The sequence below is a fragment of the Capricornis sumatraensis genome, chromosome 9, assembly GCF_032405125.1.
Source record: "Capricornis sumatraensis isolate serow.1 chromosome 9, serow.2, whole genome shotgun sequence".
Taxonomy (NCBI): domain Eukaryota; kingdom Metazoa; phylum Chordata; class Mammalia; order Artiodactyla; family Bovidae; genus Capricornis; species Capricornis sumatraensis.
Window position 1 is genome coordinate 108,761,570 of NC_091077.1, and position 72,089 is coordinate 108,833,658.

A 72,089-nucleotide genomic window follows, 5' to 3' on the forward strand; every position below is an offset into this window, starting at 1 on the left:
CCTTTTATTGTGTGCGTATCTTTATTGTTATTTTTACAAAAGTGAAATCATATCATGCACAATAGTTTTAATCTAATATGAACACAGTCACTTGTCATTTACTATCTACTGCTGATGTAATTGTTCACACACGGCCTCAAGCCCTTCTCAGCTCCTTCACCACTATCACTCTAGATCAAATTACTGCTATCACTTACCTCGGCAGCTGGCAACGTCCTGCCAAGTAGAAGAGACTTTCACCTTCGCCCCAAAAGGAAGCCAGGTTTCCCCTTCTAGAACATCATTAAGTTCACCCCCCCTCTACTCTTAGAAAACCTAAGTTCTTGTCTGTCACCAACAAGGCCCAGTCCAACTTGGCCCCTGTGCTCCTTTCAGCTCTCAGTGAACGCTTGCTCATTGGCTACCTAGTTTGTCATCAGACCTTATACTTAGCTCTACTTTGAAAAATTTTCTCCGAGATAGTCACACATGGCTTATCCTCTCACTTCATTTATGTCTGTTTAAAGATTATTTCAAATTATTGGCTTCCCTGACCAGGCAATCTAAAAATTCTGCCTCTATCATTTAAGTTTAAAATATAATACACGACATTATCTGACATTATAGATGCTTGTTTCATTATTTGACATGATAAATTTACCTGTTATTTGCCTCCCAATAAGAATGTCAGTTCAGCAATGTAGGGACTCCATCTTGTTTATTCATTACTCTGTCCACATTGCTTAGAATAGTACCTGGTACAGTTAGGTGCTTGATAAATATATTTTGATTACAGAACCATATGGATGCACCATTTTAATTATTAGTAATAATTACTTGATATTTGAAATCCTAACAATTTTTCCTGTTGTGAGCAATTATATCATGAATATGTCCATAAGTAAATATTTACACCCTATGTTTGTTTCCTAAGATTTAGGAGTCAAAGCTATGACTATTTTTATACATATTTTTGATACATACTGCCAAAATTGGAGAAGGCAATGGCACCCCACTCCAGTACTCTTGCCTGGAAAATCCCATGGGCAGAGGAGCCTGGTAGGCTGCAGTCCATGGGATCGCGAAGAGTTGGACACTACTGAACGACTTCACTTTCACTTTTCACTTTCATGCATTGGAGAAGGAAATGGCAACCCACTCCACTGTTCTTGCCTGGAGAATCCCAGGGATGGTGGAGCCTGGTGGGTTGCCGTCTATGGGGTTGCATAGAGTTGGACACGACTGAAGCGGCTTAGCAGCAGTAGCCAAAATGCCCTCTATCAAAAAGTTGTTATATTTTAGGACTTCCCTGGTGGTGGAAGGGCTAAGACTCCAAGCTCCTGATGCAAATGGCCCAGGTTCAATCTCAGGTCAGAAAACTAGCTCCTACATAACACAACTAAAAATCCTGCATGCCTCAACAAAGATCAAAGATCCCACACCCCGCAAATAAGACTTAGAACAGCCAAATAAATTTTTAAAACACATTAGTTTTCTTGCCTGGAAAATTCTATGGACAGAGGAGCCTGGTGAGTATAGTCCATGGGGTCACAAGAGTTGGACACGACTGGACAATTGAGTATGCGCACACACATGTGCGTGCACACACACACACCACACATACAGTTTATATTTTATACCATTCCAGAAAAGAATGTTACTTTTTTCTCACTTTGCACAATATTGTGTATTGCCCTTTTAAACAGTTATTTTTATAGAGAAAAAATGGTTATTACTCAAATTTGCCTTTCTCCAGTTACACAGATACTTGTTCATTTAACTATTACCCATTTGCATTAAATACGTTGTCTCTTCATGTACTTTTCTTATATTTCTACCGCTTTTCCCTTACTGTTAAGAGTTCGTTTTTACAATAAAGTAACCCATTGTCCAAACCATGTTAAAGTGTCATTTTCCCAGGTTGTGGTTTGTCTTTAAATTTTGATTATTGTGTTTTTACTTTATCTCATGTAGAAATTTAAATTTTGTATGGTCAAGTTGATTACTCTTTCTCTACACTGCTTTTGACTTTGCTGTCACCTTCAGAAAGTTTTCCGATCCACTATCTGAAAAATATTCACCAAGTATTTTCTTTCAATATTCAATCTTCAAAAACTAAAAAAAAAAAACACAATATATTACAGCTGGAATTCATATAACAGTAGGTTGTGAGGTGAGGCTGTTGTTTCTTCCTCTCAAGTGGCTACCCAGTTATCCTCCTTTTAATCAGCCATCCTTTCTCCAGTGACATAGACGTGAAGTTGTGAGATGCCCTTGTTTTTATATGACAAGTATATATATGTACACACACAGAGAGGACTTTCTCTCTTCCTTTTAATAAACAATAAGTTTTGGGCCTGAGCCAATCCCAATCTTGAGCCATCATTCTTAAGGAACACAGATATATCTTTATTACGTTCAGTAACTAACTGGATATTAGATATCCAGTAAGTAGGTACTAGCGTTGGAATAATACTGAATACACTTACTAAGGGAAAGAATACATTTTCCCAGACACATTACAACTCAAGAATGTCAGTCCACTCAAGACGAAGCTGATGATTACTCTGAAAAAAAAAAGAAAGGTTCGCTCGTGGAAGACTGAGAATAGTGCGTCAGAGTTCTCCTCTGAAAGCCCTCAGAATCCTGGGCGGCCGGGGGAAGAAAGGACCGAGGAAGAACCCATGCTGGGCTCGTTGAGATCTAAGGAGACACATGCTGCCAAAACAGCCCATGGAGCTAATAAAAACAGGTAGTAGATGACTCTTTTAGAAGTCCTCTTAATTTTCAACTAGGTGTCAGTTTTGAACAGTATCGCTTGGGATTTAAATATGCCCCTGACTTGAGAAACACAAGGCAAAAAAAAAAACAAACAAACAAAAAACTACAGTAACTATTCAAAGTCGTTCTGTGGCCTTGGAAAAGGAAGATGCTTAATTCCTAAGTCCTGGAGAACAGTTTGTATTTTTGGGAGGAGCCAGGAGGGCAGGAACGAGGAGGGCTTTCTCCCGCGACCTTCTATTCTAAGGCTTGCTCCAGCCTTCCACAGACGTCCGGGTTCACTGGGCCGAACTAGGCATCTCAGCAGATTTCAGTCGGAGCGCCAAGTACCGGAGGGAAAGCCAGGTGGGACCTTGCGGACATCGGCAACTGGACCCTCCAAGAGCTCCTTCGTGGCTGGCGGGGCATTAGCGAGAGAAATATAGATCTCGGGCCCCTATGTGGGGCGAGGCACTTCCGGGTGAGACGCCCAACCGCGCGTCCTCTCGCCGCACGCTCCTCTCGCCTGCTCAGAGGTCTCCCTCCAAAGCCCTAGCACCTCCCAGTTCCCGGCATCCTCCCACCTCCCGGCATCCTTCTCGCGGGCCGCCGCTCCGGGTGCCGCCGCGTTTCCTTAGCAACCGCGCCTCCCGCGGCCGCAGGAAGCGGTCGGGTCACGTGCTCCCCGCACGTCCGGGCCGGCGGCGTGACTTCCGGGTGTCAGGCTGCCCGGGCGCCGCGGCCGCTGAGGAGAGGCTGTGTGGCCCGGGTGGCGGCGGGCTCCGGGGCGGGCTGGCCTTACGCTGCCCCTGTGCGCGATGCATCCGCGGCGCCCGGACGGGTTCGACGGCTTGGGCTACCGGGGTGGGGCCCGGGACGAGCCGGGCTTTGGCGGCGCCTTTCCGGCGAGGTCCTTCAGCTCCGCGTCGGACCTGAGCCGCTGGGTGACCTCTCCCCCAGACATCCCGGGGAGCCGCAACCTGCACTGGGCCGAGGAGAGCCCGCCCCGCGGCGCGCCCGCCCCCTGCACGCCGCCCGAGGGCCCGGCCGAGGGGCCCTGCCCCGGCGGCGCGGGGCGCAGCGGCGGTGAGGGCCTGGGGGGCGTGCAGGGGCGGGCGCCGGAGGGAAGGCGGTGAGGGCCTGCGGGGCGGCAGTGCGGGCCTGGAGGCCTCGGAGGGCTGGCGGGGTGGTGCGCGCGGAGCGGCAGGGAGGGACCCCGGGCGCTGGAGGGGCGGGGAGAGTGATCGGAGGCCAGGCCCCCGCAGACCGCGGAGTGGCGACCTGCCGCGCCGCCCCTTGGCGCTCCTTTCGCCCTCTGCCCCCGGAACAGGCCTCCGCCCTCTCCCTACTCCAGTGGTTTCTGGAGAGGCTTGCCATAGCCTTGGCGTGGCAGCGATCACGGAAGGTTTCGGGATGCTACCTCGCATGCCCTGAATCCACAAAGGAGACTGGTTTGCTGTTTATCGGGACTCACGTGAGAAATAGCTGATTTGACCGTCCGCTGTATCACCTTCATTCCATTGATCAGTGGTGGCTTTGCGCTGTGCAAAGAACTTTCTCCGAGACCATAGGCAGTCTTGGGCTCAGAGCTTTCTCTACCACTCTTAAAAGCTGAGACTTTCTTATCTTTGTGTTCTCTTGCTGTCCTCATCTTTAAGGTGTATAGAATAATAATTCAGGGTTTTGTTAAAAAAAAAAAACCCAACAAACAAAATGAGGTGTCAGTAATGCCTGAAACAGTGTGGACCACACAGTAGGCTAAAAGTCAGTCTTTTTTCGATGTAATCATAGGAGTCGTGTTTGTGTTCTAGATCCCAAACTACTGCTGTGTTTTCCCACCTCCTCTCTTTTTTTTTACTTAAAAACTCCGCTAAAGAATGAAAAACACTTAAGACATTTTCAAGATAAGAATTTGGAATCAAGACATACTCTGCAGTGTCAGAAGATCGGTTCAGTTCAGTCACTCAGTCGTGTCAGAGTCTGCGACCCCATGGACTGCAGCACGCCAGGCCTCCTTGTCAGAAGATAGAGATGTTTTAATTGCAACCCTATGTGATGTAGATATTTTCAACATCGTCTGGAGTCATAAAATGGAGATAATGGCTGCTGCATGTCCCCGTTCTAAAAGTGTTAGATCATATCCTTAAATATTATGTACATTCTAGACATAAATTTTAGCCCCATTTCTTTGACTAGGAAGTACAGTAACATTTATTTGGGTTACGGGGAGGAACAGATTGTACTATCATCCAGTGAGGATAGATGGAGGATCAGTGACTTACTCAGTGTTATATAGACAGTTAGGTTTTTACTCTGTCTAGCTCTGTTTTTTCCCATAGGTCTCAGAAGGAGTATTGGAAAGTTATAAATTATTCAAAATGCATATGTGATTGCCTCACAGTTACCTTCTCAGGCAGTAAAGCTGACGTTTTATCTTTTCATAATTTATGCGTTGATGGTTATAATGAGATCTTAATATCCAGGGTTTTGTATGGAGTGTTTTGCAGCAGTTAAGAGGCTGATGAAAAACTCTGCAAAGAGTATAGAAGCCTGGGAGACTTAGTTAATACTAGTAAGCCTTCCTGACACCTTCCAGAGAATGTCAGTGGTATTTTTTTGTTAGTTTGTTGGATGACCTATACAAACCCAAAGGGAAAAGATGAAAGGAGGAAAGTATCTTAATTGGGCAAAAGAAGCCCCTGCCCTTGTACATTTTTCAAGGCAATGGTGGTTTCCCCAGAGATTGTTTACATGGTCTTGTTCTGCCTCTCAGGGAATAGTGAGGGCATTACTTCATTAGAAAGAGCAGAGATGAGAGGGAGGGATTGGAGAAGAGGGGAGTGAAAAGAGAATGGGAGAAAAGTCCCTTGTGAATATTTTAGCTGAAATTTAATGTCTAGTCTCTTGGGGTTTGATATTTCATCTTTATGATTTTAAGTTTTTCAGTTAGGGAAAAAAAAATTATTTTCTCTTTTGACTGTAAACCCAGCTGTAAACCCTCCTGATCAGACTATAACTGTGCCATGAGCAGCAGCACGTATGTACGCAGTAGTGTATCACAGAGACCTGATTTAGCTGCGTGTTCAGTCACTCAGTCAAGTCCGACTCTTTGCAACCCATGGGCTACAGGGTGTCAAGTGGCCTCTGTCCCTGGGACTTTTCAGGCGAGAGTACTGGAGTAGGTTGCCATATCCTTCTCCAGGAATTAAGCAGCTACTATCAAACTATTCTGGAGGAAAATGGCAACCCACTCCAGTATTGCCTGGGAAATCCCATGGACAGAGGAGCCTGGTGGGCTACAGTCATTGGGGTCACAAAAGAGTGGGACACGACTTAGCAACTAAAGAACAACACATCAAGGTCTTTAAAACTTGAGAAGAGAGCCTCTTTTTCCCATTTCAGCTACCCTAAGTGCTCTTTCAACTTAATTATATTCATGGGATGTTTTGCTTACAACTGTTGGTGTAACACAGATACTTTCCACCAGTCACAGTGAATGACTCATTACAATACAGGAGGCATGGTTGATGAAAGTTATCAGTCAGAGTCCTCACTACAAAAAAAAATTAGTTGGAAGTTGAAAACTAGTAGCCCTTGGCATTTACCTGCAAACATGTTTGATTTGGTCTACATGAAATATTAATCCTTTTTAAAATAGTTGCCAGCATTTTAAAATTGGAAGATACTATATAAAAATGAGAATATCTGTTTAGAAAAATCACAGCTTTGAAACCCTGAACTCAGAGTTCCATGTGGCACCAATGAGTTGGAGCTGAAAAGCAGTTAGGGAGTCTGCCCCTTGTAACTTGCCACAAGCCCCAGTGGAGCTCTTCACTCATTCAAATGACCTTTCTGGCCCCTGTCAAAATTTGATTTGGGGACATGGAGTTTAAATGAATGTCATGTTAGTAAAAAGGTATTTCCTGTTCTTTTTCATGGTAAAACCTAAATAATGGCTATGAGTAATCTTATTCCTTCTATTTTAGAGCAGTTGAATAGATTTGCTGGATTTGGTATTGGACTTGCAAGGTAATGTTTTGTCTAAAGATTCTTAATTCAAATATTATTTAAAGTTTTTTTCTTTAATTTATAATGTTAAATAATTTGTATTACTTCCTTTAGATTGATTTTTGGAGAAGTAGCTAAATATTAAAAAGTGATGTGCAGAAAAAAATATTTAAGACCTATAATTTTCCCCCATAAGGATAGTGAAAATTCATTCAGTTTTCTAAACACAAAATAATTTAAAGGAATATTGTAAGAACTTTTCATGTGTCTGTCCAAAAAATAAAATGTAATTTTATCTCCCCCTCTGAAAATAAGTAATTTTGCATTGAACTTTTTTCCTCAACATCAGAATTATGACAAGATATTTAGCAGCATAGCATCTGTAGAATCAAGATTTCCATATGTTGTAAAATATTGTGTAAATATAGTTTTTGAGATGTCTTTAGTATTTATTTTGTGATATTTGATTCAACTAGTGTTGATGTGATAAAGAGTTGATGTTAGAGAGGAAAAAAGAGCATAGCATCTAGGTTTCACCTAATATGTTCATTAAAATCCCTAAAACTTAAGTGCAACGTACATCCACGCCAAAATTTATAGGATGGATGGCTCTTCTGATAAGAACTTTGTTCACAGCACATCCTCTGAAAGAAAGGGGAAGGGGCATTTAAATTGTCTAGGAAGTAAGTTTTCCATATCAGGCCTACAAGTGTATCGATAATTTCATCTTTATACTGTACATATTAATATTACATGTTGTTTCTTTGCTTAGCAGTTTGCAAATCTGACTTTAGTTTTTTTTCATATTGAATCTTGTTATTGGTACAATGATTTGTAAACACGTCTAAACATTTGAAAACTCTGTGTTTTTACTTTTAAGAATAATGCATCACTAAGTAGTACATGGTTCTTTAAGCATAAATCGCATGTGTTGTAAAGATGGGCTGCCCTTCTATAGTCTTTTCACAGAAAACGTGCTGGCCCATCCCTGCATCGTGCTGCGCCGCCAGTGTCAGGTAAGCGTGCTTTCTGTGGTATTCTAAACAGTGACCCTAACCCTGATTTGATGTATAGGCCTCAGGTAAATGGCTGAGACCATGTAACCATTATTCCGTGTGATGTATACCAAAACGTATAATATATCAGTTCTCAAACTTTTTGGTATTTGAAAGCTAAGTCTTAAAATTTATTGAGATCCCCAAAGAACGATTGTTTATATAGATTCAGTTCAGTTCAGCCGCTCAGTTGTGTCCGACCCTTGTGACCCCATGGACTGCAGCACACCAGGCCTCCCTGTCCATCACCAACTCCTGGAAACTTGCTTAAACCCATGTCCATTGAGTCGGTGATGCTATCCAACCATCTTATCCTCTGTCATCCCCTTCTCCTCCTGCTCTCAATCTTTCCCAGCATCAGGGTCTTTTCCAGTGAGTCGGTTCTTTGCATCAGCTGGCCAAAGTATTGGAGCTTCAGCTTCAGCATCAGTTCTTCCAATGAACACCCAGGACTGATCTCCTTTAGGACGGGCTTGTTGGATCTCCTTGCTGTCCAAGGGACTCTAAAGATCTTCTCCAACACCACAGTTCAAAAGCATCAATTCTTTGGCATTCAGCTTTCTTCACAGTCCAACTCTCGCATTTATGGATTAAATCTACCAATATTTGCCATTTTAGAACCCCAAACTGGAAAAAAAAAAAAATATATATATATATATATATGTTCATATATATATATGTTCATATATATATATGTTTAATTCATTAAAAAAACAATAAATTGATGAGGTATTAGCATAAAGAACATTTTTATGAAAAATCACTATAACGTTTTTGAAAATACCTTTAATGCCTGGCATAATAGAAGCCGGCCAGATTGTCACATCTGTTTCTGCAGTCTGTTGCAACACATGGTTTTTGAAAGAAACAAGAAAGCCTAGCCTTATATACATATGTATTTAAAAATGGGAGTTTTATATCTTTTTAGATAATTGGCAGATAAAGTTATTTGCAATGTGATATCCGAAACCACACAGATCAAATTTTTTTATACTCTTTTACATTAAAACCTGTTGATCTGTCCTTCATGTTGAATGGGTTTCTTTTTACTCATCACGTGTGATTCTGTTACATCATGCATTGATTAATTGAAAAATATTGATTTACTGATTATATAATCTTCTAAATGTTATGACATTTGCTTTTACTGTATTAAAATACCACCATCATTACAATCACTATAAATCTCACCAGAAAAGTATTTTGAGTTTTGGTAGGTTCATGATAGTGGATGTAGGGTTTCCAGATTTCTAATTTTTGCTCATAGGCTCAAATTTATCATTGGCAACTAATAATCTTGTTCTCTAATCAATGAGCCACTTTGTTTAGTTTTAAAAATATGTTTGTCCCAAGTAACTATAGTCTTCTTAGTTTTTCCAGGAAAAAAAATGGTATTCCGTGGAAAAAAGTGACTATTTTCAGACTTACAGCTCCATCAGACAAGTTCTTTTTCTTATGACAGCATATTCATTATGCAATACATAAAATATTAAATTAGAAAGATGATATGTACTCAGGAGTCAAGATTCTATAAAAGTCACTGCTTCACCAAGGACATCTTTTAGGGAAGGTGGCTTTGCCTCTTCACACGTGAGTCAGATGAAGAATTCAATAAGCACGAAAATAGCGTTTGGTGCCGCTGCCTTCAGTTATGCCAGAGTTAGCAGTCTTACCCACTATTGCTTTTGCACTATTATTGGAAATGTCAACACAATAACAAAGGAAATGATGCCTTAGTATCAAGAAAATAATTTTGAACACATCTGTCCCCTGAGAGGATAATGAGCTTTTGAGGGCTAGTGGGCCACACTGGCAAAAGCACCTATAGTATAACATCATCTTTGAAAATTGAGTTAGAAAAGATAAATTAGTTTTTTTTTAAAGATAAGTTTTTTATATGTTTAGCACCAAAAAGTAAGCATATAGAGAGAATTCAATATTTGAATAGTAGGAATAGTGTATATGCCCTGCTGCTGCTAAGTTGCTTCAGTTGTGTCCGTCTGGGATTCTCCAGGCAAGAACACTGGAGTGGGTTGCCATTGCCTTCTCCAATGTATGAAAGTGAAAAGTGAAAGGGAAGTTGCCCAGTCGTGTCTGACCCTTAGCATGGACTGCAGCCTACCAGGCTCCTCCATCCATGGGATTTTTCCAGGCAAGGGTGCTGGAGTGGGGTGCCACTGCCTTCTCCAATATGTGCCCCAGAAGAGTGAATTTTAGACACATTTTTTTCATTGTGACAATATTGCATTGAAAGCCAGTGTATACATATATGAGTGCTGTTTTAAAATGGTTTATAAAGTGGTACTTTCAGAGTGTGTGACGCATTCTGATACTCTTTTGTTATGGCACCTAATAAACATTAGTTCTGACTCCCTATACTGATTTCATAATTTCCCAGTTGTTCATAGCTTGTTACTGCTTGCTGTGGAAGACAGAAGTCTGTTGCCAGAGTTCTTTGTGGTTCCTGTGTGTTGAATGGCACGAGCATTTTGCCACAGTGAATTTCGTGCTGATATTTAAGGAAACATCAATATCAGACAACAAAGCCTTCTTTATTATATAGTTTATTGCAGGCAGATTGTTCACCAGCTGAGCTATGAGGGAAGCCCGGATATGTTACACGTTGGTCTTTCAGGGCTGTGTGTGTAACCACATGTTCTTCACTTTTGAGTTATTTAGAGCATTTTCTAAAGTAGTTTCGCTTCTGCATGATCCACCCTGACTTTACAATTGAGCTTTTGCTTATGCTGTGACTCCACTGTGTATCTTTGATGCTCTTATCTCTTGACAAAACAATAATAGAAAATAATCGTAAATATCTTTTTTACAGGTTAACTACCATGCTCGGCACTACCATCTCACCCCATTTACAGTCATCAATATTATGTACAGCTTCAACAAAACCCAGGTGAGAAATAATCTGTCTATTCTAGTAAAGCTGTTTATAATGTACCATTTGGCCTTAGTAACAGTTAAACCAATAATAATTCCTTTTAATTTAGTTACTGAAGATATTATAACTCTTATGCTAAAACTAACTTGACTGGGTAATAATATCTTTTGATATCACTGAATAATCAGTAACTTCACATCTTTGCCAAAATTAATTAAATATTAAGGGTATTTAATCCATATTAGAGATAATTAATTTAGAGTGTTTGTCTTGGCCTAAATGTAGGCCACCCAACAAATATTAAAGAAAGGAGGAAATTTACTTGTCACTCTCTACTAAAATGTTCTTAGAATAATGTCTTACTGGAAAATAGCAGAAAACATTGAATGTCAAGTTTTATTAAGAACTTTTATATTTCCTTTTTAGGCATTAGCAGAAATAATAATAAGTTTTGTTCATTTTAGGGACCAAGGGCCCTTTGGAAAGGAATGGGAAGTACATTTATTGTGCAGGGAATCACACTTGGAGCAGAGGGAATAATCAGTGAATTCACACCTTTACCAAGGTACCTTCTTAGCATTTTTCATTATTAGCTTCATATTAAAAATATGAAAAAATGATAGTTGCTAAAAATACCTTGAATTTGAAAACTTGCCTAAAGTAGCTAAGAGAAGAAACAGAGTCAATAATTATGTCTTATGGAATTGGTATGCGATAAAGAAAACCCTTCCTGGCCTAGTATCTATTGAGATACGTCTTTCAGCTCCTGCTGCTATGTATTCAGTTCAGTTCAGTCACTCAGTTGTGTCTGACTCTTTGCGACCCCCCGCCAGGTTCCTCTGTCCATGAAATTCTCCAGTCAACACTGGAGTGGATTGCCATCTCTTCCATGGACTGTAGCCCGCCAGGCTCCTCTGTCTGTGGGATTTCCCAGGCAAGGGTACTAGAGTGGTTTGCCATTTCCTTCTCCAGTGGCTCCTCCCGACCCAGGGATGGAGCCCAGGTCTCCTGCATTGCAGGCAGATTCTTCTCCAGCTGAGCTGCAGGGAAGCCCGCATCATGATTCCTGCTGTAATTAAAGAAGCCCCTTTCGGCGTCCACGGGACACTTCACATTGATTTATCGGCAACAATTTCTCTTTAAAACCTGAAGTCTGCGCTAGATCTGGAATTATGAGTAGGAGATAACTTGGCAGAGTAGGAGTCGAGGTGACAGCGCCCACAATTTTATGGAAATTGGAAGGTCTGAGTGGTAAGAAGTGTCTCGTGCTTAGAATATTGGGCGTATATGGAGTAGGATAAGATGAAAAGCTGAGGTGCTAGACTGAAGCGTGGTTCTGCCTTTGTTAAGTGACTTAGATTTTATTGTCTATGGAGTTGGAAACCAAAGGTGGGGGATTGTTTGCTTTTTTTAATATACAGGTTATTCGATCAAGGATATAGTCAAGTGGCAATGTTTAGAAAAAAGGGCGTATGCAGACAGAGACTTACGGAAACTTTTATGGTAATATAGGCCAGATTGAGAAGGGTCTCAACTATGGAACAGAGCAGAAGCTGGACAGACATTTCTGAAGTATAGTTGATAATACTGGGAATGAGGTTGTAGGAGAGTGATTTAGCAGCAGTGACAGATTTCTCGATTGGAACTGAGTTGGAGAATTCCTAAAGAAGAGTAAGCTGGAGTGGGAAAGATAAGGAAGGCAACTCTCAGTAAATGAAGTCTGAGACATCCAGGGGGCATGCCTAGAAGAGGCTGGAACTGTGGGTCAGAGTCCAGGGAAAATTTGAACCTGGAGGCGTGGCTTTGAAAATGTTCAGCTGAAGCTTGAAGGATGGGTGAATTTCCCTAAGGAGAAAGTGTAGGTTACATGACAGAGTGAACCAAGGACAGAATCCTGGGCTCTTTGTGGGGGTGGATGGATGAGTGGATGTGTAGAGAGAGATGCTAACAGAACAAGTTGGCAGTAGCAGGAAGCTAGAGGACAGTGGTGGCCTGGAAGCCGAGAGGGGGCTCAGAGCCGTGGATTCTTCCGGAGGGAGGCAGCAGGAAGGTTCAGAATGTTTGCTCATGGGTCACTCTTCTCTCTGAAACAGGATGAGGTGAAAGAAGGATGAGCACGGGGGTCAGAGTAAAAGAGCGTAAGACCAGTGACAGATGTTTGGGACAGTCACAGCTCTGAGTGACCGAAGGGGAACTTTGCAAGGAATCTATGGAAATAACGTTAAGAGATAATGTTGGAGATCCCATAAATTTGTTTAGGTGCTGTATAGCAGGACTCTGATTTTCTTAATCAGTAATAAACCCCAGGGGTGGAGTTAAAGACCAAATGGTTTTTCAATCCAGAATTGGCCCCTGGCAGGGTTAATTTTTTGGATTGGCAAGGACCTGAGGGAGCTGAAGGTGCAGCCACTAGCATCTCAGACTTGAGATTCAGCCTTCATAGGGAAGGAACTAGAGACAGAAGAGGCTGATATCAGGCTGTTTGCCACTGTGAGTGCTTTCAAAGGACCACATAGCCTTGAAGTTCCTTTAACACAGCTTTGCAAAATATTGCAAACAAAAACGTTTCATCAGCTGAAAGTTGTTCCTCTCATACTTTAAAAAAAAATGTAAATTTCTAACCTTCAATAATTTTACCCCATTGCTTTTTATATCACACATAAGTTCGAAATGTAGTACTTGTCATTAAATGTCCTTGACATTCTCCTATAAACACACAATTCAATTTGTCATTATTCATTCATTAGTGAGATTATTTTATTTTAACATATGTCCCTTACACTAGGTCCCAACCTTTAGGGTCACAGATTCCTTTTGTTTCTTCCCCTTACTGTATACCTAATTTTGAGCACATAGTAGGGATTCAGGAAATGGGAGCTAAATAAAAATTTAACAAAATTCAGTGATTTCTGTGTTATAAAGAATTCTGTATTTGCAGTCAGAACACTGTTGGTCCTGGCTATACTGCATTTGGGCTACCCCAGTGGCTCATTGGTGAAGAACCTGCCTGTAGTGCAGGAGCCACAGGAAACATGGGTTTGATCTGTGGGGCGGGAGATTCCCTGGAGAAGGAAATGGCTACCCACTCCAGAATTCTCTCCCAGAGAATCCCACGGACAGAGGAGCCTGGTGGGCTACGGTCCATAGGGTTGCAAAGAGTCATACACGGCTGAATCAAGCGACTTAGCATGCACGTGCACGCACGCATACTGCTCTTTAGTTCTGGAACCTTAGGGACGTAACAGCATGTCTCTAAGGCAGAGACGAAGCTCTGATTAAGGGAAGGGAAGAGGAAACTGGGAATGAGAAGACAGAATTTTGTTATCTAACTTTCTTATTCTCTAGGCACACAGACACATCAGTTGTGTGGGTATATATTTTCTCCTGGTCATTTTGAATCTTATTAAAGAAGACACAAAAGGTTATCTTTGAGATTTTCTACTCGGGTTAAGTTTTGTTGGTAAATCTCACTCATCACTTCATTTATTTATTCAGCTCATATTTCCTGAGTCCCTACTATGTGCTGCTGCTGCTGCTAAGTCGCTTCAGTCGTGTCCGACTCTGTGCGACCCCATAGACGGCGGCCCACCAGGCTCCCCCGTCCCTGGGATTCTCCAGGCGAGAGCGCTGGAGTGGGCTGCCATTTCCTTCTCCAAGGCATGAAAGTGAAAAGTGAAAGTGAAGTCGCCCAGTCGTGTCCGACTCTTCGTGACCCCATGGAGGGTCGCCCCCCAGGCTCCCCCGTCCCTGGGCTTCTCCAGGCGAGAGCACTGGAGTGGGTTGCCATTTCCTTCTCCAAGGCATGAAAGTGAAAAGTGAAAGTGAAGTCGCCCAGTCGTGTCCGACTCTTCGTGACCCCACGGAGGGTCGCCCCCCAGGCGCCCCCGTCCCCGGGCTTCTCCAGGCGAGAGCGCTGGCGGGGGCGCCGTCGCCTTCTCTGCTGCTGTGTGCTAGATCCTCGCCGACCCAGGCATATACACCGTGAGGAGAAGAAGCCAAAGGTGCCTCCGACCACGACCTTTGGGAGCTAGTGTAAGGGACATATGTTATGAAAAATAATCCCCCTAAAGAATGAAGAATGACAAATTGAGATTTGTTCTCTAAAGGAAAAGAATACGGTTCCATGAGAGTGTTAGAGGGTTAGGAACAGTGTCGCTAAGAAAGTGACACTTAAGCTGAGGTCCGAACAGCAGTCAGGAGACACAGACTAATCTGTGCAGAGTGTGGCGGTGGGAAGGTGAAGGATTCATGTGACTGGGGGAATGTGTGTTAGTCACTCAGTCCTGTCTGACTCTTTGTGACCCCGTGGGCTGTTCCCTGCCAGGCTCCTCTGGCCATGGGATTTTCCAGGCAAGAGCACTGTAGCTGGTTGCCATGTCCCCCAGGAGATCTTCCTGACCCAGGGACTGAAGACAAATCTCCTGCATTGCAGGCGGATTCTTTACCACCTGAGCCGCCTGGGCAGCCCTGGTAGTTGAGGGAAACGCTCACAGAGTTTGAACTCAGAGCAGGGTGGAGAGCAAGAGCCGGTCTGTGCTTGACCTTGCAGACCACTTTAAGAATATTGGAGTTTTAAGGAGGCGTCAATGACATAATCAGATGTATGTTTTTAAAGGGTCATTGTAAGTGGAGATGAAGAGACCGCAGGAGGACCGATATAGATACAAGGATGCGTGTTCCTAGGCTATCACCGCCTGGGAAAGAGATACGGTGCCTAGGACCAGGATTGTGTCTTTGAGATGGGTGTAAATGGATGACTTTGAGATATATTTAGATAAAATTCGTTGAACTTGGTGATGGGTTAAAGTTGGCCAGTGATAGACAAGGAGGTGTCAAGGGTGACTTCTAGGATTTGGGGTTATGTAACTGGATGTCAGGCTTCTCCAGTGGCTCAGTGGTAAAGAATCCGACTGCCAGTGCTGGAGATGTGGGTTCAATCCCTAGGTCAGAAAGATCCCCTGGAGAATGAAAGGCTACCAGCTCCAGTCTTCTTACCTGGGAAATCCCATGGACAGAGGAGCCTGGTGGGCGACAGTCCATGGGTTGCAAAAGAGTTGGACACAACTTAGCGACTGAACAACCACAATTAGATGTCGAGTGAAGCCACTCTTAGAGTATAAACCTTGTTTCTTTTTTTAAATTCTGACTGCTTTGGGTATGGTTGACTTTTCTTGGGGGAAAACAAAGTCATAGCAGACAAAGCGTCAAAGCAGTAAGAAGTAGTAAGCCAAAGCATTTCACAGAAGTCAGCGTTTGCAGACGGGCTCCAGGGTCTCGGGACTGAGGTCTTGAGTTGCATGGTGATCACTAGGTGAGACAGTACGGATCCACCAATATTTAGTCTTTTTATACCAATGATGGTGACACCTGAGAAAAAGAATAAATCTGTAATGCTTCGTAAGTCACCAAACTTACAGTTTCTGAGTATTTATTCAGTTCAGTTCAGTCGCTCAGTCGTGTCTGACTCTTTGCAACCCAATGAATCGCAGCACGCCAGGCCTCCCTGTCCATCACCAACTCCCGGAGTTCACTCAGACTCAACGTCCATCGAGTCCATGATGCCATCCAGCCATCTCATCCTCGGTCGTCCCCTTCTCCTATTGCCCCCAGTACCTCACAGCATCAGAGTCTTTTCCAATGAGTCAACTCTTCGCATGAGGTGGCCAAAGGACTGGAGCTTCAGCTTTAGCATCGTTCCTTCCAAAGAAATCCCAGGGCTGATCTCCTTCAGAATGGACTGGTTGGATCTCCTTGCAGTCCAAGGGACTCTCAAGAGTCTTCTCCAACACCACAGTTCAAACGCATCAATTCTTCGGCGCTCAGCCTTCTTCACAGTCCAACTCTCACATCCATACATGACCACAGGAAAAACCATACCCTTGACTAGACGGACCTTAGTCGGCAAAGTAATGTCTCTGCTTTTGAATATGCTATCTAGGTTGGTCATAACTTTTCTTCCAAGGAGTAAGCGTCTTTTAATTTCATGGCTGCAGTCACCATCTACAGTGATTTTGGAGCCCCCCAAAATAAAGTCTGACACTGTTTGCTCTGTTTCCCCTTCTATTTCCCATGAAATGATGGAACCGGATGCCATGATCTTCGTATTCTGAATGTTGAGATTTAAGCCAACTTTTTCACTCTCTTTCACTTTCGGAGAGGCTTTTGAGTTCCTCTTCACTTTCTGCCATAAGGGTGGTGTCATCTGCATATCTGAGGTTATTGATATTTCTCCCGGCAATCTTGATTCCAGCTTGTGCTTCTTCCAGTCCAGGATTTCTCATGATGTACTCTGCATAGAAGTTAAATAAGCAGGGTGACAATATACAGCCCTGACGTACTCCTTTTCCTATTTGGAACCAGTCTTGTTCCATGTCCAGTTCTAACTGTTGCTTCCTGACTTGCATACAGATTTCTCAAGGGGCAGGTTAAGTGGTCTGGTATTCCCATCTCTTTCAGAATTTTGCACAGTTTATTGTGATCCACACAGTCAACGGCTTTGGCATAGTCAATAAAGCAGAAATAGATGTTTTTCTGGAACATTCTTGCTTTTTCCATGATCCAGCAGATGTTGGCAATTTGATCTCTGGTTCCTCTGGCTTTTCTAAAACCAGCTTGAACATCAGGAAGTTCACGGTTCATGTATTGCTGAAGCCTGGCTTGGAGAATTTTGAGCATTACTTTACTAGCATGTGAGATGAGTGCAATTGTGCGGTAGTTTGAGCATTCTTTGGCATTGTCTTTCTTTGGGTTTGGAATGAAAACTGACCTTTTCCAGTCCTGTGGCCACTGCTGAGTTTTCCAAATTTGCTAGCATATTGAGTGGAGCACTTTCACAGCATCATGTTTCAGGATTTGAAATAGCTCCACTGGAATTCCATCACCTCCACTAGCTTTGTTCATAGTGATGCTTTCTAAGGCCCACTTGACTTCACATTCCAAGATGCCTGGCTCTAGATTAGTGATCACATCATCATGGTTGTTTGGGTCGTGAAGATCTTTTTCGTACAGTTCTTCCGTGTATTCTTGCCACCTCTTCTTAATATCTTCTGCTTCTGTTAGGTCCATGCCATTTCTGTCCTTTATGGAGCCCAGCTTTGCATGAAATGTTCCCTTGGTATCTCTAATTTTCTTGAAGAGATCTCTAATCTTTCCCATTCTGTTGTTTTCCTCTATTTCTTTGCCTTGATCACCAAAGAAGGCTTTTTTATCTCTTCTTGCTATTCCTTGGAACTCTGCATTCAGATGCTTATACCTTTCCTTTTCTCCTTTGCTTTTCACTTCTCTTCTTTTCACAGCTATTTGTAAGGCCTCCCGAGACAGCCATTTTGCTTTTTTGCATTTCTTTTCCATGGGGATGGTCTTGATCCCTGTCTCCTGTACAGTGTCATGAACCTCATTCCATAGTTCATCAGGTACTCTATCTATCAGATCTAGGCCCTTAAATCTATTTCTCACTTCCACTGTATAATCATAAGGGATTTGATTTAGGTCAACCTAAATGGTCTAGCAGTTTTCCCTACTTTCTACAATTTAAGTCTGAATTTGGCAATAAGGAGTTCATGATCTGAGCCACAGTTAGCCACAGTTAGTTTTTGTTGAGTGTATAGAGCTTCTCCATCTTTGGCTGCCGAGCTTCTCCATCTTTGGCTGCCAAGAATATAATCAATCTGATTTCAGTGTTGACTACTGGTGATGTGTAGAGTCTTCTCTTGTGTTGTTGGAAGAGGGTGTTTGCTATGACCAGTGCATTTTCTTGGCAAAACTCTGTTAGTCTTTTCCCTGTTTCATTCCGCATTCCAAGGCCAAATTTGCCTGTTACTCCAGGTGTTTCTTGACTTCCTACTTTTGCATTCCAGTCCCCTATAATGAAAAGGACATCTTTTTTGGGTGTTAGTTCTAAAAGGTCTTGTAGGTCTTCATAGAACCGTTCAACTTCAGCTTCTTCAGCTTTACTGGTTGGGGCATAGACTTGGATTTCTGTGATATTAAATGGTTTGCCTTGGAGACGAACAGAGATCATTCTGTCGTTTTTGAGATTGCATCCACGTACTGCATTTTTGGACTCTTTTGTTGACCATGATGGCTACTCCATTTCTTCTGAGGGATTCCTGCCCGCAGTAGTAGATATAATGGTCATCTGAGTTAAATTCACCCATTCCAGTCCATTTTAGTTCGCTGATTCCTAGAATGTCGACGTTCACCCTTGCCATCTCTTGATTGACCACTTCCAATTTGCCTTGATTCATAGACCTGACATTCCAGGTTCCTATGCAATATTGCTTTTTACAGCATCGGACCTTGATTCTATCACCAGTCACGTCCACAACTGGGTATTGTTTTTGCTTTGGCTCCATCCCTTCATTCTTTCTGGAGTTACTTCTGCACTGATCTCCAGTAGCATATTGGGCACCTAATGACCTGGGGAGTTCCTCTTTTGGTATCCTATCATTTTGCCTTTTCCTACTGTTCATGGGGTTCTCAAGGGAAGAATACTGAAGTGGCTTGCCATTCCCTTCTCCAGTGGACCACATTCTGTCAGACCTCTCCACCATGACCCACCCATTTTGGGTTGCCCCGCAGGCATGGCTTGGTTTCATTGAGTTAGACAAGGCTGTGGTCCTAGTGTGATTAGAAAAATGACTATAACCCTGGGTCATCATCTGTGATCTTTCTTTGTCTATTGCCCAGATCCATCCCAGTCCTTCGCCAAACCTTCCCTGAGGCAGAGTCAGTCAGACTTCATGTTGCTCTGCCCTGAAGTGGCCTTTCCTTTCCTGTGGCGTTTCTCAGATCATTAACATGAGCAGCACCCCACCCAAGGCAGCTGGGTCCCTCAGGAATCCCTTGGCCGACTCCACCTTAGTTTGACTCATCTCACGCGTGCAGTTGTAGATTTTACTGTTTTCTTCTTCTGCTGTCTGTTTCTCCCAATGACTCCTCTGGATTCACTGACGTTGAACACATTCCATTTTAAATACGATGGAATCGTTCTCCAGTTCAGTAGATTTCCTTTCTGATTAACAGTTCTCCCTTAGGGAACACTGAAAGAGTCTAAGAAAGAAAAATCATAAGTTTGATTTTGGAGAAGTTTATTCTGACGCAGAGAGAAGTCTAAACTGAAGACAGCAGATCTGGGAGGTTCTGAAGTGGCCTGTCGGATGAGGTTGCCTCGGGAAGGGGTGTAACATATAAAGGGAGAAAAGAAGAGGGCTTCCGCCTTTAGGAGCTCCAGCGTAAGTCACTGAGCCCAGAACAGTGCCCCTGCACAGGCGTCCACAGCAGAGACCAGAGGAAGGGAGAAAAGCCAGAAGCGTCTGGGCTAGTGGAGTATGGGGGAGGGAGGGCGTGCGCGAGCGGCTGCCGAGAGTTCAGGCACAGCCGCGAAAACGCCCGTGTGGTGTAGTGGCGTGGGTGGAGGCCGCGGAGGCCGTGGCAGGGGCTGTTCTTGTCGAGTAGTAGGGCAGAAGCCAATTTGGAATGGGCTTCGTGACGAGCGGGAAGTTAGGGCATGGGAACCGCAAGTTGAGACAGTCAGCTGGGAAGAGGGGAGAAGGAGAGAAGAAGCTAGAAGATTAGGGGCTTGGGTTAGATGGTTTTTTTAAAGAGGTAGCTCTTTGATCATGGGAGAATAAGAAGCAATTGAAAGTGAAGGCTGGGGGCTTCCCTGGGGGCTCAGTGGTAAAGAATCCGCTGCCGGTGCGGGAGATGCAGGTTCGATCGCTAGCCTGGGAAGAAGATCCCACGTGCCATGCAGCAGCTGAGCCGGCGGGCCGCGCCTGCCGAGCCGGTGCCCCAGAGCCTGCGCTCTACTGTGAGGAAAGCTGCTGCAATCAGAAGCATGTGCGCCACAACTAGAGAAAAGGCAGCACCGCAGCCAAGACCCGGCACAGCCATTAAATAAGTAAACAGATTGTTGTGACAAAAGGTAAAGGCTGCACAAATGCAGCGCTATGTCAAACTTCGGTTGCTTTAAATATTGATTGTGCCTGGGAGTGTGTGTCTATCAAATAGAATGCCTGAGAAAAAGCAAGTCACCTCTCTTTAATTTCGTGGCTCATTTGAAGGGCAGTGTTTGCATGTGAAGATAGCGAATTAAAAATAGCTATGTATTCTGGTATGGCGGTGAAATATAGAAAGGCTTAATCAGAAGTAGAGTTTCAGACTGCCCTCTTTCGTGAAGCATTTAAGTGTGCTGGTTTAAATTTCTAGAGCTGTACCAGTAAGTTTTACACATTTTACAAAGGAATAGATGCCAGATACCAGGAAGAGTGTCTCATTTTTTTAATACTTGGTTTTAAATTTCTCTTCTCTTTTTACCTTAATCCTAATGATCTTAAGAATTGGCAGCAGTAATTAGTATTCAGTGAGTCTGAGCAAACTCCAGGAGATGGTGAAGGACAGGGAAGCCTGGGATGCCGCACTCCATGGGTCACAAAGAGTCAGACAAGACTTAGTGACTGAACAACAATTAGTACTCAAAGCACAGGTGTCCCAGTCCTTACAGAAAGGCAGGTTACAGACCCATGTATCCATAATGTTAATGAAATGCTCAAAACTGACATCATCATAACCAGTGGTAACCCTGTCTGAGGCCATATAAGAGAATAGAGGGCTTCCCAGGCGCCATAAGTGGTAACGAATCCACCTGCCAGTGCAGGATGCAGGGGATGTGGGTTTGATCCCTGGGTCGGGAAGACGCCCTGGAGGAGGGCATGGCAGCCCATTCCAGCATTCTTGTCTGGAGAGTCCCATGGACAGGAGCGTGACACGCTGCAGTCCACAGGGTCGCAGAGTCGGACACGACTGAAGCAAGTTGGCACACACGCAAGAGTAATCGACCTACAAACCTTTTAGCGCATTTTGCTTTATAATCATCAAGTCACTGTCAGGTAAGTAGCCTAGTCTGTTTTACAATTTTTGTTGTTATCATTAAATGTCATTCCAGCTATTTTTCTACAATTGTTCAGAGCTAGTGTAGTATTCTGTTAATAATTTCATCAGAATGTGACCCAGAACATTCTCTAAAGTCTTTTAAATCAGAGATGGTTGTTTTGGGAAAGTTTCTCTGCAGACCTTTCAGTCTCTAGAAAAATGTAGGAACACTCGTGTCACACATGCCGTAAGTGTCCTGACTCTGTGTTTAGAGCACGTGTGTTATTAGTGGTTTCCTTGCCCTTCCCTCTGTCTTCTGACATCGTATTCCCTCGTCTCAACAGAGGCTGTTGCTCTCGGGCTCCTGCCCCGCTCAGGGCACGGTGTGTGCGCCTGTGGCGCCGCCGGCCTGCCGCAGCCAGTCTCCACTCGGTTCTGCGCTTCCCTCTTCTGTCACTCCGCCTTCCTCCCTCCCGTCCTTTCTGCCTTTTCATGTTTTTCTGCCTCCTTTTTTGATTTCCCCCTTACTCTCCGTATTTTCTCATTGTTGACTTTTCTCTTGATGTAAGTTTCTCCCTTTTTGTTCTTCATTCAGCTTGCCTCTCTTCTCTTTTCGGGTTTCCAAAAGAAACCTAAATCGCAGGAAGCACACAGTCCTAGACCTTGGTCCCAGACCTGGTATTCTGTCCGTCTCCTTTGAACATATCCCTGTGATCTTTTTGACCTTTCTGTCTCTCAGAAGTAAAAGGCAATACCTTATTGTAGGTGTTACAAGGCAGTAACATACACAAGGCAGTATCTGTTCATCTCACAGGAGTCCTTGTATCAAGTGAGATGAGAGGCAGTACAGGCAGATAGTATGGACTTCAAGTCACGTGGACCAGGGTTTAGACCCAGCTCCACCACTGACTAGTGGCGTGGCTTTGGGTAACTTACGAACCATCACTGAGCCTGTTTCCTCATCTATGAAATGAGGCTTATAGGTTCATTGTGAGGGTTAGAAATAATTTATGCGAAGCGCTTTGCACAATGTCTGGCATATAGCAGGAGCTTAAAAAGATAATAGAATATAATAAAAAAAATCACAAAAGTAATGCCATCTTAATAAGTAGAGGCACTTTGAAAACTAGGTGCTACACAAACGTCTGTGTCATTCAGCACTACAGTTAATAAGTTTTTCTTCCTTTATTCTGTTTTCCTGTCCGCTTTTCCCTTCGCCGTCCACTTTTCCTGCCTGCCATTTTTCTTGTGTGTGTGGCCACACTGCATGGCTTCTGGAATCTCAGTTCCCAAGCCAGGGATGGAACCCAGGCCCTCAGCAGTGAAAGCATGGAGTCCTAACCTGGGCCACCAGGGAGCTCCCCCGTGTCCATTTCTATCATCAGTTACACCGCTTCCTCCTTGTTCAGTGCAGACAGAAAGACCGCCTGTGTTTTTTCTCTTTTCAATCCACTGCGATTGACAGGTTCCAGAAAGAAAATTATTCACCATTAGAATATATTTCTCCTACAGATTAAAAAAAATTAAACTTGGGCTAATTCAGGATGTTTTAAATAGCATGGCTTTTGTTTATCTATTTTTTAGGGAGATTTCACATAAATGGAATCCTAAACAAATAGGAGAACACCTTCTATTGAAATCGTAAGTATCAAAAGCAGCATTTGTATTGAAATTTAACCAGTTTTTATAGTGTTAGAACTTAAAAAAACTTATTAAATAAAAGTTAAGGAAAATAAGAGCAAAAGAAATATTTGTGGGACTAAAACCTAGTAAGAAAATTAACACAGTTTAGGAATAAAATCCTGAAACATAGGTTATCTTTCAAATCTTTCTTATGTGGAAGGCTGAAATCACAACTTAATTTTTCTTTGTGTTCTTAGGAAGTTAGCAGGGATTGTCAACTTGTTAAACCTGAATTGCCAGGAAAATTATTATTCTTATAATTATTATCATTATTTTATTGGTAAGCAGACATACAAATTTATTTGTATGGTGATGAGCAAACTCAAAACCTTAGTGTCATTAAAATGTAGTCCTAAAGGCACTTAGCGACATTACAACACTGACCATTTTTATAGATTAGAATTTTACTCTTCACTTTTTAATTTTTCTTGAAGATTGTGAATTGGAAACCCCCCAGCTTGCTGGCTCCCTCTGTGGGACATTCCAGCACATTATTACTTAGTGATCTTCCATTCACCTTGAAAACCACTACTTGCCAGGACCTGGCCCATGGGGTTAGGTAAGTCCCACCTTGATATTATTTTAAGTGACTATATTTTGCAGGCTTGCAAAGTTGTATGTCTCAACAGTGGCAATAGGAAGCAACTTTGCAAAGCTGTACAATATTGTTTTTTAATAATAAAAGGGGACTTCACTCACCATGGAAGACTGGCTTAGCTCTGCTGGGTGGGAAATCTGGGAATGAATAATGATAATAGATAGGACCATAGCAGGACAGTAGCCTTGTTTAGATGTCACTAAAAAGGCAACCAGTGGAATGGATCCCTCATCCTAAATTTGAAGTATCCGATTCATAGACTACGTTAGCTGTGTGCAGGTAGATGTCCAAACAGTGAATCATAAACAAGCGTACGTTTTACTGGTCCAAAATAAGTTACTTTCTTTACAGGCTGTCCCTGTGTTATTTTAATGCATAGTTTTTCGTCTCTAATTGTTGAGTAAAGCATCTTATGTTAGAGGTCTCTGAAGTTATCTTTAGGCTATGAGTATTAATAGTTGAAAACCTTGAAGCTGTAATTCAAGCTTGAATATAGATTATGCTGATACATTAAAGTAGGTATTAAAAAATGTAGTGTAAGCTTCTTGTTTCAGTGTACTGATAAGTTTGTTTTAATTTCTACAGCCTAACTTATATAGTGGCAATGCCTTTTTATTCAGCAAGTCTAATTGAAACAGTACAGGTGAGCTATTTTTTATTGTCATTTTTCCATTAAAAATGTCTTTTGGAATATTCAGTATATTGTGTATGTCTGACAGTGTAATGAAAATTTAAGACAATATCCTTCTAAAAAAACTTTTTCACAGATACCATACATATATCAGAGATTATGTACTAGGTACATTGCCAGTGTGTCCGTTTTCTTTGCAAATTTACTTCACGCCTCTGGTGTGAATTCTTTTTATCCCTTACGATAGGCAGCTGCACTCTCCATTCAGATGTCTCAGAACCCAGCCTGTGACTGGCTCTGAATAGAAAAACGTCTGTAGGGTCCCCCCCAACTTTTTAAGACGCTTCTGTCTGACTCGAGTGGTTACGGCCTGTCCGGTGATAAATGGCTGCTTGAACATGAAGCAGTGAGGAGAGGAGCTCCCCGCTGGCTTAGACGCTCGTTCTGAGGGGCCTCTGATGCTAGTTGCGCAGCAGCTCAGCAGTCGCCTGCCCACGTTTTACGTTGTGTCACTGTTTCTGACCGCGTGGTGGCGCTGCAGCTACGTGGGATTCAGGCCCTCGCTCCTGCCCGCTCCTGCCCTGGGAGGAGCCCCCTTGACCCTCCGCACCGTCAGCCGTCCGCCTCCCGCCGCGCCCCAGCCTCCGCCGGCTGCTGTCTCCGCGGGCGGCCGCTCTAGCGTACTCCTCTCTTGGGCGTGTATGAGTTTTCTCTCTGTAAAAGCCTCGCTGGATCAGTGTGGCCTCCTCAGATTGCTCTCTTTCCACTCAGGTGCTTTTCTGGCCACATCGTTGATGCTGTATGTATTTGTAGAATTATTATTCGACATATTAATGTCTTGCTACCCAGGTGTTTCCTGTCCCCTTGCACTTGACAGTGTGAAAATGATATAACCTTCGTATGGGCTGCAGTTTTAAAGAGTTATCAGTAAAGATGACATCATTTCAAAGATAAGGGCAACAACAGCGGGAAGATAATGAAGGAAAAACAAACAGGGTGATATATCGGGGAAAACGAGGGCTAGCTTCAGACAGCCCCATGTCACAAGCGTTTCTCTCCTTAAATGAGGTGTGTGACTGAGAGCTGATGTCTTAGCCTTTCTAAACCTTGTTTTTCTCATCCATAAAATGGGGAGAGTCTTTCATTAACTGAATTACGAAGGTTAGAGGAATTTTTTGTGCAGCACCCCTGGCCCACGAGCTGTCGCTTCTGACTCTTTAGCCCAGCGTCGCCGATGTCTCTCCTGCCGGGGCTCCCTCCTGCCTGACCTCCTGGCGCTCTCGTCCCCTCCCAGAGCTCTCCTCTGTCGAGCGCCCTCGCTGCCTTCAGCGGCGTCCTGACCGCATCTCCTCGGTGCTCCAGGGCGCAGGCCGCCCCTCACTGCTCTGTACCGCAGTCACTGTCCGGGGGACTCCTGCACCCCAGTGACTCCTTCCAACTCTTCCATCTCTGCGAGTTTAAAAATCAGGGAACTCTTGCCTTTCGTATTTCCTTCATCCTTCATAGCTAACAGTCATCCTGTCGTCAGTTCTGACTTCAGGGAGAATCTGAGATGGTCTGCTCCTTCCTATCAATAGGCCCCCATTCCCAGCTCTTCATGTCACATAGCTGGTTTCTTCCTACTTCATAGAGGGGGTTTTGCCTGTCTGGGGAGCTCAGATCTCTTTGAGAACGGTCTTTGCCTTGAAAATCGCACATTTATGCGTAGATCTCCTAAAGAACACTTCCTGAAGCTCTTAAATATCAACTCCCTAGTGATCTGTTGTCTTTTACTAAGACCCCTTGTTCTGTTTCCCGGATTTAAAGGCCATTCTGCATGCTTATGCAAGGTTAGTGTTCTTAAGTTGCAATGCTCACATCCTTTTGCTGAGTAAGGATCCATGTTGACTCATATTCTCTGAGGTGAATTTCAGACTTCTCAGCAGAGTAAACAAGATAAATAAAAGGATACTTCATGGTACTAACTGCCAAAGAGAATAAAAATAAAACAAGGAAATTAAGAGGTGTAATGGGTAGAGAGAAGTGATCACTATTTTTTTAAGTTCCGAAAAGTTCTCACTCAGAAGCAAAAGTCCTTTGAGTAAAGGTGTGAACATGAGAACTACATGGGTATCTGGGAACACAGCATTCTAAGCAGAGGGAGCGCAGGTGCCAAGACCCCGCGAGAGGCTTGCATCCGACGTGTGTTTGCAAAGCAAAGAGGAGGCCGGTACGGCTGACGCTGACTCAGGACGGGAGAACAGGAGGAGATGAGGTCTGAGATGGAAAAGGGCGAAAGGGCACACAGGACGCTGAAGATCGCTGTGATAGTTTGGCTTTGCTTTGAGGGAGACGGGAAGTTGGTGGTGGGCTTGAGCAGGATGACATGATCTGACTTAGGTCCTGAATAGGCTCTCTTTGGCTACTGTGTTACAATAGGCTGGAGTGGGAAGGGAAACAGAGGCAGGGAAATGCCCGAGGTTAGGTGGGCTCATGTGAGTCTCATGGTTTAGCTTGACTGAAAACTCGCACATCTATGTGTCCGGCTCCGACCTTTTCCTTGTGGTCTGGACTGCAAACTGTAGCTGGAGCTCACACCCTAGACTCCCCATCTCTGAACTCTGGATCTCTCCCCCGGTCGCTGCCCGGCAGTGCCGCCCAACTCCGCGAGAGGACTGCTGTCCCTCCAGCGCCTCTGGCCGGCAACTCTGAGCTCATCCGTGTCTTCTCTTTCCATAACCCACATCCCTCCCACCAGGAATTCCTGCTTGCTGTCATTTTATGATGAACGCCCAGGTGAAGCATTTCGTTTGCTTTGCTGCGTGCTGTTCCGGTCCACCATCGCGTCCTTAGCTGGCTTCCCAGCCTCTGCTCTCACGCTCCTCTGCACGCCAGCCTCTGCAACACAGATCACATCTTTCCGCCTTATGCTTCAGACCAGCCCGTCACTCCCCACCTGACTGAAGACCAGAGTCTGCACGGTGGCATGGTGTGGCCCCAGAACGCCTTTTTGAGTCACTTGTTGCTCTTCTCTTCCGTCCCTGCTGCGGCCAGATTGGCCTCGTTGTTGTTGCTTAGTTGATAAGTGTCCAACTCTCCTGCAGCCCGTGGACGGTAGCCCGCCAGGCTCCTCTGTCCATGGCATTCTCAGGCAAGGATACTGGAGCGGGCTGCCATTCCCTTCTCCAGGGGATCTTCCAGATGCAAGGACTGCACGCTCGTCTCCTGCGTTGGCAGGTGGGTTCTTCACCACCGGGCCACCTGAAGAGTCCTCTTCTGCCTGTCTGCTCCTCTGTAACCAGTATCACAGCTTCTTACATGTGCCCCATGATTACAGACAGTAGTGACGCTGCCGACGAGAGTGACTTCACATCTCCTGAGGCTCTCAGTGCACCAGGCCTTCTTGCATTTAATGCTTCCAGCAGCTCTGTGCATAATCCCACTTTTGTAGAAGAGTAAGCTTCTGGGAGAAGTCAAGTCACAGGTGCCCATGATCACAGAACCAGCAAGTCCACCCTGGAGCCAGGGGTAAAGCCACGCTTCCCATCCAAGCCCTGTGCCTCCTCCTGTAGGGTAGTTGATCCTTTTCAGGATGAGTCCTGGGGAGCTTCTTGAGGCTGGGACACCTGGTGTGTCCCCTGCCACGTCTCTTCCCCATCTCCCTTCCCCAGTTGGAATAGCTCCCAACTTCACTGCTGTTCTGTGAAATTTTATTTGAAAAAAAAATCCAATGCCTAGATAACATTTGACATTTGCAAACCCTTGATGCTTCTCCCCTTTAGTCAGAACACTGATTTGAAAGGGATTTAAAGGGACCTAAAAAGAATCCTCCTCTGTGGTGGAAGAAGCAGATGATGACTTTTACTCTTTTCCCCCTTTTCATCGCAGAGTGAGATAATCCGAGACGGTGCGGGGATTCTGGAGTGTGTGAAGGAGGGAATTGGCAGAGCGATCGGCCTGGGCGTGCCTCACAGCAAGCGCCTGCTGCCGCTCCTGTCCTTGGTCTTCCCCACGGTGCTGCATGGGGTTCTCCATTACGTCATCAGCTCGGTCGTCCAGAAGGTCGTCCTGCTCATCCTGAAGAGAAAGGCCTACGACAGTCACCTTGCCGAGAGCGCCAGCCCGGTGCAGAGCATGCTGGATGCCTACTTTCCAGAGCTCATCGCCAACTTCGTGGCCAGCCTCTGCTCTGATGTCACGCTCTACCCGCTGGAGACGGTTCTGCACCGCCTGCACGTGCAGGGAACACGCACGATCATCGACAACACAGACCTGGGCTACGAGGTGCTTCCGATTAACACGCAGTACGAGGGCATGAGAGACTGCGTCAGCACCATACGGCAGGAGGAGGGCGCGCTCGGCTTCTACAAAGGGTTCGGTGCCGTGGTCGTCCAGTACACGCTGCACGCGGCCGTGTTGCAGATTACCAAGATCATTTACTCCACGCTTCTTCAGAATAGTGCTTGAGACTTGGAGCCCTGGTTAGTCTGAAACACGTCCTCTGGAAACTTTATTATGAAATTATGAAGGACAAAAGTGAAAAACGGGGGGTTCAAAATGGATAAGAGCTGAAACTGGCAGGTACAGCCCACGATGATTATATTGACTCTCCACTTTTTAAAAAAGGCATAGATACATATTTTGGATTCAGAGTATTCCAAATTTGAAAACTCAGTGAAAACACTTGTATGAATTAAATTCTAGCTAGGATAGCACTAATGCCGAACTAAAAGGAATCTTGGGAAGAAGCAAATATTTGTCAGCAAACTGAAAACCAAATTTCAGAGCTGAATTTATTTCATCTGACTTTAATATTTATTACACGTTTATTTCACCTTCTGGATTGATATTGGTATGTTATTCTTAACACAGCGTATAGTAGCAGGAGGTCATAGTTTACCTTTAAGCAAATTATGTTGTCAGTGATAAAGACAAGAAGGATTAGATTTGGCAGTCTGTAAACAGAAGCTGAGAGTTAAATCGCACTGTCCCCTGTAGAACGTCAATGGCCGTTCATTTACTATTATGACGCCATTTGTATGCATGCACGTAACTTGGAATCCCTTCATCCCTACATGTTTTCCACTCTTAGATCAGCTCACTGTAAAAATGAAGTTAGGTGCTTTCTGCTTGAACATCAGGACAAAGCGTTAAAAGCCAAGGTACCCAGAAGATTAAAGGCAGACAGCATGCTTGTCCATGTCAAACCCACCGCTTCAGTGCCATCTCCTTACAATCTGTCACACGTTTATAAAGTTAGACTTGCTTACCGAGTTTTATGAATCATCAGATTGTTTTTAGAGCCACTGTTATTGACAGAAACAGAAAATAATCATGACGATTCCTATTTCCACATATACAAATTGTGTACTAAAGAGAATGTCACTTGCCTTTCATTTCTGAATGACCTGTCTTAGAGAAGTCACGATTAAAATTTACCCGAGAATTTGTGCCTCATGCCTTTCATAGAGTCATCATTAAATAATGGGTTTAATTTTTATTTTCTTCTAGTTTTTGTTCATAGTTGTATTCTCCAAACTAGATATACATAAAGGGAAATGCAGATTTATCACCCTTTATTGAAACTTGTTTGGATGAATACTGATGAAAAAGAGAAACTTTAAAGGAAGTTTTTCCTTGCTTCTTATGGGTGAGGAAAAGAATTTCAACAGATAATAAGCAAAAATGTTGGTAATCAGTTTAATAAAAAAAATTCTGTCCCTAAATTGAATTTGGTGGGTAAGGCTCTTTGTATAGTAAAATACTGTGCATTTGATTGATCCATTTAGCAAGCGGGAGTGTGGTGACTGCACTGATGTTGTCCAACCTAGAATGCATACCAACTGAGATCTATTTTACTTATGGAATGTCAGTGAAATGGTTACATTTTGTGATTAATAATGTTGAAACCAAAAGATGATATCCAAAAAGTATCAAACAGTATATATGTGGCAGCTCTCTCAACTACCATGTGAATGTGTTTTGTGTTTTTTTTTGATGACTAAAGCACACAGGTTTTCCGTTTTCCTGTTCCACCAAGAGGGGGGACATAAAATTAAACATAAGTTATGCACTTTCAGATAATGGTTTGTCTAATTTGCAGCATATAAATTGTTTTCATTGCCGTTGAATTACTAAGTAAATTTTTAGATGTTTATAATATGTCCAACTTCTAAAAACCTTTCATTTTTATTATAATCAAAGATGGTTTCAGAAAAGAGTAAACTTCTGAAAATTATAGGTTTTAGAAAATTTACAGAAAAGAATCTGAATGGAATCAAGTATCTACTAGTGAAAATCTAGGACCCTTTATCTACCTAAAAACTAGATAGTTCAAGATTATTTTACGGATGTTATCATGATTCAGTTATATAGTACTGTCTCATTATGGAATCATTATAAGACTGATAGGCTGAACCACACACAAGTAGGTTGGTCTTATTTTTTCTTTGGAGAAAGAGTACGACTTAATATTAAAACTAAAGTTGAAATGTGGCAAGTAAAATACTTTTTAAAATTTTTTATTACCATTCCAAATTAGTTGAAATATAAAAAGAAATCTTTAAAATTGAAGCACTTAAATGTTGGTCAAATATGTTTACCTGAATTTATAAAGGAATAAGCGAAATAAACATTAGACATGCTCTTTCCTTTTTAAAAATTGCTTTGTTTCTTTAGGTGCCAAAGTCAAATACCCATAGGCTATAGTTCTTAATATGATAACACCTTAGGATAACATTTTTAATTCAGTGTGATTAATAGTATCATGAGTAATATTCTATTAAAAATATTTCACAGTCCCAATGGTCCCCTTACATAAGCTAGGTTTCGCTGTGGAGCTGAAGCGTGATACACTTGCCTTACGTTGTTGGGTTTCTTAAGTCGGAAAGTCTGAAAGCCATGGAATTAAAAACAAACATCTGGTTAATATTACTTAACTGTGTTAAGTGAGCTTATGAACCAGTTTACTAAATCTGTTTCTAAATCTCTTTCCTTTGAGGGACTCTTTATGGTTTCTTGTGAAATAATCTCTAGGTGTAAATGTAAGTCTTTAAACTCCAGCACTAGATGTTATGAGTCAAAACAAACTAATTCCAAAATGACTATGGACTGTGGGGTTTGATAGTATTTTCAGAAATAAAACTGAGAGGCAAGAGGTCTTGCTCATTTTTGCAAGGTATGCTTGCCTGTTCACAGCTGTCTTTTCAGCACTGGGCTTGTTAAAACCACATAAAACATCCGCTTAACTGACTGGGTACAGATACTTCAGTCTTTCCATGTTATTCATACATCTGCTCAGGAAGCAACACACTGCTTGGATATTTGTTTTTTCAACTGACATTGTGGAGGACATTTGCCCTTAGTTTGCTTTCCAGATCTTATGGGGAAAAAATGAGCAATCTGCCAGCTCTTGGAAAGATAGGTTTGAATTCGTTATTTTCAATAATATATATGGAAATAAAATCCCACTGGCAACAACTCACATTGCACTAGAATTTCAGTGATACTTAACTTCGGCATTTCTGGTTTCTCTCCTTCAGTAGTTGCACATTTCTCTCCTTTTCCCTCTCTCATGTAAACTGGATATGTAATGCCTTTCTTTTGAGTGACTGATGCTTCCAAGTTGTATAATTGAGTAACAAAAACTTGTGATTTGACAATGAATCTTACGCAGTATACCTCAGCTAGAAGAGGTATTTGGTCTGTGTGTTTTTTTCTTTTTTAAAGTTGTTTTTGTCTCACTGGTATTTTAAATATTTTCAGCAAATTGTGTAATATGAAAAGGTTAAATAAAACATTGAAATAAAATACCAATTTTCTCTTACTCATGCTAGAAAACTACTAAGTCCGGTGGTGAGGAGGTTCAGAATATGTCCCCCAAAAATATGTGATGCTGGCATGTTATTTTGAATTAAAGGTACTTGAGGGACAGCTAGTGCAAAAGGATACTCAGAGCCTTCCTTGTTCCGCTGAAAGCAAGTTGCTCATGAGAAAGTTACCCGGCCTAGGGGTGAGGAAGCTGTATGAATGAACCTGTCACTTCATCGTTCACCACCCCTGCCACAGACGGCTCTGCCTGCCAATTATTCATAAGTTGTTTCGTCTAAAAATTTTAAAAGCTTTTGACTCTGGTTCCCTCCTTTAAGGCTCATTGTATGGGGCTCCTGCACATATGAACACTTGTCAATTGAGTCATGAGACCAGCCAAAGGCCTAGAAGGGAAGGCTGTGCTACACCTGCAGTCAGCGGTGAAAGGAGTTACACTTCTGTAGGTGCAAACGAAGATCAAGAGGATCTGTAAAGTGAAGCATTTGTGCCCTTTATTTAAAAAATCATTCTGATGTCTATGATGTGTGTAAAACAAATATACTTCTTACATAAAATTGCCTATGTATGGTCTTTGGTTCTAACAGAGACCCATATTTCATCCTTAGAGCTATCCTCAGGCAATTTTCTGAGTCGTGCTGTTTAGGGAGGAAATAGATACAGGTGGTGGGCATTGCTTGAAAATACTAAAATAATCAGAAAAACCAGCAGCTACCAAGAGCTAAGAATTCACTGAAACGTGAGAAATCCTGCTAAGACACAGAGGAACAGTCAGGGAGATGGTTTCTTTGCAAAGTTTGGGCATTTGCAAGTGGTTATGTACACGAGGGAATTTAGAAAGCCACTTACATGCCCAGGAAAGGACACATGCTCAGAAAAACACTGAGAAGACCCTTAGATTTCACTCCTGGATGATCTAAAAACTCAGAACAAGCAGGAAGTGAAAGATGAGGCAAAATTGTAAAGAGCCTGGGCTAAGGATTAAAGGGTTACCCCAATACAGAAGCAACCCACCATATTAAGAAACAAACTAAATACAAAGCCAGAAATCAAACTTAGGTCTGATGGTCTAGTTCAGTGTCCTACCATAACAGGCCCTCTCAGAGTTAGGCAGGAGTAGACGGTCTAATAATATCTGCCCTTTAGGAAAAGAGTAATGGCTAACATTTACTGAGCACTCAGTATCACAGCCTGATCATTAAGAACTCAAATGCATCATCTTATATATTCCCTATAGTAACCTTATGAGTGAAGTAGTTACGGGTAATATCTGCACTTTATAAATGAAGGAACTGAAGCTGGCAGTTTTAAGCTTTGCCTAAGATCATTTCCTTACAGCAAACTTCAGTCTTAAATTGAAGAAAGTGGGGAAAACCACTAGGCCCTTCAGGTCTGACCTAAATCAAATCCCTTAGGATTATATAGTGGAAGTGACAAATAGATTCAAGGGACTAGATCTGATAGAGTGCCTGAAGAACTATGGACGGAGGTTCATGACATCGTACAGGAGGCAGGGACCAAGACCATCCAAGAAAAAGAAATGCAAAAAGGCAATATGGGTGTCTAAGGAGGACTTACAAATAGCTGTGAATTGAAGAGAAGTGAAAGGCAAAGGAGAAAAGGAAAGATACACCCATGTGAATGCAGAGTTCCAAAGAATAGCAAGGAGAGAGAAGAAAGCCTTCCTCAGCGATCAATGCAGAGAAATAGAGGGAAACAACAGAATGGGAAAGACTAGAGATCTTTTCAAGAAAATTAGAGATTTCACGCAAAGATGGGCACAAAAAAGGACAGAAACAGTAAGGACCTAACAGAAGCAGAAGATATTAAGAAAAGGTGGCAAGAATACACAGAAGAACTGTTCAAAAAAGATCTTCACAACCCAGATAACCATGATGGTGTGATCACTCACCTAGAGCCAGACATCCTGGAACGTGAAGTCAAGTGGGCCTTAGGAACCATCACTATGAACAAAACTAGTGGAGGTGATGGAATTCCAGTTGAGCTGTTTCAAATCTTCAAAGCTGATGCTGGGAAAGTGCTGCATTCAATATGTCAGCAAATTAGGAAAACTCAGACACAACTGAGTGGCTTCCCTTTCAATTTTCACTTTCATGCACTGGAGAAGGAAATGGCAACCCACTCCAATGTTCTTGCCTGGAGAATCCCAGGGATGGAGGAGCCTGGTGGGCTGCTGTCTATGGGGTCGCACAGAGTCGAACACTACTGAAGCGATTTAGCAGCAGCAGCAGCAGTGGCCACAGGACTGGAAAAGGTCAGTTTTCATTTCAACCCCAAAGAATGGCAATGCCAAAGAATGTTCAAACTACTGCACAATTGCACTCATCTCACACACTAGTAAAGTAATGCTCAAAGTTCTCCAAGCCAGGCTTCAGCAATACGTGAACCGAGAACTTCCAGATGTTCAAGCTGGTTTAGAAAAGGCAGAGGAACCAGAGATCAAATTGCCAACATTCGCTGGATCATGGAAAAAGCAAGAGAGTTCCAGAAAAACATCTGCTTCATTGACTACGCTAAGGCCTTTGACTGTAGATCACAACAAACTGTGGAAAATTCTTAAAGAGATGGGAATACAAGACCACCTACCTGCCTCCTGAGAAACCTGTATGCAGGTCAAGAACCTACAGTTGGAACTGGACATGGGACAACAGACTGATTCAAAATTGGGAAAGGAGTCCATCAAGGCTGTATATTGTCACCCTGCTTATTTAACTTTTATGCAGAGTACATCATGAGAAACACTGAACTGGAAGAAATACAAGCTGGAATCAAGATTGCCAGGAGAAATATCAATAACCTCAGATATGCAGGTGACATCACCCTTATGGCAGAAAGTGAAGAAGAACAAAAGAAATGAAAGTGAAAGTGATGAAAGTGGAAGAGGAGAGTGGAAAAGCTGGCTTAATGCTCAACATTCAGAAAACTAAGATCATGGCATCTGGTCCCATCATTTCATGGGAAATAAGATGGGGAAACAATGGAAACAGTAACAGACTTTATTTTTGGGGCTCCAAAATTACTGTAGACAGTGGCTAAATCCATGAAATTCAAAGATTTTGTTCCTTGAAAGAAAATCTATGAAAAACCTCGACAGCATATTAAAAACAGAGATATTACTTTGCCAACAAAGGTCCATCTAGTCAAGGCTATGTTTTATCCAGTAGGCATGTATGGATGTGAGAATTGGACTATAAAGAAAGCTGAGTGCCAAAGAATTGATGCTTTTGAACTGTGGTGTTGGAGAAGACTCTTGAGAGTCCCTTGCACTGCAAGGAGATCCAACCAGTCCATTCTAAAGGAGATCAGTCCTGGGTGTTCATTGGAGGGACTGATGCTGAAGCTGAAGCTCCAATACTTTGGCCACCTGATGGGAAGAGCTAACTCATTGGAAAATACCCTGATGCTGGTAAAGATTGAAGGCGAGAGGAGGAGACAACAGAGGATGATATGGTTGGATGGCCTCACTGACTCAATGGACATGGGTTTGAGTAAACTGCAGGAGTGGGTGATGGACAGGGAGGCCTGGCGTGCCGCAGTCCATGGGTCTCAAAGAGTCGGACACGACTGAGCGAGTGAACAACAGCTGAGACCGTTAGGCTAGCATAAGCAGCATAGCTCAGATGTTATTGATGCCTCACTCAGTCCCGGAAATGGCACCCCACTGCAGTGTTCTTGCCTGGAGAATCCCAGGGACGGGGGAGCCTAGTGGGCTGCCGTCTATGGGGTCGCACAGAGTCGGACACGACTGACGCGACTTAGCAGCAGCAGCAGTCCTGGGCTGGTCACCAGACCAAAGTTTGCCTTGCTTTGAAGAATTCTCCATCTAATCTGTGCTGGGGCCTACAATGGAAGGCTCCCGAGAGCTCTTTGCTGGGTCTTCCACTGTCCTCACCTTTCCCCTGCCTTCTCCAGGATGAAAACAACTGTCTTCTTTCTGTCTGAGCTTTCATAGCCAGCCTCTTAATTCTTTCTTATCGGGTATGAACTTTCTAGTTTATAGTTACCTGTGAACCTCTCTTAAATTCTCTAATTTTACACTAGAGATTGTACTTTCTCCCCAGTCCCACTACACAGAGACATAATGAATTACGTAGGCACAATAGACATTGCATGCATTCATGAATGTTGTAACTCGGGTACCTAATCTTGTCCATATATTTTGAAACTTACTTTCTCTTAGCTTAGAATGTCAGCACTGAGCGTGACCTTTGGAAATCATCTCAACTCGACCTCTCATTTCACAAATTTATAAACCGAGTCCTGGAGATGTTTGGTGATTTTCCTAAGGTCACAGGAAAACAGAGCCGGTGCTGCAGCCCACATCACCAGGCTCGTCACCTCCCAGGCTTGTCAGCTTCTCTGGCACCGCCCTCCGCTTAGCTTCACTCCCCACTGACTCGCTCCTTCCTCGCTGCCTCTGTGCTGACAACACCTGAGACTCTTAGAGCTCCACGGCACTCGGTAGACCCCGCTTCTTTTTACTTAGACATTTCTTATTTCATTTGTTAGCTGTTTTTGCTCCAACTTTTGTCTTCTTCACTGATTTCAATTTCTAATCTTGTCCTTAGGATTTTTCTGACCCTTTTCTATGGCTTTATTATTATCATCACTTCTTTTTTGGCCTCAAGATCTTAGCTCCCCAACCAGGGACCAAACCGGGGCCCCTGCGGTGGAAGCAAGGAGTCCTAACCACTGCACCTCCAGGGAAGTCCCAGGGTTTTCCCTTTTTGTGTCCAGGACACACAATCCACCAGCACTGTTTCCACCGACTTCCCGATGTTTCTGTGTGGCCCTCGTTTGTTCTCTGAACTCCAGACCCACATCTATTTCATACATATTGGCACTTGCATTTCCTGTTTCTGCAAATGTAATCAACTGAGAGCTAAATTCAGTATTTTTTTGCAAACTGGCTCTCTGTTTTCAATAATGTTAACATTTCCCAGTCATATGCAATCAATCTGAAACCTTTAGCTTCTTCCTAGATATTTCATAGTCAATCAATTATTAAAGCCTATCGAGAAGAAAAAGCCTTGGAGCCTGGAAAACTGGCTCCAAGCCTGGCTTTGAACTATGGTGCCATGGTATATAATGCACTCTCTGAGCCTCAGTTTTCTTGCCTGTGAAACGAGGAAAGACATACCTCCCTGAAGGCTAAATGAAGCAGTGTCTGTAAATAACCTGAAATACTGCAAGGTTTCCCCTCTCCAATCTCCTTTCTATCCCTGGAGTTTTCTTCACTATCTCACATGTGTGTAGCGAGCTTTCCTTACAGCCTCACATTTGAAGAATTCTACAGACGATGAGTAGAGAAGGCAATGGCACCCCACTCCAGTAGGGTGGAAAATCCCATGGACGGAGGAGCCTGGTGGGTTGTAGCCCATGGGTTGGAAGAGTCGGACATGACTGAGTGACTTCACCTTCACTTTGCACTTTCGTGCATTGGAGAAGGAAATGGCAACCCAATCCAGTGTTCTTGCCTGGAGAATCTCAGGGACGGAGGAGCCTGGTGGGCTGCCGCCTATGGGGTTGCACAGAGTCGGACATGACTGAAGTGACTTAGCAGCAGCAGCAAGTCCTCCGAGCATGTTTTTATCAGGTAACTGCTCTGACCCAGGACCGGAGCGAGGATGAGACACTGTCACGCACAAAGGGCTTTCAGCAAGGCTCTCTCAGGCTGATCCTGCCCTTCCTGAAGTCTCACAGAAATGTTCAGTCGCTAAGTTCTTTGCAATCCCATGGACTGTAGCGCACTAGGACCCTCTGTCCTGCACGGTCTTCCAGAGTTTGTTCAAATTCACGTCCACTGAGGCAGGGACACCGTCTCACCATGACATCGTCTCCCTTTGGCGCCCCTTCTTCCTTTGCCTTCAATCTTTCCCAGCGTCTCAGACATCACCACGTTTACTTTTTCTCTGGCAGGTATCATGGGTTATTTAATGACTATGTCTATTATGGTTTTGACAAGACTGTAATCTCCACTGAAATAATGGCTAATTTTTGCTGAGGGTTGGATGTATACCAAACACTGTGTTAAATGCTTTACAAATCTGATTTATAAACTTTACAAGTGTTATCTCATCTAGGCTTTGCTGAGACCCCATGAGGGTTATCCTCCCCATTTTATTTTCTATGTTATTAAATCATTATTATGGTAATATAATTAATAACAGTTATATCAATATAACTATTCATAATATGTTAATATGCTATATATTATTATATCATTTTCAGTAGGAGAAAATTGAAGCTTAAAAATACCCATAAGTTGGCCAAAGTCACACGTCTGTCCAGCACTTGAGGTGGCAGAAGCTCTGACTGGCTCATTACAGACCCCTGGCTCTCTTCGCCTCCCAAACATCTCAGGCAAGAGGTAGAGTCGCTGCTCCGCCCCGCTCCAGCCCCTAGCATGTCTCTCGGCACACAGAAGTGCTCAAAAATACCCGCTGCACAAGCTACTACAAGCGCGTAGCTTGTGAAGATCATAATTTTATAGGGTAGAAAAGGCCTTTTGATAATCAAATTCTCAAATCGAGAAAGTGAACTCAGAACTCCCACAACTGTCCTGGAACCCAGCCCTGGGGCTAAGGCCCATGCCCAGGTCTACCTTGATGAATGGCTCACAGCCTCAGAACAAACCTAGACTTTTAAGACTGCTTAGAGAATCTCTGTACCCCACATGAACTCTCCTAAGATCTACTGAAACTGTTCGTGAGCAGAAACATAACATGTGCTAAACAAAGGCCATTTCTGGCTGTTGTAAAATCTTATTCGCCTGATCTAAACTGTTGAGAGAGGAAAACTTTCCATGACCTCCTTTGACACCAGTGCTCAGGGAAAATATGTGTTTGAAATAGCAACTTCTTTGATTACTGGTTTAGTCACAGGATTCCTGCCTCCAACAATGGAAGCAGAGGGCCCAAGTACATTTTATTTCTTTAAAAAGACTATGATCTGCTGTAGCTACTGAGCAGATACTTCTTTGGACTGGCTGAAGTACTTCTGAGCCAAGCAGAAAAGAAAGATCTGTGGCCTGGGAAAGATACTTGGCAGAATTGAGCCTTGAATAAAAAAGGAGGCCCATTCTCTGTTACAACGTCTGCCAAAATAGCTACTGAAAAATCCACAACACTGACATCATTCCTGACCTGCTGTAAATCAAGAGGAAGACCTTTTCAACATGGGTCACCACATCAAACAAATAACTCTTGCACGCCAGCAGAGCACTGGAGAATTCAACTCAATTCTGATGCTATTCACCTGGAAATAGCATCCCATGCCACAGGTCAAGGATACACCCCACAAGCCCACCCTCTGCACCATACACACCTACACTGTAGACTCCCGTCCAAAAGCCAGGGTTGGTACCTGCTTTTCGCACTGATCATCAACAGGTGGGGTGCCTGTGACCTCCTCCTTGGGTTGGGTTAATTTGCTGGAGCAGCTCAAAGAGCACAGAGAGCTGGTTTACCTCCTGGATCACTGGTTTACCATAAAAGGATGTAGCTCAGAAGCAGGCAGATGGAGAAGGTGCAGAGGGCAAGGTGTGTGGAAGGGGCATGGAGCGTCTGTGTTTTCTCTGAGGACACTGCTCTCCCAGCACCTCTGTGTTCAGCAGCCTGGACACTCTCTGAATCCTGTCCTTTTGAGTTTTATGGAGGATTTATATCAAATGAGTCCTGCCTGATTAAATCGTTGGCCATTGGCAACTGATTCAACTCTTAACCCATCTCCTCTCCCCAGAGGTGAGGGGGCAGGACTGCAAGTTCCAATCCTCCCATCACATGGCAGGGGCTCGTGGCAACCAGACCCCATTCTTAGGCAGGCTCCAAAAGTCACCTCATTAACAGCACAAGACACCTTAAAGGCTCTCATACCTTAGGAAATTCCAGGGGTTTTAGGAACTCTATGCCAGGAACAGCGATAAGGACCAAACACATATTTATTATAAATCACAATATTATAGATGGTAAGTACAAAAGTTTTGTTAAGTAACTTTGGATATAGCATTTTCTTGAATGAGATTCAAGCTAAATTATACTCTTTCCAAAGACAACAAAAAGACTCTGTTCATGATGGCTTTGTAAAATATCTAATCCCAATTAAAATTGGAATGTTTACAGGGACATATATCTATGTAGATAGTATAGCCAGAGAGGGCAAATTTTGATAAAGCTGCTGATTTTTGCTTTTTTATTGAAATATATACCTTGAAAAGATAAGATAAAAGATAAACTAGAGACTGGGAGGAAATATTTACAAATATATATCAAATTGAGAACTTATATTTGAAATATACAAAGAACTCTTGAAAGTCAATAATAAGAAAATACACAACTGAATTAAAAAGTGGGCAAGAGAAACCCAGACATCTCAGAATCAACATAGTAAATATGAACATAGTATCAAGGCAATCTACAGATTCACTGCAATTCTTCAAATTACCAATAACTTTTTCACAAAATTAGAACATAAATTTACAATTTATATGGAAAATATACTCAATAACCAAAGTAATCTCGAGAAAGAAAAACAGAGCTGGAGGAATCAGGCGCCCTGGTTTCAAGCTATACTACAAAGCTGCAATAACCAAACGTATGGAATTGGCACAAAGACCAGCTCTAGGTGAGTGATCACACCATTGTGATTATCTGGGTTGTGAAGATCTTTTCTGTACAGTTCTTCTGTGCATTCTTGCACCTCTTCTTAATATTTTCGGGTTCTGTTAGGTCCATAATATTTCTGTCCTTTATCGAGCCCATCTTTGCATGGAATCTTCTTGAAGAGATCTCTAGTCTTTCCCATTCTGTTGTTTTCCTCTATTTCTTTGCATTGATCGCTGAGGTTGGCTTTCTTATCTCTCTTTGCTATTCTATGGAACTCTGCATTCAAATGGGTATATCATTCCTTTTCTCCTTTGCCTTTCACTTCTCTTCTTTTCACAGCTTTTTGTAAGGCCTCCTCAGACAACCATTTTGCCTTTTTGCATTTCTTTTTCTTGGGGATGGTCTTGATCTCTGTCTCCTGTACAATGTCACAAACCTCCGTCCATAGTTCATCAGGCATTCTATCAGATCTAGTCCCTTAATCTATTTCTCACTTCCATTGAATAATTGTAAGGGATTTGATTGAGGTCATACCTGAATGGTCTAGCAGTTTTCCCTACTTTCTTCAATTTCAGTCTGAATTTGGCAATAAGGAGTTCATGATCTGAGCCACAGTCAGCTCCTGGTCTTGTTTTTGATGACTGTAGAGAGCTTCTCCATCTTTGGCTACAAAGAATATAATCAATCTGATTTTGGTGTTAACCATCTGGTGATGTCCATGTGTCGAGTCTTCTCTTGTGTTGTTGGAAGAGGGTGTTTGCTATGACCAGTGCATTGTCTTGGCAAAACTCTATTAGTCTTTGCCCTGCTTCATTCCACATTCCAAGGCCAAATTTGCCTGTTACTCCAGGTGTTTCTTGACTTCCTACTTTTGCATTCCAGTCCCCTATAATGAAAAGGACATCTTTTTTGGGTGTTAGTTCTAAAAGGTCTTGTAGGTCTTCATAGAACCGTTCAGCTTCAGCTTCTTCAGCATTACTGATTGGGCATAGACTTGGATTACTGTAATATGGAATGGTTTGCCTTGGAAATGAACAGAGATCATTCTGTCATTTTTGAGATTGCATCCAAGTACTGCATTTCAGACTCTTTGGTTGACCATGATGGCTACTCCATTTCTTCTGAGGGATTCCTGCCCACAGTAGTAGATATAATGGTCATCTGAGTTAAATTCACCCATTCCAGTCCATTTTAGTTCACTGAGTCCTAGAATGTCGATGATCACTTTTGCCATCTCTTGTTTGACCACTTCCAATTTGCCTTGATTCATGGACCTAACATTCCCGGTTCCTATGCAACATTGCTCTTTACAGCATCGGACCTTGCTTCTATCACCAGTCACATCCACAACCTGTTTTTTGTTTTTTTGTTTTTTTTTTTTGCTTTGGCTCCATCCCTTCATTCTTTCTGGAGTTATTTCTCCATTCTTCTTCAGTAGCATACTGGGCACCTACTGACCTGGGGAGTTCCCCTTTCAGTATCCTATCATTTTGCCTTTTCATACTGTTCATGGGGTTCTCAAGGCAAGAATCCTGAAGTCCCTTCTCCAGTGGACTACATTTTGTCAGAACTCTCCATCATGACCCATCTGCCTTGGGTGGCCCTGTTTCAATAAGTTAGACAAGGCTGTGGGCCGTGTGATCAGATTGATTAGTTTTCTGTGATTGTGGTTTTCCTCAGCCTTAGTGATCAATGCAAAGATATAGAGGAAAAAAAATAGAACTGGAAAGACTAGAGATCTCTTCAAGAAAACAAGAAATACCAAGGGAACATTTCATGCAAAGATGGGCACAATAAAGGACAGAAATGGTATGGACCTAACAGAAGCAGAAGATATTAATAGGTGGCAAGAATACACGGAAGAACTGTACAAAAAAGATCTTCATGACTGAGATAATCACGATGGCATGATCACTCACCTAGAGCCAGACATTCTGGAATGTGAAGTCAAGTGGGCCTTAGAAAGCGTCGTTACAAACAAAGCTAGTGGAGGTGATGAAATTCTAGTTGAGCTATTTCAAATCCTAAAAGATGATGCTGTGAAAGTGCTACACTCAATATACCAGCAAATTTTGAAAACTCAGTAGTGGTGACATGACTAGAAAAGGTCAGTTTTCATTCCAATCCCAAAGAAAGGCAATGCAAAAGAATGCTCAAACTACCACACAATTGCACTCATCTCACACACTAGCAAAGTAATGCTCAAAATTCTCTAAGCCAGGCTGCAACAGTACATGAACTGTGAACTTCCATATGTTCAAGCTTGATTTTGAAAAGGCAGAGGAACCAGAGATCAAACTGCCAACATCCACTGGATCATGGAAAAAGCAAGAGAGTTCCAGAAAAACATCTATTTCTGCTTTATTGACTATACCAAAGCCTTTGACTGTGTGAATCGCAATGAACTGTGGAAAATTCTTAAAGAGATGAGAATACCAGACCAGCTGACCTGCCTCTTGAGAAACCTGTATGCAGGTCAGGAAGCAACAGTTCGAACTGGGCATGGAACAACAGACTGGTTCCAGATAAGAAAAGGAGTATGTCAAGGCTGTATATTGTCACCCTGCTTATTTAACTTCTATGCAGAGTACATCATGAGAAACGCTGGGCTGGAAGAAGCACAAGCTGGAATCAAGATTGCTGGGAGAAATATCAATCACCTCAGATATGCAGATGACACCACCCTTATGGCAGAAAGTGAAGAGGAGCTAAAAAGCCTCTTGATTACAGTGAGAGAGGAGAGTGAAAAAGTTGGCTTGAAGCTCAACATTCAGATAATTAAGATCTTGGCATCTGGTCCCATCACTTCATGGCAAATAGATGGGTGAACTGTGGTTAGAGTGTCAGACTTTATTTTGGGGGCTCCAGAATCACTGCAGATGGTGACTAAATCCATGAAATTAAAAGATGCTTGCTCTTTGGAAGAAAAGCTATGACCAACCTGGAAGCATATTGAAAAGCAGAGACATTACTTTGCCACCAAAGGTCCATCTAGTCAAGGCTATGGTTTTTCCAGTGGTCATGTATGGATGTGAGAGTTGGACTGTGAAGAAAGCTGAGAGCCAAAGAATTGATGCTTTTGAACTGTGGTGTTAGAGAAGACTCCTGAGAGTCCCTTGGACTGCAAGGAGATTCAACCAGTCCATTCTAAAGGAAATCAGTCCTGAATATTCATTGGAAGGACTGATGCTGAAGCTGAAACTCCAATACTTTGGCCACCTAATGTGAACAACTGACTCACTGGAAAAGACCCTGATGCTGGGAAAGATTGAAGGTGGGAGGAGAAGGGGATGACAGAAGTTGAGATGGTTGGATGGTCTCACTGACTCAATGGACATGAGTTTGGGTAAGCCTAAGGAGCTGGTGATGGACAAGGAGGCCTGGCGTGCTACAGTCCATGGGGTTGCAAAGAGTCAGACATGACTGAGTGACTGAAGTGACTGACTGACTGTACTGGTTCAAAGACAGAAATATAGATGAATGGTATAAAATAGAAGGACCAGAGATAAACCCTTGCACCTATGGTCACCTAATCTATGACAATGGAGGCAAGAATATACAATGGAGAGAAGAAAGCCTCTTCAGTAAGTGGTCCTGGGAGATGGACGGCACCGTTGTCCTACATGTGGACAGCTGCACGTAAAAGAATGAAATTAAAACACTTCTAACACCACACGCAACAATCAAGTCAAAATGGATTAAAGACCTAAATGTAACACCAGACACTATCAAACTCTTGGAAGAATGTATAGGAAAATCACTCGTTAACATAAACCACAGCAAGGTCTTCTTTGACCCACCTCCTAGAATAATGAAAATTAAAAAAACAGAAATAAACAAGTGGAATCAAATTAAACTTAAAAGCTTTCTCACAGTAAAAGAAATCATAAACAGGATGAAAACACAATCCTCAAAATGAGAGAAAATATTTGCAAATGCAGCAACAGATAAAGGATTAATCTCCAAAATACACAAACAGCTCATGGAGCTTAACATCAGAAAAACAAACAATCCAATAAAAAAATGAGCAAAAGACCTAAACAGACATTTCTCCGAAGAGGAAATACAATGGCCAAGAGGCATATGAAAAGATGCTCAACATCGGTAATTATCAGAGAAATGCAAATCAGAAGTGCAAAGTACCTCACACTACTTCACACACACTACTACTTCAGAGACACCACCCTTATGGCAGAAACTGAACAGGAACCAAAGGGCTTGATGAAACTGAAAGAGGAGAGTGAAAAAACTACTTTAAAACTCAACATTCAAAACACTGAGATCATGGCCTCTGGTCCCGTCACTTCATGGGAAATAGATGGGAAACAATGGAAACCATGACAGGCTTTATTTTCTTGGCTCCAAAATCCCTGCAGACGGTGAGTGCCGCCCCGAATTAAAAGACACCTGCTCCTTGGAAGGAAAGCTTTGACCAACCTAGACAGCATATTAAAAAAAGACATTACTTTGCTGACAAAGGTCCATATAGTCAAAGCTATGGTTTTTCCAGTAGTCATGAACGGATGTGAGAGTTGGACTATAAAGAAAGCTGAGCACTGAAGAGCTGATGCTTTGGATTGTGGTGTTGGGGAAGACTCTTGAGAATCCCTTGGAGGGGAGATCCAACCAGTCCATCCTGAAGGAGATCAGTCCTGAATATTCATTGGAAGGACTGATGTTGAAACTCCAATACTTCGGCCACCTGATGCGAAGAACTAACTCATTGGAAAAGACCCTGATGCTGGGAAAGATTTAAGGCAGGAGGAGAAGGGGACGACAGAGTATGAGATGGTTGGATGGCATCACTGACTCGATGGACATGAGTTTGAGCAAGCTCCAGGAGATGGTGATGGACAGGGAAGCCTGGTATGCTGCAGTCCGTGGGGTCATAAAGAGCCGGACACGACTGAGAGACTGAGCTGAGCTGGCTTCACACTGGCCAGAATGGCCATCTTTAAAAAATCTACACACAGGGATCACCAGTCTTCCCTAGTGGTTCAGTGGCTAAGACTCTGCACTCCCAATGCAAGGGGCCCAAGTTCAGTCCCTGGTCATGGAACCAGACTCCACTTTCTGCAACTAAGAGTTGACATGCCAAAACAAAAGATCCTGCATGCTGCAACTAAGATAAATAAATAAAATAAATATTTTAACTAAATATTTAAATAATAAATATTTTAAAAAAGAATCTATAAACAACAAACACTGGAAAGGGTGTGGAGAAAAGGGAACCCTCTTAAACTGTTGGTGGGAATGTAAACTGGTACAGCTACTGTGGAGAACAGAAGTTCCTTAAATAATGAAACACAGAACTACCATATGATTCAGCAATTCTACTACTGGGCATATTTGTACATATATGTATACATGGCTGATTCACATTGCTGTACAGCAGAAACTAGCAGAACATTGTAAAGCAATTATATTTGAATAAATAAACTTTTATTACAAAGAACCTTCAAAAAAAGGTTTTGAAAAATCACACTAAGGTACATTTCCCAAACATGAGGAATAGCAATATTAAAAAGGGTGACAGCATCTTTTGGCTAAATACTGCAGAAACAGACATGCTCGTGCATTTCTGGTGGAAATAAAACAGTTGCAACTGTTTTGGAGGAGAATTTGGCAACACCTAACAAAAAACTAAATATACATTTACTATGTAGCTCAGCAATCCCATATCTAGTAATTTCCTGCAAAGATACTTCTGTCACAAAATGAAAACATATATATTCATGATTGCTTGTTGATAATTATATTAAAAGTCACCAAATGCTTCTACCAAGGAATGTGCTTGAGTAAACTATGGCATGTCTTTATGACCTCTATACAGCTGTGAAACAGAGAATGATAAAGTTCTCCATCTGCTGTGATTTTCACATATATTATCATAACAGCTCAGTTGTGAAAGGAAAGGACAATGAACATGCAGAAGTAGAAAAAGAGAAACTGCTTGCTGTTACGATGATTTGAGATACGCCTCTTCAGCTGCTTCACAAAGAGCTCAAGCTCTGCTTGCCCTGTCTCCAGGCTTCTGTGGGTGCCTCTAGGTACTGAGCCAATTTCCTATCCTGCCTCCTCCGGGGAGATGCACATGGGAACAGTCTTGATATTTTCACTGCTTCTCAAGCATCTCCCTGGAAATTAGGAAATTGAAGGGCATTAACTGGTTCTCATTAATGATTAGAGGGAAGGAAATCAACTCAATCTTTATTTCTTTATCTATAGCCAGCTTCTGCTGAAAGAAATATCTATTAAGTTTCTCAAGAATTATCTATAAAGTGTTTTATAAAGAAGTCCAACAGAAGGGAGCCCTCTTACACTGTTGTGTGCTTAACTGCTCCATCATGTCTGACTCTTTGTGACCCTGTGGACTGTAGCCCGCCAGGCTCCTCTGTCCATGGAATTCTCCAGGCAAGAATACTGGAGTGGGTTGCCAGGCCCTCCCCCAGGGGGATCTTCCCAACGCAGAGATCAAACCCAGAGCTCCCGCACTGCAGGTGGATTCTTTAGCGATGGAGCCACAAGAGAAGCCCAAGAATACTGGAGTGGGTAGCCTGTCCCTTCTCCAGGGAATCTTTCCAACCCAGAGACTGAACCCAGGGTTTCCGCATTGCAGGCGGATTCTTTACCAGCTGAGCCACAAGGGAAGCCCAAGAATCCCGGAGTGGGTGGCCTGTCCCTTCTCCAGAGCATCTTCCTGACCCAGGAATTGAACCAGGGTCTGCTGCGCTGCAGGCGGATTCTTTACCAGCTGAGCCACCGGGGAAGCCCCCTTACACTGTCAGTGGGACTGTAAACTGGTACAGCCACTGTGGAAAACAGCATGGAGGCTACGTAAAAAACTAAAAATAAAAGCGTTACCTACAATTCCACTCCTGGGCATATATCTGGAGAAAACTATAATTCAAAAAGACACATACAACCCAATTTCATTTCAGTACGATTAACAATAGTCAAGATCTGCTGCTGCTGCTGCTGCTGCTGCTGCTAAGTCGCTTCAGTCGTGTCCAACTCTGTGCGACCCCATAGACGGCAGCCCACCAGGCTCCCCCGTCCCTGCGATTCTCCAGGCAAGAACACTGGAGTGGGTTGCCATCTTCTTCTCCAATGCATGAAAGCGCAAAGTGAAAGTGAAGTCGCTCAGTTGTGTCCGACTTTTTGTGATCCCATGGACTGCAGCCTACCAGGCTCCTCCGTCCATGGGATTTTCCAGGCAAGAATACTGGAGTGGGGTGCCATTGCCTTCTCCAAGTTAAGATATAAAAGCAACCTAAATGGCCATCGACACACGAATGGATACAGAAGCTATGGTACATATATATGGTGGAATATTACTCAGCCAGAAAAGAGAATGAAATAATGCCATTTGCATCAACATGGATAGACCTAGAGATTATACTGCTAAGTGGAATAAGTCACACAAAGAAAGACAAATATCATATGATATCATATGGATCTGAAACATGATACGAATGAACTTCTTTACAAAACAGAAGCAGACTCACAGACATAGAAAACAAACAGGGTTACCAAAGGAGAAAGGGGGTGGGGAGGGATGTTAGGTGTTTGGGATTAGCAGATATAAACTGCTGCCGCTGCTGCTGCTAAGTCACTTCAGTCGTGTCTGACTCTGTGCAACCCCATAGATGGCAGCCCACCAGGCTCCCCCGTCCCTGGGATTCTCCAGGCAAGAACACTGGAGTGGGTTGCCATTTCCTTCTCCAGTGCATGAAAGTGAAAGGGAAGTTGCTCAGTCGTGTCTGACTCTTCGCGACCCCAGGGACTGCAGCCCCCCAGGCTCCTCCGCCCATGGGATTTTCCAGGCAAGAGTGCTGGAGTGGGTGCCATCGCCTTCTCCAGATATAAACTACTCCGTGTAAAACAAACAGCAAGATCCTACTACATAGCACAGGGAACCATATTCAATATCTTGAAATAACCTATAATTCATCACTTTGCTGGACACCAGAAACTTACACATTGTAAATCAACCCGCTTCAATTTTTAAAAAGAGACAATTCCAACAGAGAATTCCTGAATTCAACATCTCATATAAATTACATACCAATATTCACATATCTATATATATATCAATGATATCTATACCATATATCTATCTATACAATAATCTTCTTGGATGTATAAGTGACTTATGAGGATATTTTCCCCAAAGATAGTTCTTACCCCAAGCTTCTGTCAGCTCTTAAAATGGAAACTTTGTTTTGTTTCATATATACACAGAACATACAAACTTGTATCAAATAGAAATATCAACTTCCTCTCGGTTGCCCTGCTGTTTAGAATGTGCGATAAGGTCCAACAGAGCTGGGAAGTAATAAACAATGTATATAATTGTATGGACAAAATAAGGTTCTGTAGGGTTATTCAATTTTCAGAGAAATGAGAAGAAAATTATTTAATCAGAGATACATTCTGTTACAAATCTATGGCATATCATGAACTTACCTAATGAGAGATGACAAAAAAATACCATGGCAGTGGATACACACTTTTATTAAGACGTTTCTCCCAAAGATAACATCAGTTTCATTGTCAGGGTTTAAGCTGTTGGAACAGACTAAGAATAATCAGACGTTTTTGGTAAGGAAATATGTCAGAATCACATTCAGATCTAATTAGACTTTAAAAGCTTTTGCACAGCCAAAGAAGCCACCAACGAAATGAAAAGATAGCCCTGAACAGGAGAAGATATTTGCTAATGATCTAATCGATGCAATGTTAATATCCAGAATATGCATACAGCTAGTATAACTCAGCATCAGAAGTACAAATTGCTCAATTGAAAATGGACAGAACTGAATAGACATTTTTTCAAAGAAGACATGCAGATGGCCAACAGGTACATGAAAAAATGCTCAACATGACTAACTATCAGGGAAACTCAAATTAAACCACAGTGAAATATCACCTCACACCTGTCAGAATGGCTATTCTCAAAAAGAATACAAATAACAAATGTTGGGGAGGACTTAGGAAAAAGGAAGTTTGTGCACTGTTGGTGCAAATGCCCACTGATGCAGCCACTGTGGAGAATCATATACAATTTTTCAAAAACCTGAAAATAGAACTATGTATGACTCGGAAATTTTACTCCTGGGCATATATCTGAAGAAAATGAAAACAATAATTCAAAAATATGCATGCACATCAACGTTGACAGCAGCATTGCTGACAATCACCAAGATATGGAAACCACCCAAGTGCCCATTAGCAGACGAACGGGTAGAGAAGCTTTAAAAATATACATAGCAAACTACGACTGAGCCATAAAAAAGACTGGAATTTTGCCATTTGCAACACGGATTGCCTTGGAGGATCTTACGCTAATGAGATAAGTCTCTCCCACTCCAGCTGGGGGAAGCCAGCTGCCGTACCGTAAGGCGATGGAGGGGAAAGGACCTTATACTGAGAAACTGGGTTATCTGGTCGGCAGCTGCAGAGGATCCAGAGCCTACTAATGACCATGTGAGAGAATCTAGAACCAGATCCTTTAACTCTGGCCAAACACTGTCATGCACGCAGCCCTGTCTGAGAGCCAGCCTGTGGCTTCCCAAGACATTCTGAGCCAGAACCACCAGGTAACCTGCTCCCTAATGCCCGACACTCAGAAATTATGTGAGATAATAATGGGGGTGGTTTTATCCAACTGCTAAGCTTTGTGATGGTTTGTTACATAGTAATGACTAACTCATATCTTTAGTTGGTGATTTTGCAGTACCTTGATGGAGAGTCTGCACTGATCAAGAAAGAAGGATACAATGAAGTTATTTATGGCCAATCAAAAAAAGAAAAAAACTAGTATCTGATAACTACAGTGTCTTTTCACATTAAGCACCAAGCTTCAATCTCACCCTTGTGAGAAGCAGAGATCAACAGTTCAACAGTTCTCCTTTACAGATTTGGAAACTGGTAGGTCTGTCTTGTCAAGGCTGTGGTTTTTCCATTCCTGTGGTCATGTGTGGATGTGAGAGTTGGACTATAAAGAAAGCTGAGCACCGAAGAATTGATGCTTTTGAACTGTGGTGTTGGAGAAGACTCTTGAGAGTCCCTTGAACTGCAAGGAGATCAAACCAGTCCATCCTAAAGGAGATCAGTCCTGGGTGTTCATTGGAAGGACTGATGTTAATACTTTAATGTTAATACTCCAATACTTTGGTCACATGATGCAAAGAGCTGACTCATTGGAAAAGACTCTGATGCTGGGAAAGATTGAAGGTGGGAGGAGAAGGGGTCGACAGAGGATGAGATGGTTGGATGGAATCACAACTCAATGGACATGGGTTTGGGTGGACTCCGGGAGTCGGTGATGGACAGGGAGGCCTGGCGCGCTGTGATTCATGGGGTCGCAAAGAGTCGGACACGACTGAGCGACTGAACCGACTGGACTGAGGTACAGAGAGGCCTGCTGTCTGTCCGGTGTCGCGCAACAAGTCAGCCAGACCTGGCCTGGACCTCCACCTCTCTTAGCTCTCCTCCCAGGGCTCTCCCCGCCAGACCCGGCTGCCTCTGTTTGCTGTTCCAATCCAACAGCTGGTGGGCGCCCAACTAGATAAGGGGAGAGGGGACCGTTCAAGAGTTTAGCTTTAGGTTGCAACACCCAGTATAAGAGTTGGAGGTATAATGAGAGTTACATCACTTGTGCTATGGTTATTTTTATAATGTATCTTATTAAACCAGATAAACTGTCGTATCATGTATAGCCCAGTACCTAATTGGCAGAGCTTCCATCAACTCTTTATGTATCAGAGACTTGATTAAAAACTGCGTTTAATTTTTTTGCACCACTCTTGAGATATAATTTATATATAGCACTTTTAAGTTTAAAGTGTATAACACAATATACATATATTGTGAAATAATTGCCAGAATATGTTTTAGTTAGCTTCCATCATTTCTTGTAGATATAAAAAGGAAGAAAAGTGTATTTTCCTTGCGATAAAAGCTCTTAGCGCCTACTCTCTGAACTCGGAAGTCGACCCTCCAGCAGTGTGACCGACCGTCACCGTGTCCCGCGTTACACCCCTGCTGCTCGTAAAGGAGAAGGTTGTACATTTTATCACTCGCGAGCAGTGCTCCTTCCCTCCACTCGCCATCACTGGTGTGGACTCAGAAAATATTCACAGCCTAAAAGCTGGGAGTTATGTGTTATTCAGTGGGCATTTTAGGACTTAAAGCCCGGGGGCAGCATCCCAGGTAACCCCAGAGAACTGCTCTAAGGGGGCGAGGGGAGGAGACAGGTCACAGGGAAGTTTTGCAACAAAGGACGGGTAGGCTGAACATCAAAAGGTTATTGTGAATTAAAGAAATTCAGATATCCCACGTTAAGGAATTTAGCACCTTTCTTTGTGTGGGAACACACAGGACTCCGGCCCGCTGAAACCACTCCTTTGAGATGCTGGCCACCTATCTGAGGCTGGGATCCCATGTTCTCACATCCTGAGTTTCCTTGGGGCTCACGTGACTGTGATATCCTCTGTTTACTGATATGGCAGGAAATAGTCCACTTCTCACTGGTAACCACAAATCTGATCTTTCAACAGTCTGAGGCTTTTAAAAGATTCCACATGTAAGTGAGTTCATAGGGTGTTTAATCTTACTGCATGTTAATAAAGGTTCTTAGGAGTGAGGTGAAATTATGTTTTCCCAGGTTCTTTCGTGTTTTAGAAGGGTCATTTAGGTATCATATATACAGATCATTTAGAAGAAATGAATAAGCTATTGAAAAAGGCTTATAAACAACCAAGATGCCCTGGCTTCCTTATTTAGGAATACACTCGATCTGTGGAAGGATGGGTTAGTATCTGGTTATCTGTGATCTATGTTGATTTGTGATTCACTAAAAATATTTTTGCGTGACATTAGTTTTAGTCATGTCTTTAGATGTTTGGGGAAAATAAGCATGAAAACATGAAACTGAAGGACCTTAGGAACTGGGGAAAACGTTTGGGAGAACAGACTTATGCTTCTTACGCTAAGAAAGCATTAAAATAGTCATCGCAAAACAAATCTTCTGTTTTGTTTTGGGGTTTTCAGTTTATTTACGACGAATACTCCACGTCTGTGACCCTCTCCAGTCAGAAGTTCTTTGAGACGGCGCCTTCGGCTTCGGTCCTCTGGGAACGGAGTCGTCCGACTCGGCCGCTGGACAGGCCCCGCAGACAGCACAGCGAACTGGCCCTGAGCCTGCGCGTCGCCGCGTCAGCCTCGGCCGGCCCGTCGGGGGTGCGCGGTGCTCGCCCCGATGCGCGCGCGGGACTGCGGTGCTGCGGTCCGCGCGGGTCGCCGAGCTCTCTGTGGCCTTGCGGTGTGCAGAGGCCGAGTCTGGGGGCTCCACCACGAGCAGAGGCACAGAAAGGCAAAGCCAACACTCTCGGAGCAGGTTGCTCCCCAACTTCCGATTCCCTGACTTGCAGTGTTTAAAGCAGCTGAAATTAGCCTGGCTAGGGCGGTGACGCCAGCCCGCACCGGCTAATGTGGTCCGTCATTAAAGCTGGTGAACATCAGCCTCTTCACTAAAAAATGGGCCATCCATGCCACCTCCTCACAGCACTTCTGCTGTCGCTGCTGGTTCGTCTCCAAGTCCTGTCTGACTCATTCACTGTAGCCCGCCAGGCTTCTCTGTCCCCGGGATTTCCCAGGCAAGCACGCTGGAGTGGGTGTCGCTTCCTGCTCCAGGGGGTCTTCCTGACCCGGGCCTGGACTTGCATTTCTTGCCTCTTCTGCATTCACAAGCGGACTCTACCACTGCACCACCGGGGGGGCATGTAAAGCGGGCTAATAATTCAACATCTGTACATTGCACACTATAATACCTGTGACATGATAACTTTCAGCAAATGAGCTGGAAACGTCGTTTACTTAGTAACCATTTCTTAAATGATAACAATCAGGCAATGGAACCTGGCCTCTCCTGCTCGCCATAACGCTCTGGAGAATAAAGCAAGGAAGATGACGGTGGGTGAGAGGGAACAGAGGCTACAGAGGGAAGCATACCCTACGCCATAATCTGCGAATTTCAATTCGCATTTTCTAGGAATAGATCGTATCAAACTGTGGGAGAAAACGAAACTGTTATGAAGCACGTATCAAGCTTTTGAAATGTTTTTCTAATCCATTAAATATATTTTCCAAAACATTCATCTGTCATTTAACCTGCACACTTTCAAGACCCAGTAGCCTTATTTCTTCGTTTAGTTTGTAAAATACACAACCAAAATTTCCTAGGTGATGCTTTGAAATATGATTTCATATTTCACTTTGAAATGTGATTACCATACACAGAAGAACTATACAAAAAAAGATCTTCACGACCCAGATAATGATGATGATGTGATCACTCACCTAGAACCAGACATCCTGGAATATGAAGTCAAGTGGGCCTTAGGAAGCATCACTACGATCAAAGCTAGTGGAGGTGATGGAATTCCAGTTGAGCTATTTTGAATCCTAGAAGATGATGCTGTGAAAGTGTTGCACTCAATATGCCAGCAAATTTGGAAAACTCAGCAGTGGCCACAGGACTGGAAATGTCAGTTTTCTTTCCAATCCCTAAGAAAGGCAATGCCAAAGAATGCTCAAACAATTGCACTCATCTCACACGCTAGTAAAGTAATGCTCAAAATTCTCCAAGCCAGGCTTCAACAGTACGTGAACCGTGAACTTCCAGATGTTCAAGCTGGATTTAGAAAAGGCAGAGGAACCAGAGCTCAAATTGCCATCTGGTGGATCATTGAAAAAGCAAGAGAGTTCTAGAAAGACATCTACTTCTGCTTTATTGACTACCCCAAACCTTTGACTGCGTGGATCACAATAAACTGGAAAATTCTTCAAGATATGGGAATACCAGACCACCTGACCTGCCTCCTGAGAAATGTGTATGAAGTCAGGAAGCAACAGTTAGAACTGGACATGGAACAACAGACTGGTTCCAAATTGGGAAAGAAGTACGTCAAGGCTGTATATTGTCACCATGCTTATTTAACTTCGATGCAGAGTACATCATGAGAAATGCCGGGCTCGATGCAGCACAAGTCAGAATCAAGACTGCTGGAAGAAATATCAATAACCTCAGATATGCAGATGACACCAACCTTATGGCAGAATGTGAAGAAGAACTAAAGAACCTCTTGATGAAACTGAAAGAGGAGAGTGAAAAAGTTGTCTTAAAGCTCAACACTCAGAAAACTAAGATCATGGCATCTGGTCCATCACTTCATGGCAAATATGTGGGGAAATAATGAAAACAGTGACAGACTTTATTGTTTTTTTCTCCAAAATCACTGCAGATGGTGACTTCAGCCATGAAATTAAAAGATACTTACTCCTGGGAAGAAAAGTTATGACCATAGGTGTGTGGATTTATCTCTGGGCTTTCTATTTTGTTCCGTGATCAATATTTCTGTCTTTGTGCCAGTACCATACTGTCTTGATGACTGTGGCTTTGTAGTAGAGCCTGAAGTCAGGCAGGTTGATTCCTCCAGTTCCATTCTTCTTTCGCAAGATTGCTTTGGCTATGCGAGGTTTTTTGTATTTCCATACAAATTGTGAAATTATTTGCTCTCGCTCTGTGAAAAATACCGCTGGTAGCTTGATAGGGATTGCACTGAATCAAGCAGAGACATTACTTTGCCGACTAAGGTCCGTCTAGTCAAGGCTATGGTTTTTCCAGTGGTCACGTATGGATGTGAGAGTTGGACTAAAAAGAAAGCTGAGCGCCGAAGAATTGATGCTTTTGAACTGTGGTGTTAGAGAAGACTCTTGAGAGTCCCTTGGACTGCAAGGACATCCAACCAGTCCATTCTAAAGGAAATCAGTCCTGAATATTCATTGGAAGGACTGATGCTAAAACTGAAACTCAATACTTTGGTCACCTGATGCGAACAACTGACTCATCTGAAAAGTAGACGACAGAGGGTGAGATGGCTGGACGGCATCACCAACTCAATGGACAAGAATCTGAGTAAACTCTGGGAGTTGGTGATGGACAGGGAGGCCTGTCATGCTGCGGTCCAGGAGGTCACAAAGAGTCGGACATGACTGAGCGACTTTCACACTTTCTCTTCATTTAAATCAGATAAAATCTTCAGTAAAGCTTTACTCAAATCCTTCTGGCAAAGGCAGCTTTTTCTCTTGGACTTCTCCAGATAATGTTTCGCAACTATTCCTGTTATAATTGCTTTCTAAACATTTATTTACATACTTCTTTCTTCCACTAGATGGCAAGCACATCAGAAATGTAAGTTAACATTTTTCTTTTTATTTCACCTTTTGCAGAAAGGGGATACATCAATGGTAACTGAGTGAGTGATTAAAGGAATGAATTTGATTCTTGTGGAGTGCAATACATAGAAATGGTCTTCTGAGATCTGTATCTATACTTCAATTAGATATCAGTAAAATACATAGTATTTAAAAATAACAATGTCTTGGCCTTATGCCAGACACTTGTGTTTACTTATAATGGTATAGTGCCAGCCGGCATGCACGCTCAGTTGCTTTAGTCGTGTCCGACTCTGTGACTTCATCGACTATGGCCAGCCAGGATCCTCTGTCCGTGGGATGTTCATGGCAAGAATACTGGAGTAGTCTGCCACGCCCTCCTCCAGGGGGTCTTCCTGACGCAGGGATCGAACCTGCATCTCCTGGGGCTCCTGCATTGCAGACACATCTTTACCACTGAGCCACCAGGGAAGCCCCGTGATGGCATAATAAAGATGGCCAAAGAAAAGCTGAGGGAGGACTTTAAGAAACTCAGCTCTGCAAGAGAGTGTTCAGCAGCTCTGAGATCAGTTACTGGTATCTTGTATCTTATGATCCAAACGCAGGTATTAATCCCCCCGGGGCACACAGCAGGCTGCCTGCAGATCACCTGTGAACCAGACTCTCCAGCTGCCAAGAAAGGCTCTGTTGTGGCGGTGGGTTTTGCCCCCTGAGTGAAGGATTTAAAACTAAACCCCAGTTTAGACTGGGGGTAGGAAGGAAGCCTGGTGGGCTGCTGTCTGTGGGGCCACACAGAGTCGGACACAACTGAAGTGACTTAGCAGTAGTAGGAGTGGGAAGGAAGAGGGCAAAGGCTTTTTCCTTCTGCTCCCAAAGTGGCTTCCGAGCCACAGCTCCGGTGATTGTCCCCGGCAGGTCGTCTGGCACAGGCTCCCTCCGCTGCCCCTGCCTGCAGAGCTCGTCTCTGACCGGCCCACTGGCAGGCGGTCCTGCCCTCGGACCCCCCGGGAGGCACAGCTCCCCCTGTCTTGGGGGCACCACCACCCCCATCTGTCTCTCGGAACCTGGTGCCCGCTCTCAGCGCCATTTCTAGGGCAGCTCACAGCACCATCCAGGGCACTCGGGACAGTTTGAGTGAGGCTGCACTCTTTGAAGGACGAGTTCAAAAGTAGGAAGGTAAAGACCCTGGGTCACAGCCCGCGTGCTGTGCTCTCTATAAGCCTGGGTCACAGCCCGCGTGCTGTGCTCTCTATAATCCTGGGTCACAGCCCGTGTGCTGTGCTCTCTATAAGCCTGGGTCACAGCCCGCGTGCTGTGCTCTCTATAATCCTGGGTCACAGCCCACGTGCTGTGCTCTCTATAATCCTCCACAGGCCACTCAGCACCTGTGTGCGCTGGGATTCCCCCTTTGGAGTTGTAGCTGCTCGAGGACACCACCCTGACCCTCAGGGGCTGGTGGGCACAAGCCAGGTGGAGATTTTGCTGCACACGTCTCCCTCTTCTGGTGGTTTTTGGAGGCTGTTTCCCTTCCTTCACTTCAGTGCATGTGGTTGAGGTAAAGATGGATGATATCCACTGTCTCCTTCATTCAAGGGGTTGGCTGGTTACACACTATGTTCTATGCTGCAGAGATTCTATGCTGCAGAGATTCTATGCTGAGCCAAAAAGCAAAAATCCAGGAATGTTATCTACGTATGAATCTATGTATGAAAAAAGATAAATCGATTTTCTGATGGCCTTGTGAAAGATACAAGATTATGTAATCTTTAGCTACTATTGGCAACTACGGGGAGATGAGGTCCATGTGAAAAGGTGTGTACGTGTGAGACGAGACAGAGATAGAGAGACGTAAAGAGAGAGAGAATCCCGAAAATGATACCTGAATTCCCGAATTTAACCCGACTGACCTAAACCTGCTCATGTTTTTTAAATGCAATTCAATAAATTACTTATCATTTACATTAAATTAAGTTTGAATTAAGTTTCTAACACATGTTTGAATTAAGGCAATTTGAATTAAGTTTCTAAAACAATTTGAATTTAGTTTCTGTAACTAAAAATGGCTCAACTAACTGATTAGAAAACTAACTGAGTGGAAAACTAAGGGACGGTGAAAGGTCCGAATCTCACTTGCTCATCTTTCCCTCGATAGCAGCTACCTAATCAGGTACCCAGAATTCCTAGGACAGTTTTACTGCAAGTGTGTGCTCCTATTTTCCCTATGACTATATTTTTACATTTCATACTTTATCATTTTTTCCAGAAATAAATGGTAATTATACTCATGGGGCAAAAGGACACCAACGAAAACCAAGTTCCCCCACAGTTACCTTGGCCCTTTTAGTATTCTTTCATAAACCTTATATTATAAAAGGAGTTAATGATAACTGCTCTCCACAAAGAAATATTGTGAAGATTAGTTCACATTTGTAAAAATAGAAAGGTATATACATCAAATAATAGTTTATCAGCTTACATAGCATATAAAATAGAAAGGGTATATGTGGTTTAGCTGTCACTAAACAGCTTTTACTTTGCCAACAAAGGTCCGTCTATTCAAGGCTATGGTTTTTCCACTGGTCATGTATGGATGTGAGAGTTGGACTGTGAAGAAAGCTGAGTGCCGAAGAACTGATGCTTTTCAACTGTGGTGTTGGAGAAGACTCTTGAGAGTCCCTTGGACTGCAAGGACATCCAAACAGTCCATCCTAAAGGAGATCAGCCCTGGGATTTCTTTGGTAGGACTGATGCTAAAGCTGAAACTCCAGTACTTTGGCCACCTCATGCAAAGAGTTGACTCATTGGAAAAGACTCTGATGCTGGGAGGGATTTGGGGCAGGAGAAGGGGACGACCGAGGATGATAGGGCTGGATGGCATCATGGCCTCAATGGACGTGAGTTTGAGTGAACTCCGGGAGTTGGTGATGGACAGGGAGGCCTGGCGTGCTGCGATTCATGGGGTCGCAAAGAGTCGGACACGACTGAGCGACTGAACTGAACTGAAAGAAATGTAAAACATATGAGAGATATGTGGTTATGACCAAATTTTAATGTAACTATTTTCTTCCTGACATGTAATGTGATCAAATAAGTGCACATGTATATTATGTTGCAGGAAAAATTCCTACAAAAATTTAAACATGAAGTAATTTTGTTGTATTTTGAACAATTAATTGTATTAAAAATAAGAGAAGTGCCTGAAAATAAAAAACAGAAAATATGCAGCAATTCAAGTTATCTATTTTATGAATTTTCTAATATTCAAGTTCAATTTTCAAGAATATCCTTTTCTTAAAAATTCTTAGTTCTCTTTTTTCTACCTTGTCTCAGCAAGAATAAATAAGTTATGTGGATAATTGAGAGAAATTAAAAGTATCCATTAATTAGTGATGCTTTTTCTATTACTTCTTTCATTTAAATTTTGATTTAATTAAATTCAATTACATTCATTTGAAGTTTTCATTTCATTCACTGAGGGATCCTCACATGTTGGGTGCTATTCTAGACACTGGTAATACAGCCATGAAAGGCGAAAGTATTTGCTCTTATAGGCTTTACATTAAAGTGGATGAAGGAAGCAATAACGAATGGTTAGATGTTCACAAGTGATAAGTGCTCTCATGAAATGCAAAGCAAGGCAAAGTAATAAAGATTGACCAGATGGGGACGTCTGTAATAAGGAAGTTGTCTCTGAAGAGATGAATGAGCAGAGATCAGGAGGAAGTAAGAGGGTGACCTTCATGAATATCTTGGGAAAGAATTCTGGGCAGAAGGAAAGGCCAATATTCAGAAGAGCCAGCTCATTTCCTGAGGTAGGAGCAGGACCCAGAACCAGACACACGATTGGAACAGACCCGAGAGGACCACAGGCTCGCTGCTCTGACAGACCTGTATGCTCCGGGCTCTGTTCTCTGGCCGTGGACAGAGGCTAGGGCAGTGGGGACGCAGCCTGGCGTGGCGAGGAGGCAGCCATCAAACGCAGAGCTGCAAAGACTGAGGCAGTAGTGCTTGTCATTATCGTCCTGGTTCCAATAAAGAAATCTGCCAGGGTACTGACTGACAACCGAAATGAGCAAACTCTCGTGTCCAAACGTGACACGGAATAGTCTGTGCAAACATAGTTTGGAAATGTCGCCAAACAATTGGATGGCCGCAGCCTTCCATGACTAATAGCAGAGAACCCTGGGGTAGAGAGAGAATTCGACTTCCAACATTATCACATGCTAATATTCAAAATGCCCAATTTTAAAGAGGAAAAGAAACTCACAAGACATACAAAGAAGCAGTAAAGTATGACCCTTTCAGAGGAAAATGGAAGTTGGTCGAGCTGCCCTGAGGAAACCCAAGATTGGACTTACTGGATAAGAGTTAAGTCAACTGCATCACATATACGCAAAGTGATGAGCAAAACCACAGACAAAGAACTAAGGGAAACCTTAGAAGCGATACGTGAGTGGAATGAGAATGTCAACAAAGAGAAATCTTACAAGGGACCAAATAAAACTCGAGACAAACATACAGTAACTAAAATAAAATTTAAAGACTTCCAAGGGATTCAACAGTAGGTTGGTGAGCCTGAAAATAAGACAACTGAAATTATCCAGTCTTAGGACCAGAAAGACAAAGAAAGAAGAAGAGTGAACAGAATCTGAGGGGCTTGCAGGACACCGGTAAGCAAACCAGCGTGTGCTTGTGGGAGTGCTAGAGCAAGAGGGCCGAAAGCGGGGGAATATAGAGATTATACATATGCATATGAAGAAGCAGGACTTCCCTTGTGCTCAAAGAGCCTGCCTGCCAATATATACATATATATATATGAAGAAATAGGACTTCCCTTGTGCTCAAAGAACCTGCCTGCCAATATATATATATGAAGAAATAAGACGTCCCTTGTGCTCAGTGGTAAAGAACCCGCCTGCCAATGCAGGGGACATAAGAGACATGGATTCAATTTCTGGATCCAGAGGATCCCCTAGAGGAGGGCATGGCAACCCGCTCCAGTATTCAAGGACAGAGGAACCTGGTGGGCAGTTCATGGGACAAGAGTTGGACACGACTGAAGTGACTTAGCATTGGAAGAAACACTGGCTGGAAACATCCCAAATTTGAGGAAACATATGAATCTACATATACAAAAGAATCTCAACAAACTCCTGGTAGGATAAATGCAGAGATCAACACTAAGCTTTTAAATCAAATGAAAGGCAAACAGAACATGTTGAAAGCAGAGAGAAGTGACTGATCATGTCTAAGCAATTCCTAATGAAATTGACACCCAGCTTCTCATCAGAAACCGTGGAGGCAAACAGCCAGTGAAACGACATGCTTAAAATCGCTTTTATGAAAAGCTGTTAAGCAAGAATTCTATATTTGGCAAAACTATCCTTCAAAAGTGGCAAAGAAATTAAGACATCCCCAGATTTTTTAAGTTGAGTGTTCTTTGCTTTTAGACCAGACTTTACAAGAAATGCTGAAGGAAGTTTTCAGTCTTGAAATGAAAGAACGCTAGACAATTCAAAGTCACATGAAGAAACAAAGAACATTGACTAAGGTAAGTGTGTAGATAAATTTAAAAGCCATCGGGTTTGTAACACTTTAAAAAAATTTCTACATGATTTAAAAGACAAATTCATAAAATTGTAATTACAAGCCTATGTTTGAAAACACACAATGTATAAAGATACAATTGCGATAAAATTTAAACAAGCTAGTAGAAGACGTCTTATTCCCCGGTTGTCCCCCCAACACTAGTCAACCTACAGTTGGCTCTGCATTTTGAATCTCTTCCCGTTGCCTTTCATCATAACCTTCACTGCTCTTGCTTTTGGCTTGAACCTCCCCATGCTCTGTTGCAAATGAAGTCGGTTTTGCAGGGAAGATACTAGGAGTTATCTGTTTTATGCCGTGCTTCTCCACTCAGGAAAACTTCTGAGCCATGGGTCTGGAGCTGGGAGAGTGGGGACAGTGGTGAGCTTCTTTCTGAGCGACACTCTCATGCGAGAAGCTGACTGTTTGGTGTTGGTGGGGGAAGCCCACCATTTTGGCTGGTCTCTTCTGCTATGTAACCTCCACTGCATGAGCTGAAAGGATACTCAGATCCCAATGTTCTCAGCAGGCTGTGTCCACAATAGAGTCCCGTTCTGCAAATCGAAGCTTGGTGGGGAAAGGCTCTCATCTCTCAGCTGTACTCACCACAGACTTAACCTCAGGAACAACAGGTGGCTGTTTTTGAAACTCAAGTGATTCTTAAATAAAATGTAATATTATATTGTAGGATTTGCATACATAAAAGTAAAATAAATGAAACGAGAACACAGAATGGGGGGATTAATGCATTTTTTTTTCTAGTTTTTTTTTTTTTTTAGTATCATATCAAGTCTAAGCAGACTGTGATAAGATAGTAATGGATACTGGAATTCATAGAACAATTATTTTTTAAAAAATTGTACAAAGAGATATAGCGAATATCACTAGAAAAAATAAAATGGTTTGTAAGTAGGAAAAAGAGAACAAAAAAGATGAAATAACAGAAAATAAGTAGCAATATGGTAAATCCAAAAACAACAATATATATGTTAAGTTTAAATGGGTTAATCACAGCAATAAAAAGACAGAGATTGACAGACTGGATATAAGAATATTAATAGCTAAGCTTATGCTTTCTACAATCCATGTACTTTAATGACACAAACATGAAAAGCAAAAGGATGAAAAAGATATATCATGTAAACAGAAGATTAAGTCAGTTGATATGGTGTTATCAATATCAGACAAAGAAGGCTTCAAAACATGAAGAATTACCAGAGACAGAAAAAAAAAATCATGACAAATGTGAAGTTTCTCACGAAGACACAGAAATTCTAAACAAGTATAGAACTAAAAACAGAGGTTCGAAACTGGAAATATAAAAAAAGATTTTCAGTGAAAGAATAGATTTGCTTCATGAAGGTTCAAAAGCAATTCAGTGAAGGAAGGACAGTCTTCCAGTAAATAGTACTGAAACAACCGAATATCATAGACAAAAATATGAAATTTGACTTAGACTTCATATTATGTATCAACATTAATCCCAAGTGTGCTATGGATTTAAATGTAAAGCAAAACTATGAAACTTTTAGATTAAAAAAAAAAAAAGCAGAAGACCATCTCTGGGACTGAGGGCAAAGATTTCTTAGACATGAAATCAAATGCATGATCCATATAAGAAAATGATCATAAGTTGGACTTACTCAAAAATTTTTGCTCTAGCTTTTTAAGAGGATGAAAAGATAAACTGCACATCTGGGAGGAAATATTTGCAAACCCCATATTCAACACATTTTTATATACCTAGACTAGATAAATAACCCTCAAAACTCAAGAGTAGAATGAAGATAACAAAACTAAACAATTCTGTTATAAAATGGGTAAAATACATGAATGGATATTTCATCACAGGAATAATATGGGTGGCAAATAGACACAGAAACATGCTCAACATACTAGCCCACATCACAGAGATGGAGAACACCTTAGTGGTTGCTCAGGAACAGGAACCTGGAGTGGGTGGAGCAGGTGAGAATACAAAGAGGTACTATGAAGGAGCTCTTTGTAGTGACGGAACAGCTATATATCTTGATTGTTTGGGTGGTTACATGAGTTATACATGCAATAAAATCGCACAGAACTATACCCAGAAGCATCCTGTGGAATCCTGTGGTGGCTCAGACGGCAAAGCGTCTGCCTGCAGTGTGGGAGACCTGGCTTCGATCCCTGGGTTGGGAAGATTCCCTGAAGAAAGAAATGGCAACCCACTCCAGGACTCTTGCCTGGAAAATTCCATGGACTGAAGAGCCTGGTAGGCTATAGTTCATGGGGTTGCAAAGAGTTGGACACAATTGAAAGACTTCACTTTCACTTTCATACCCACAAGCACATAAAAATCGAAATTTTAAAAAGCAGTAAAAACTGAATAAAGTCTCTAATCCGGTTTAACAGGAATGTACCAATATTAATTTCTTTCTTTTGATATTGTACTAAACTCTACTGTATAAGAAGTCACCATGTGGGACAGCTGGGTGAAAGGTGCATAAGACTCTACTATTTTTACAGCTTCTATTGAGCCTTAAATTATTTCCAAATAAAAAGTTCAGAAATATACCAATCTCCCTATGTAAAAGAATGCAGACCCATTTTCTGTAGCGAAAGATCATGGTAAAAAAGGGGGAAATGATGAACCTACAGGGCACTTAAAGCGTAAAGAAATAGTATAAATAGACAGGTGAATCAAAGGCAGGATGCACTATTGTTTCAATTTTTGATTCTAAAACTAGAAGCAGCTAAAGAGTAACCTCAATAAATAGTCAAGAAGACAGTGCCTTCTCGCCTTCTACCAACATAAGATTACTCTGTTTCCCACAGGTCTCCCTAATCTGTCTGTATAAAGCTCTTATGAACTATTTTGAGCCCCTGATATGCGTCAATCACAGTTGCAGAAAAAAACAGTGGCATAATTTCTGAAGACTGCAAGGAATTACTAGTTCCCAAAATGTCTGAATTGAACAAGACTTTTTCCTAATGTTGGGAAACAACTTTGAACACTTTGAACACTTGTCACAAGTTTGTGTGTGCATTCCTGACTTAGCTGGATAACCAAAGAGTAAAATGCAGTTCCCAAGAAAAGCTGACCATCATGCTTTCCAAGTGCCCCTTGACTGACGTCGCCTCATTGCTTGAGCCAACAATAGAAACTGAACTTTCCCTACTCACTCCCAGAGCCTCCTCAGTGCAGGCCTGTTCCTCCTGCTTCCACCAGCTCATCCCTTAATGCCTCCTTAAATGGAATTGTCTCTCTACTTCCTCAGAGTATACACGTCTGCTTTAGTTTTCCTTATTATGTCTTCTAGGGTTTTGCTTTATTCTCAAAACAAAACAAAACAACCACATCCTCAGAGCTAAAATAAAAGTTATTTATCAAGTATTTTGTTAATAAGATTCTAACTCTTGAGATGGAGAAGGAAATGGCAACCCTCTCTGGTACTCTTGCCTGGAAAAATCCCATGGATGGAGGAGCCTGGTAGGCTACAGTTCATGGAGATGCGAAGAGCTGGATACGACTGAGAGACTTCACTTTCACTTTGCACTTTCCTGCATTGGGGAAGGAAATGGTAACCCACTCCAGTGTTCTTGCCTGGAGAATCCCAGGGACAGAGGAGCCTGGTGGGCTGCCGTCTATGGGGTCGCACAGAGTCGGACACGACTGAAGTGACTTAGCAGCAGCAGCTGTTGAGATGTCGTGAAGTTATACACTGAGAGAAACGAGACAGAGATATCTTTTAAAAAGCCAGAAGGTAGCGGAGGGAAGGCACACACAACCTGATTAGATCCGTGGAGTATTCTGCTGTTTTATAGATACTATGATGCTCATTGATTCATAAGACACAAGTTATAGGTCTGTCCCACCTAGCTGAAAGACAAACATCTGCTAAAAAAAAGTCAACAATTTCCGTAACTTTACACAGTTGTAAAGTTTGCAAACATCCTCATAGCATCTTTTAACAAGGCATTACACGAATTTTAGAAAAATGACATTTAGCATTACCAATGTTATTGAAATTTCAGTGCTGACTCTAAAAGTTTGATTTGAGTCCTTATCATAGTCATGGTCAATAGATGAAGTGGATACCAACATTACATAAGTCATCATCACTGACTTGAGGAAAGCCACTTTAAAGCTGGAGTCCAACACACGTATATTTCATAACCTAAATAAAGGCACATTCTGAGGTCGAAGTAGATATAGATGTATGAATGGAAACAGGTCAGAATGAAGAAACTACAGGTATTTGCTAAAGTGCATGGAGTTAGTGTCATTTGTTTTCAGCTTCCCAGGTGGCGCTAGTAGTAAAGAACTCGCTTGTCAAAGCAGGAGACATAAGAGACGTGGCTTCGATCCCCGGGTCGGGAAGATCCCCTGGAGAAGGAAATGGCAACCCACTCCAGCATTCTTGCCTGGAGAATCACGCGGACAGAGAGGCCTGGCAGGCTGCAGTCCATGGGCTCCTAAAGAATGGTACGTGAAATGACTTAGCACGCATACGCCTTCTTATTTAGTAGCTTTCATAAACAGCAAACTTACTAATCAATAATTAGTCAATTATCCCCTAATAAAAGCAGGATGATATTCATTTTACTTCTAAATACTTCTATTTCTCTTTGCTTCTCCATCGTCTTGTTTACCGTCGCCTGCATTAATAAAATTCTAATAAGCCTCTATGTGTATAGCACGGCACTGCAAACAGCATATTGCAATATATTCTTGTTAACTAAACTAGATTAAAGCATCAGCTATACACATAGAAGACGGCTTGTGCTACAAGCCCTTAAATGTAAAGGGGAGTGAGGCATCGGAGACCTGATAAGGAGGTGCCCTTTGGTGGAAGCGGAAGTTGTGAAGGTATTTGTGGAAAGACTGAGAACATGGAAAAAACTGAGTAAGCTGTGAGTGAAGCGAGCTAGCGGTGTCCTTGAAACTCGGGCTTAAGAGGCGTGTGTCTCTTCTTGAAGTGTTCAGAGATGATGCAAGTTTACAGATGCACTGTCAAGTGAAAACATGTTTTTTAATGTTGCTTCTTATATGAGAGCGCCTGGCTCCCTTGGTGTACTCAGGAATTTACTGTTCACTTCCTGTCCGCTTTCATTTCTCTTGGTGAGGATAATCCAGTGTGATGAAACACAGGGATGCAACTGTAACACTAGAATGCCTTCCTTGGAAAGGCAAGTGCTGCAGCAAGCCTGAGGTGCGCACGGGAAGCCAGATATTGCATTTCATTCCCTTCACTTATGCAAATGCTTACAAATACATGGGTCCTTGTCTGGAGCTTGTGTGGGGAGACCTCCTCAGGACTTGCAAAAAATACCACGGAGACAGCTTTGCAGCCCAGGTCTTTACATTGTTTAGGAATGGCATTTGCTCCTTTTGTTAAATAGTAAATATTTCATTATCCAAGACAGGGACAACTTCAGAAATAATACAAGTGATGGTTTCTGGGTCTGTGCTTTCCCAGTTCACAGCCTTTCATCAGCTATCAATCTCCTTCCCACGCTCTGTCTCCCAGACTCACTTTCTCACAAGCTGGCAGTCCTGCCATTGTCTCAGTCAGTTTTACTGTGCATGTTAATAATGTGCTGCATTTCCTGAATTATTCATGTGTAAGGCTCGCCTGACCTGCCTCTGGAGAAATCTGTATGCAGGTCAGGAAGCAACAGTTAGAACTGGACATGGACCAACAGACTGGTTCCAAATAGGGAAAGGAGGACGTCAAGGCTGTATATTGTCACCCTGCTTATTTAACTTCTATGCAGAGTACATCATGAGAAACGCTGGGCTGGAAGAAGTATAAGCTGGAATCAAGGTTGCCAGGAGAAATATCAATCACCTCAGATGTGCAGATGACACCACCCTTATGGCAGAAAGTGAAGAGGAACTAAAAAGCCTCTTCTTGAAAGTGAAAGAGGAGAGTGAAAAAGTTGGCTTAAAGCTCAACATTCAGAAAACGAAGATCATGGCATCTGGTCCCATCACTTCATGGCAGATAGATGGGGAAACAGTGGAAACAGTGGCAGACTTTATTTTTCTGGGCTCCAAAATCACAGCAGATGGTGACTAAATCCATGAAATTAAAGGACACTTGCTCCTTGGGAGAAAAGTTATGACCAACCTAGGCAGCATATTAAAAAGCAGAGACATTACTTTGCCAACAAAGGTCTGTCTAGTCAAGGCTGTGGTTTTTCCAGTGGTCATGTATGGATGTGAAAGTTGGACTATAAAGAAAGCCAAGCACCAAAGAATTGATGCTTTTGAACTGTGGTGTGGAGAAGACTCTTGAGAGTCCCTTGGACTGCAAGGAGATCCAACCAGTCCATCCTAAAGGAGATCAGTCCTGGGTGTTTATTGGTAGGACTAATGTTGAAGCTGAAACTCCAATACTTTGGCCATCTGATACGAAGAGCTGAGTCATTTAAAAAGACTTTGATGCTGGGAGAGATTGAAGGTAGGAGGAGAAGGGGGAGCCAGACGAGATGGTTGGATGGTATCACCAACTCAGTGGACATGAGTTTGGGTAAATTCCAGGAATTGGTGATGAACAGGGAGGTCTGGCGTGCTGCGGTTCATGGGGTCACAAAGAGTTGGACATGACTGAGCGACTGAAATGAACTGAAGGCACTCTGTCCCATTCCACAACCTGCTCTCATTATTACTGCCTGAGTTTTGCCATCGTCTAGAACGATCCCACATTTGAAATCTTGTTCTGGAAATTTTCTTTCTCCTTTAAGGAAAGTAATGATTGATCATCATAGAAACTTTGAAAATGCTGATCATGCTATCATCCAAAGCTATGTCAGAATTCTTTAGTGACCCCCCTGTCTTCCCGACACGGGGATCTGGCAGTGAGACTGGGTGTGCCTCTTGCTGTCTCTCACCTCCTTCTTGAGACTTAAGTTTGGCCTCGGCTGGTTCTACTAACTCAGTTCTACGCTCATTTTTCATCTTCCCAAATTCTTGACATCTTTTTCTGCCGTACCTCCTCCGTTTGATCTTCGTAGGGTCATATTCTATTTATTTCAGTGGCTCTTGGAGGGAATAGAGATAAACAAGTGTGCTCAGTCCACCGTCTTAAACCTCCTAGCTACAGTCAGTCCCGTTGCACGCTCACTCAGCCTTGCTCACTCCCTTACCTAACCACCTCATGCCATCTCCTTCACTCTCATTTTTCCCACCCCACATACGAATCCCTAACTGTTTATTCATCTCCAGACATGCACATCCCTTGATACTATACATAGGGAATCGAAAACTTCAAACGCCTAAGGAAACCTGTTACTGCTTCTGGTCTCAGCCGTGCCATTTCTGCCGCTGTTCCATCGCTAACTCGCGCCCAACTCTTGGTGACCTCCTGGACTGCACCACGCCAGGATCCTCTGTCCTCCTCTGTCTCCTGGAGTTTGCTCAAATTCATGTCCTTTGAGTCGGTGATGCTATCTAACTATCTCATTCTCTGCCACCCCCAGCTCCTTTTGCCCTTAATCTTTCCCAGCATCAAGGTCCTTTCCAATGAGTTGGCTCTTCAATTTTCTGAGGCTTTCATCACTTTCCTCTTAGAATTCCGCAACAGAAATTCTAAGCCTTTATCACGCTTTTCAGGTACAGTTCTGAGGAGGTCTGTTGCCCAGGTTTGCAATCTGCCACCCAGATTAATCTTGAACATGGTGTATAAGCCTACTGTGTTTAAAATCCCTCATCTATAAAATCAGGATGATGATAACAGTTCTTAACAATGTAGTTACAGGCATAATAGTATTAATCACAGGATTATTATAATGATTAAATAGACATAAAGCTATTAATAGACATAAAGCTCCCAGGAGAATTCCTTGCACATAAAAAAGTACTATGGCCTTTCTCCTTAAATAAATGGATTAGCACCAACTCAGAGGAAACCAAAGCTACTTATTTTTAAATCCGTTACCTTATCACAAACTTCACAAATGTTCATACTGACATACACATTTGTTTTTCCTTCTTACTTATTTCAGAGAAAAATAACACATAACATGGACCAGGCAGTATCTGCAGAGAAAAACTAGAAGTGCCTGAACCATCCTATCACCCCCAGAAGGCCTTCAGGAAGAAGTGACGTGGCTAGGTTTGAAGGATAAATATGAGCAGGATGATGACAGTGAGGGAGGCATTTGAGGCAAAAGTCTGCTGTATACAAACATATGGGTATGTATGCACTTTAATATTCTGGAATCTATATCCGTTTTTAATGGAGCAAGAATTCATGTGTGTGTACAGAGTATAAGCTGTTATGTGGGGATGGAGATTTTCGCTTATTTATACAGCACTTGTGAATGTTTACAGCTGAGTTACATCATTGTTCATTCACTTTCAAGTTTATATCATCTGAGGTAGGATATCTCATGCAGTTTGGAATGATGTCTTATACTTCTCCTAACTGCGTCTATCATAAACCACAGCGCTAAATGTGTCATAGTGAAAGTGAAAGTTGCTCAGTCGTGTCCGACTCTTTGGGACCCCATGGACTATATGGACTATACAGCCAGTGGAATTCTCCAGGCCAGAATACTGGAGTGGGGGGCCTTTTGCTTCTGCAGGGGATCTTCCCAACCCAGGAATCCAACCCAGGTCTCCTGCATTGCAGGTGGATTCTTCAGCAGCTGAGCCACAGGGAAGCCCAAGAATACTGGAGTGGGTAGCCTATCCCTTCTCCAGCGGATCTTCCCGACCCAGGGATCCAACCCAGGCCTCCCGCATTGCAGGCGGATTCTTCACCAGCTGAGCCACAGGGAAGCCCAAAATGTGTCAGAAGTCCTCAGTAAATAATGATTAAATAATCAGTTGGAATTCAAAAGGGCTGCCACTGTTTGCAGTCAGTAATTTTTCTAGTAATCAAGGAAACACTCATCTAAATAAAAATGTTTTTAAGATGACAAGAGACATGCGAACACGAAAGGCATTAACACGAGCTGGAGCTTTGCATCGTGTGCCCACAGCTAACAGAAAAAGAGCAGTGAGCGCATGTAGGGACACCCTGGCTTCATACGCATTTATGCTGAAGGGATCACCCGTGCTAAAATGTTGGGCTTCCCTGGCGGCGCAGAGGTTAAAGCGTCTGCCCGCAATGCAGGAGACCTGGGTTCGATCCCTGGGTCGGGAAGATTCCCCTGGAGAAGGAAATGGAAACCCACTCCAGTATTCTTGCCTGGAGAATCCCACGGACGGAGGAACCTGATGGGCTACAGTCCACGGGGTCGCAAAGAGTCCGACACGACTGAGCGACTTCACTTTCATGCGAAGATGCAACTGAAGAAACAGGTACTTTAAGAAAAGGACTTCCTGTATTAAATGCAGCTATGCTGCGTTTTTAACAGGCAATGTTAATCAGTGGTAATGCTTACATTAAACTGAGTTGCACAATTATTATGGAGAAAAGTCCGTCAGAACAGCTTCTACATATCCCCCTTGCTGGTGCAGCTCTGTATAAAGCTGGAAAGTCTCCGAAGTATCTCTTCCGCATCAAGAGCTTCCAGCTCTGTGTTTCTCCTCGCCGCTCCACGGCGGCAGCCTTTCTCTTCCCGCTTTAAGCGCCCAGCACCCTTCTACCTCCCGGGTCACATCCTGCTATTGAAAGACGGAAATGCACTAATGCAGTTTGGATGTGCTGTTATTAATGTTTCCACCTGCTCACAACATAATATCAGTACTTTTACTACATTTTTTCAGTTGCTCAACGCCCTCCTCCTGAAAATTTTCTTCATGGCCAAACAGGAAATGATAGTAAAGTGAGCCATTTACATGTGATGAGTTTTGACAAGTTGGAATTTAATATGAAGACATTTGCGTCAACATGTTCCTTCAGACAGGATTTACATATTAATTAATATTTTTCTCTGATGATGATATGGAAGATTTTCAGTTCTATTTAAGGAATTTAAGTTTTCAGCTAGCAAGTGAAGACATTTGTGGTTTGTGTCGTTCAGGGATGTTCTGCAAAGCATGGAGCTCATGCAGGCAGGAAAAAAGATCTAGTAAGGCAAAATCCTGTGAGAAGCTGCTCATTTGGTTTTGTCTCAGAGACACCCCAAAGAGCATAATGGTCAGAGACACTACATTCACGCCAAGTGCTTAACAGCACTTATTTATCTTAGAGCTTATGGAAATAGAAAAATAAATATTAATCCTATATAATTAGCCGTTTCCCAGAATACCCCGATAAGACCATAAGGATGCATGGCGCTCTGGTCAGTCTCTGGCTCAGCTTTCTGCTGGACTCTCTGAATCTCCCTTGAAGCCTCCTACTGCACTTTGACCCACGAGCATAATTACTTGCTTCCTTGAATCAACTGTGTTTAAACTGGTTGCAGATTATTCTCA

General features: G+C 42.9%; 1 protein-coding gene across 3 annotated transcripts; it reads left to right on the plus strand.

Moving 5' to 3' along the window:
• Positions 1–3,557: 3,557 nt before the first annotated feature.
• Positions 3,558–32,208, plus strand: SLC25A46 (solute carrier family 25 member 46). Of its 3 annotated transcripts, XM_068980018.1 has the most exons (9): positions 3,558–3,856; positions 4,531–4,535; positions 6,726–6,768; positions 7,706–7,763; positions 10,633–10,710; positions 11,160–11,260; positions 23,152–23,208; positions 24,434–24,491; positions 28,347–32,208. In XM_068980018.1, the coding sequence occupies exons 1-9, from the start codon at positions 3,558–3,560 to the stop codon at positions 28,923–28,925; spliced, it is 1,278 nt and encodes a 425-aa protein (XP_068836119.1). In that variant the 3' UTR covers positions 28,926–32,208. The 3 variants fall into 3 exon arrangements, with proteins under 3 accessions (XP_068836119.1, XP_068836118.1, XP_068836120.1); XM_068980017.1 differs by lacking the exon at positions 4,531–4,535 and having other exon boundaries at positions 3,558–3,825; XM_068980019.1 differs by lacking the exon at positions 4,531–4,535 and having other exon boundaries at positions 3,558–3,825; positions 28,590–32,208.
• Positions 32,209–72,089: the final 39,881 nt, after the last annotated feature.

Bases quoted from the DNA above. Each gene is read 5' to 3' on its own strand.
- SLC25A46 (XM_068980018.1), top strand. From the start codon at position 3,558: ATGCATCCGCGGCGCCCGGACGGGTTCGACGGCTTGGGCTACCGGGGT. The intron at 23,209-24,433 runs GTAAGTATCAAA...TAATTTCTACAG, and splicing joins GAACACCTTCTATTGAAATC to CCTAACTTATATAGTGGCAA. The intron at 24,492-28,346 runs GTGAGCTATTTT...TTTTCATCGCAG, and splicing joins GTCTAATTGAAACAGTACAG to AGTGAGATAATCCGAGACGG.